Genomic DNA, 72,089 nt, shown 5'->3' with positions numbered 1-72,089 from the left:
ACAACGGTACAGATGTCTGAGGAGTGGTTACAGGGACAGTAGAAACCGGAGCTGCCGATACTCCAGAAGTAAACATGGTAGATGAAGCGGTAGTTGCTGCAGCCGTGTGAGGTGGAGTACCAGGTGCAATTGGCGGCTGAGTAACTACTGAAGTTACAGGGGTCTGAACACTTGACTGGACAGGTTGTGGTTGCTGGGGTGGACCAGGAACTACAGGTTGTCCTGCTTGAGGTACCGACTGTATACTTGGTTGCGACATCTGTTGACCCTGTGACGGATCCCATGTTAACATTCCGGGGTATTGACTCGTAACAGGTTGAGGATACTGAGATCCATAGCCGTATTGAGGATAGGGTTGATAACTGTAAGGTGTAGTCCCATATGATTGCCCTTGAGGTGGTTGATAACTTTGACCAGGGTATTGACCCGTAGGTTGATAACCTTGAGGTAAATACGAGTACTGGGGTTGACCTTGACCTTGAGGTTGGTATCCTTGAGGTTGGTACCCTTGGGGTTGATACCCTTGGGGTTGCCATCCTTGAGGTTGCCATCCTTGGGGTTGATATTGATACTGAGGTTGAATTTGGGGTACATATTGAGGCTGGGGTTGATACCCTTGGGGTTGATACCCTTGAGGTTGCCCCCCAGACACGAATGAAGTACCTTGAGGTTGCCCCCCAGGCATTAACAAAGGTTGCCCCCCAGGCGGTAATTGGCCACCTTGAGGTTGGTTAATGGGAGTTGAACCTGACATCATATAAACATCACCTATACTCAATGGTACATTACCACTGTTTCCAACTAATAACCCATGATCAATGGGTCGAGGAGATGCTCCCGCAAAGGTACCAGAAAGTGATTGATACCCAGTAGGAACAGAAGGACCACCATGTAAAAATGATTCAGGACTTTGCGTAAACACAGATGACTGACCAGACATATTTACAGGAGTATGAATTCCTCCAGGTGGAAAAGGAGTACGAGGTGTAGAAAAACCTACTGAGTTGTCTAAAAAATTGGTCAATGCAAGGTACCAAGGTTCACTCCTAGGAGGATTGTAAAAGATGGATTCACGCTCCCTTAGATCAAGGGTAATTAGATCTTCAGAATCAGAAACGCCTATTTCTTCCTCTGGAACAAGTTCTTCTATAGCAATTAATCCAACAGGAAGATTTTCGGTGATAATTCTTTCTATTCTTGGTGAATCAGGAACACTAGGAGTTGGAGTAACAGGTTCGGAAATTTCAGGTTCTTCGCCTGTTTCACTGGCAGATGAAAAACTACCAGCAAGCTCGGAAACTGTAACAGCTTCGGGATTGTAACCTGTTTCTAAACTTTGGTAATCTGGATGGACTACCAAGGAAGATTCTCCTTCTTCAGGTGAACCTACTCTACTGTCACTAGGAGGATTACAAGGACCTTTAAACCTTCTAAATTACTGGGGTCGTCTCGAGGAGGTGAACCCCTAAGTTCACGGGATCTTCTCAACAATTCGGCCACAGAAACAACTTCAGGAGATTGGCCCGCAATTCGACGGGACCTTCTCGGTAATTCCGCCACAATTAATGATTTTTAACTACAACACACGAAAACAAAGTAAAAATGTCAAATCAAACCACCTAAAGTCTTCTAAAGAACCAAACAAATTTGAAGCACACGCCTAAAGAATCTAGAGTGTCAAAGCACACACAAACAGTATCTTCCGGACCAAAAGCGCTAGTTGGTGATTAGGTCCAACCTCGCAGGATTCAGTACAGAAATGGCGGGTGGAACAGTTACGCCGACAACCTGCTTAATGAATAGACTGGACCAAGTTCCTCCACTTTAACCGTCTCGAAGTGAAGCGAACCCCCCAGAAAATCCAAGTGAGTATAGCCGACGTCTGCTCCAGGTACAGTGGGACCTTCCCTCCACCGTCACCTTGGGTAGAATCCTAGATATTATGGCCACTAAGGTTACCAATCACAACAATTACACCTGGGGGAACAGTCTAAACTCCGACAGCACGCAAGGGCAGAGTAACAAGCTCAATCCCCTTACCGGCTCCTTGACAGTAATCCAAGGTTTACCGATAAGTGACCCCTGGCTCCTCGACAATGGTTAATCCGAGGTTTACCGTTTGTAATACGTACTGTCTGGCGTCGTTCCCAACGAGGGAGGAATGATCCCCTCACTGGTTCGGACACGAGCTCGTGCTTCTCCTTTAAGAGGAGCTTTCCCAGAATGTAACTGAAACAATTGGATTTGTTCTACTCAAGATAGACTATCTGTTTGGTTTTGTAGTCTTGGAGAGTTAAGTACTCACCTACTCCAAGACCCTAGCCTAAGCTATGTTGGTGCTTTAGAGCCCTAGAAAATAAAAATTACTAGATTGATTTTAATTTAAGCGTTACTTTTAAGGTTGTTTCTTAAGTCAAAAGGTGATGGAAGTGAAACTAGTGGTGTGTTGACTCGACTCGAAACCACTACAAAATGCACCTAGGATGATTTACCCACTACTTTGCTTTTTCGATGAATTGTTTTAACTAAAAAGTTGAGAGAATGCAATCTTTATAAAAGCAACTTCTTAATTGAAGACAATCAAAGAAACAATTCGTTTTTCTTTTCCAAGCATAAAAACATAACCTCTCTTTACATGCACGAAAAAACTCTTTTCTTCTTTCAAAAACAAAAAGCTACTTGAAACAAGACTTTTTAAGAAGATGTTTTTATATTTTTCTTTTAATAAAGCAAATAAATCTAACGTAACCAAAAATCAATCTTAACGACTATTAAAATCTATGAAAATCCACTCATAAGCAAACTAAAGGCAAATTTATTCTAAGCAAGTTTAACGAGGCCAAAACTAACAATGATTATTCCAAGGTGTTTTACTTGATCACAATCAAATCAAGGACTAGCTTATTGCAGAACCAAAAACTAGCCAAAACAAAACTCTAATCTTTTTGTTCTTTTATAAAATGGAAATCAATACTTTATAAACAAGCAATTCGAAATTTGACCCAAAACAACTCAAATGGAAAGCTGCTCACACAAGGAGACTTTACGACAGGCCCGACTTCTAAGAAGGTTGACTAACCAAAGAGATCTAAGGCTGGACAACTTTCTACTATCAAAGTCACTACAAAACCTATCCAAAAATCAAACCCTAGGTCTAAACTTCGTTGAAATCCACTAAAACACTCAAAGCTCACAAAACAAGTTCAGGTGAAAATTTTTGACAGGGTACTAAAGGATCTGGGCAGAAAACACTAAGGAAAATCAAAATCTAAAAGCAATTTAAAGCAAAAATGGAATTTTCTTGAATTTTACAGGAAGACGCAGGCCACCTGTTTCAACAGGTGCGGGCCCGCTCTGTGCAGACGGCAACAGCGCGTCCAAAGACGCACTGTGCAGTACTCAGAGGGTGCGTCCTTCTGGAAAAAGGAAGAAAAACCAAATATAACTAAATCTAAAGCTAAGCCACCCAAATACTAATTCTCACAGTCAAAAACCAGAAAATGAAAATGATTTTCTCAAAGCAAAGTTCACATAAAGGAAAAGACTCTCTCATTAATGGATTCCCCAGCGGAGTCGCCAATTTGTCACACGGAATTGGTCAAGGGTGCGGACACGACTGACCTTCCTAGAAGTCTAAGACATTCTAATGACAAACAAGACAAAATGGAGTGATCTTTCTCTAAATACACCTTTTACAACATGAAAACTACAAGTGTTTAGGCTTACCTTATTCCAAAACGCTGTTGTTGAAGTCCGTTCTTGACGATCCGGATGAGCTCCTCCTTCAAGTCAATCCCTGCAACCACAAACAATCAAACAATTACCAAGCACTTGTATTTCATATAATAAAACATATATTCAACATGCAGACCAAGGAACACATGAAATAACTCATTAACACAAGCTATTGAGAAAAATAAACCAGTTTGTATTAATAACGAAACAAAGAAACTCTTACAACCTGGCCTTGGTGTTGTGCAAGTTCCTCCCAGGGTCCATCAAGGGTTTTCCTCTACTTTGACAAAGCTCACCCACTTCCAAGTAGAATCAAGTAAAGACAATCTCTCCTCACAAAGACTCTAATGGAAGACCTAAATCCTGCAGCATTTACCCAAAGAAAATGTATAGCTCCAACCTCTCCTCCCTCTGGCTCAATGTCTTTATTTATAGTGCTGTAAAGAGGTTATTCAGGTCCACTATCAATGGGATCATCCCCCTCTATGGGTGGGATAGCTCCCTTATTGATGGGATAAGTTCCCTCTTAATAGAGATACATGAACCAACTGGAGGCGCATCCATTTCATCAAACCGACCTCTAGAATGTTCTAGAAGTAACCACAAGTAACTTTTTTAAGATGAAACTCGCGCATTTTGCCTTTTACAGAAGGACGCACCTGTCCCTTAACATACAGAGCGTCCATGGACGCAGCTTTTGTGAACATGGTCAGCGTCCCCGCAGGTAAGGCTAGAGAGAACCTGCGACCCCAGAGATAAACATAGTTTTTACAAGACTTTCTCTCTTCTTTGAGTTTGAGATGGATAACAGAGGCATGAGACTTGCCTAAAAGGGGTAGCATGACTGTTGATTTGAGCCATACTAACTGTAAGTAGTCAAGGTGACATTTTTTAGTGTAACAACCTGTGCCACATCACTAGCTGAATAAGTAGAGTTCACTAGAATGAAGTGCACTACCTTAGTCAAAATGTCCACCACAACCATGATGGAATCATGCTGTTTAGATATCCTCGACAAACCTATGATGAAGTCTACAGAAATAACCTCCAACTTCCACTCTAGAATCAAAATCGACTGTAATAGTCTGCTTGGATGCTTGAATTCGACTTTCACTTGCTGACAGTCTAAACATCTAGCCACAAACTATGCCAATTCCTTCTTCAGATTTGGTCAATGATTAAACTTCTTCACTGTGGTCATTGTCTTCTGGTATCTTGGGTGACCTGAATACGGTTTTGCATGAAACTCTCACAAGATAGTCTTCTTGAGCTCATTTTCATTTGACACATATATCCTATCCCTAAATCTGACCAAACCATATGTTGTAAGATGATAGTCCGCATCCTGACCACTTGTACCCTATTGTAATCCATGCATAAGCTCCATGTACCTACCATCATGTTGTCGTGCCTATAAGATCCAATCTTGTAAGCCTATCCCATAAGAACTCATAGCTTCTATTTGATTCACCTGCAATCTCCTACTAAGAGCATCTGCAACCCTGTTCTCCTTACCCTTGATGTACCTGATCTCAAAATAAAACTCACTAATCGTGGCCAACCATCTTGCTTGCATGGAATTCAAATTCGTTGATCAAATAGATACCTCAATCCACTATGATTGCTCATCAATACAAACATACTGTCAAGAAGATAGTGTCTCCACATCTTCAATGCATGGATGATTATTGCCAACTCAAGATCACGTGTCAGATAATTCTACTCATGCTCATTCAATTTCCATGACTCATAGCATACTACCCGTCCTTCCTTCATAAGGACTCCACCAAGTCCTCTCTTTCAAGCATCTATGCACACCATAAATTATTTGTTTGGATCCACAATCTTTAAAACTGGAGCATTTGTCAAAAACTGCTTCAATTACTCAAAACTGGCTGCACATTCCTCTGTCCATTCAAATTTCTTACCTTGCCTCTGCAATGAATTAATAGGATATGCAATGTGAGAGAAGTTGCCCATGAACCTCCTATAATAACTTGCTAGCTCCATGAATGATCTTACCTCATCCACATTTCTAGGAGAAGCCCACTCCATGATAGCCCTCATCTTCTCTAGATCCACTTTTATGCCTTCCTTGGAAACAAAATGTCCCAAGTAATGTACCTTTGTCTGAAAGAAACTACATTTCCTAAGCTTGGCATACATTTGATGTTGTCTCGGTAATCTCAACACGGCTGCTAAGTGCCCAACATGCTCTTCCTCATTTTTAGAATATATCAAGATGTTATCAATATATACAATAACAAACTTGTCTAGATAAGGACACAATACACTATTCATCAAGCACATAAACATAGTTGGAGCATTAGTCAAACCAAATGGAACTACAACAAACTCATAATTCCCATACCTGGTTCGAAAAGTTTTCTTGTAAAAGTCCTCTTTCTTGATGCATACCTAATGATATCCAGACCTCAGATCGATCATTGAGAACACTACTGCCCTTCAACTAATCGAACAATTCATCAATCCTCAAAAACGAATACCTATTTTTTATGGTCACCTTGTTCAACTGCCTATAATCAATGCATAGCCTGAGAGTACCATCCTTCTTCTTCACAAATAACACCGTTGCACCCCAAGGTGATACACTTGGCCTAATGTATCCTTTGTCAAGCATTTCCTTCAACTATAACTTCAACTCTACTAAATCTGGTGTGCTCATCATGTATGGTGCCTTTGATACTGGTGCTTCCCTTGGTATCAACTCAATGGAAAAGTCCACTTCTCTTTGAGGCGGCAAATCTGAAATATCTATTGGAAACACATCCTGAAATTGCTGCAAGATCGGGTACCTTCTCAATACCTTTGTATCCTCAACATCCTTACGTTTACCACTAGAAATATTCACTTCAAATAACACATACCCCTTTTTGTGATTGTGCTTTTCCTGCATAGTATCACCATTCTAACTGATGTTTCATTCTTCTTACCTTGCAAGATTCTTTGTTCTCCATTATCATCCAAACACTCAATGGGCTTGTCACAATAATCCACTTTGGTCCTATGAAGATACAACCAGTTCATACCCAAAAACATACTATATGATCCCCAACAAAAATAAATTCAAATGTGTGGAGGTAGGAATACCATTCAACTCAAATGCACAATCTCTTACCTAATGATATACTCTCTTCTTTATACTTGTAGCCAACTGCACTAATTAGGATTCACGTCTTTATTCAAAACACACTTATCCACTAGGTAAGGATTAACATAATTATAATTTGATCCAAGGTCAATCAAAATGGAAACAACTTGATCACAAAGCTTACTACCCATCTCGTAATAGTTTCCTGGCGCTCTGCCTACTCGTTATCTAGCACTGCATAAATTCATGGAATGCTCTACCCAACATCCCCAACTCTCTGCGCTTCTTGTGCACTGTAAATCTAAGGCCTACCACCCTGATTAGACAGACAATCCCTCTTAAGATTCTCCTTACCACATGTACAACATTGCAACCATCCTGTACCATCACCTTTATTCTACTGCCCCCCATACTATGACCCATTAAACTACTTGTAAGGTGCAACATTTTTTTTCTCACCCGCATCCTGAGGCCTTGTTCTTTTTGGTTGCATTTACCTTTAGATTTTTCTTTCCCTTTCCAACCTTGCTGAGATTTCGCCTTGCGTTTTGACTGCTCATAATAATGCTTCAATTGTAGGTTTTAACCTCGTATATAAATTACCTGCATACGAATTCTAAAAACAAAAAATAAACAATGGCGAGAGTATAAAACATCAAAGACAGAGCTGAAGAATTGGGGCAACTAACCATCTCTCGTGGCTCTCTAGAAGTAATTAGTCACAGGTTTGTTATCTGAAGACAGAAGAATGAGCCAATCATCGATCCGCTGTGTCTATTATCCTCATGTTTATTCAATATTTAAGATTACCTGATATGGGAACAACTCTTTTCTCTACTAGTTTATCAACAAAGAAACTAGAGAGGAAATGTCAAACGATGACGCCCAACCCACGGGTTGCTAAACAATTGCTGCAGTGGTTTAATTCATATTGGTACCTTGGATTTTTAAAACAACGAGTTAATAATTTTGCTGAAGTTTGCAGCTTAGATTGTTTACATCGCAGGTTTTGTAGGCGGTGGGCAGCAATAATTGTATTGAGCTCATTGATTCATTTTCAGGTTGGGACAATGCCGAGGCCCCTTAATGGAGTTAACATGGATCTACAAATTTGCATTCACCTCCTCGTTGTTACCTAATCATTTAACATTCAAACCCTTGGTTTTTTCGCATATATAGTGCTTTTTTTTTTGCAGGTTTGTTTCAGGGCCAAGGCTTCAAACAAGAATGCATATTTTCCTACTGACGCCATAGTGAAGGCTAGGATTCAAGATAGCCATAGATTGTTTTCCTCTTTCTTCTTCTTCTTTCTTTCTTTCTTCTTTCTTTTTCTTCTTCTTCTTCTTCTTCTTCTTCTTCTTCTTCTTTTTTTTTTTTTTTTTTTTCTAAAATTGTGAAATTTTATAATAAGGATTAATGATTTTCAATTTTAGGCAACAAAGACTTCAAGGTAAATGTGCTTAAAATGGGACTTTGGTTGAAGTCTTAAGCTGATTTTTTTATCAATCTGGGCTGGGTGACTAGGATAGGATCCATGTTGGGACAATTCTAGAGATTCCCATGTGGTAAGTTTCTTCATTGAATGCCTATGACCTATTAAACCTTGAAATTAGCTGTGGAATTCACAATTAGCTACGGAATCAGGCCACATTATGCAGCTAAGTTGCAAAATCTTATTAAAACAGGATACAATGTTTTGAGGACCACTACAAACCATAACCAGTCAATCTTGGAAAGTTGAACCTATGAAAGTAGTTGGGTTTCATCATTTTTTTTTTTAATGAATCAATTGAAATGATGAAGTTTATTTTGTCTCCTTTTTTTTCACATAACAATTCTTTTTCTGATCCTCTAGATCACACAAAGTGCAGGAGGCGAGCATACTCAAGAATTATTAATTTTTTTTTTATTTTTTTTTTACATAACAATCATTTTTCTGATCCTACAGATCACAAAAAGTACAAGAGGAGATCATACTCAAGAAATTATTAATTTTTCTTTTAGATGTAAGAAATAAGGTTTCCTAATTACATTTCCCCGGCAATGGTGCCAAAAATGTCTAGTCAATTTAACGTCTTAAATTGCTCTACATAAATTATCAATCCGGGTATCGTAAACTAATGAAGTGTGGTGCACCATATGTGCTTAGTTAACCTTTTTCTTACTTCGTTCTTTTATAGATTTTATTTTGTTTTGGGGTTTTGTTCTTGTTGATATCCTAAAGTGTCTAATACAAATGGAAATCCTATTCTAAGGTCTTAAGAATACTTTTAAAGGTCAAGTATGGATGTATATTTCAAGACAAGGTTTATGTCCCTAATGGTAACTTCCAAAACATAGCACGTCAAAAGATCTCAAAACATGTTATTGATGAAATTAGTACTTAAAAAAGAATGGAAATGTGCTACTATTAAAATCAAACAAATGATGAACTACTGATCATAAAATCACTATCTCTGTTGTTTATCTAAATACAGAAATAAAAGTTAAGCTATTGCACTCAACAAATCAAAAACTGCAAACTAATAAAAGTAAAATCAAATCACATCATTCATAGTCTGATAGCTCGACAGGTAGTCTAAGCTATGGCTTTAGGAGATAATGTCAATGATATGAGGAATTTGATATCTAATTGCAGAAAAATAAAGTTAAAATCAAACCACATCATTCATAGTCCGATAGCTCGCCAGGTAGTCTAAGCTATGGCTTTAGGAGATAATGTTAATGATATGAGGAATTTGATATCTAGTTGCAGAAAAATAAAGCTAAAATCAAATCACATCATTCATAGTCCGATAGATCGCCGGTAGTCTAAGCTATGGCTTTAGGAGATAATGTCAATGATATGAGGAATTTGATATCTAATTGTAGAAAAATAAAGTTAAAATCAAATCATATCATTCATAGTCCGATAGCTCGCCAGGTAGTCTAAGCTATGGCTTTAGGAGATAACGTCAATGATATGAGGAATTTGATATCTAAACTAATTAACAAAGCAAATGAATAAGAATGAAATCAAAGCATAACTGAAATTGAAAAGCTAAAAAAATAAAGTCAGCAGAGAGGAAAATCTCATGTCACTATTTGATGCAAAAACATGTAAAGAAAAACTCATCTACAATCAACCGGTTGAACACACTTATATGAATTAAAATTGCATGAATGGAAAATATAATCTATCAAACTTTAAAACAATCAAATAACATAATGAAATCAAAGCAAAATTACAAAATGAAATCTACTCTACCTTACATTCTAATATGATCCATGACATCTACTTCACATCTCCTTCCATGTTGAGAACATCAAAGCTTTATTCAAATTCTTCAAAATTACAAAGTACAACAAAGCTCTCCAAAGCTTTCAAAAGCCATCAAGGAAGAACTACAAACTCCAAGCTAAGCTAAGACTCACAAGCTAAGCTCTAAACTCCAAGCTAACAAATGAAGGAGAAATATCTCCTATTTATACAAAAGGATGAGAAGCCATCTCATTAATAAGAGTCCATGAATCTCTCCCTCTACCTCTAGAGTCCTAATCAAAATAGGAACTGATAAGACACATGTATTCTTAGAGTTTCAATACAATTAGGAGATGTGACACATATGCTCATGATCCCATGATTCTTTCCACTCAAATTCGAATTTGGCCTTAGTATAGATGGGTCCGAGTACATGGATGATGTCCTATTCATTTGATCCAATTCGATGAAAATATAAATTAGTATCATTTATTAATATAAGTGATGAAAATGAATCTCTCCCTTTTACCTCTATAGTCCTAATTAAAAGTAAAATCAAATCACATCATTCATAGTTCGATTCCCCGCCAGTTAGTCTAAAAACCCATACTAAATATTTGTCTTGAAAATGTCATTCATTTCCATTACACTTTCATTATTATGTTCATTATATCACCTCCATTTCGTTACTATGTCAATACATTCATCCCACTTTCATTATTATTGGGCCACACAAGAATTTTCCTATTGCTTTGTTAGTTAGTTTAGAAATCAGATTACTCATGTCATTGACGATTATCTCCGGAAGCCATAGTATATCTTTATTGGATTGCATGATGGTTGGTTCTTGTATGACAACCATGATTTTGTTTGTATCCAATTTATCCTTTAAGCACTTTCTTGAAAAGCCATTGTATACTCATAATAAGAATGTAATAGTTAATATATGTTGGAAGTATGTGGGCTCCTGAGTATGATATGGATATGGCAAGATATGAAGATGAATGTATTCCCTCCCAATTTATGGTATTGACAATTTTATGAAATGAGGAAGAGAAATGTTTTTCCAACAATTATCATTCTAGTTTTTTATGGAATTCTATGGTCAAAAGTTAGAAAATGATGTGCCTTAATTTACCCTTTGGAATAGATGAGTTTTATGTGTGGTGGCTGCAAAATTCTGATCATATTCTTCTTCAAGTGGCTGAACAAGAGGAGTCATGGTTCTTAAAATGTCTGGTCAATTTAACATCTTAAATTGCTCTACATAAATTATCAATCCGGGTATCGTAAACTGATGAAGTGTGGTGCACCAGATGTGCTTAGTTAATCTTTTTCTTACTTAATTGTTTTATAGATTTTATTTTGTTTTGGGGTTTTGTTTTTGTTGGTTTCCTAAAGTGTCTAATGCAAATGGAAATCCTATTCTAAGGTCTTAAGAATACTTTTAAAGGTCATGTATGGGTAGAGATTTCAAGACAAGGTTTACGTACCTAATGGTAATTTCCAAAACTTAGCACTTCAAAATATTTCAAAACATGCTATTGGTCAAATCAGTACATGAACAAAAGTGTAAATATGCAGCTACTTAAATCAAGCAAAAGATGAAATACTGATCATGAAATCACTGTCTCTACTGCTTGTCTAAAAACAGAAATAAAAGTTAAGCTATTGCACTCAAATAAATCAAAAACTGCAAACTAATAAAAGTAAAATCAAATCACATCATTCATAGTTCGATTCCTCGCCAGGTAGTCTAAACTATGGCTTCCAGAGATAATCGTCAATGATATGAGCAAGTTGATATCTAATTGCATGAAAGTAAATCTAAAATCAAATCACATCATTCATAGTTTGATTCCTCGCCAGGTAGTCTAAGCTATGGCGTTCGGAGATAATCATCAATGATATGAGCAAGTTGATATCTAATTGCAGAAAAGTAAAACTAATATCAAATCACATAATTCATAGTTTGATTCCTCGCTAGGTAGTCTAAGCTATGGCTTTCGGAGATAATCATCAATGATATGAGCAAGTTGATATCTAATTGCAGAAAAGTAAAACTAAAACGAAATCACATCATTCATAGTTCGATTCCTCACCAGGTAGTCTAAGCTATGGCTTTCGGAGATAATCTTCAATGATATGAGGATTTTGATATCTAAACTAACTGACAAAGCAAATGAATAAAACTGAAATCAAAGCATAACTGAAATTCAAAAGCTAAAAAAGACAAAGTCAACAGAGAGGCAAATCTCATGTAACTATTTGATGCAAAAACATGTAAAGAAAAACTAATCTACAATCAATCGGTTGAACACACTTACATGAATTAAAATTGCATGAATGGAAAATATAATCTATCAAACTTGAAAGCAATCAAATGACAGAATGAAATCAAAGCAAAATTACAAAATGAAATCTATTCTACCTTACATTTTAATATTCTCCATGACATCTAATTCACATCTCTTTCCATGTTGAGAGCATCAAAGCTTTATTCAAATTCTTCAAAATTACAAAGTACAACAAATCTCTCCAAAGCTTTCAAAATCCATCAAGGAAGAACTACAAACTCCAAGCTAACAAATGAAGGAGAAAGATCTCCTATTTGTACAAAAAGATGAGAATCCATCTCATTAATGAAAGTCCATGAATCTCTCCCTCTACCTCTAGAGTCCTAATCAAAATAGGAACTGATAAGACACATGTCTTCTTAGAGTTTCAATACAATTAGGAGATGTGACACATATCCTCATGATCCCATGATTCTTTCCACTCAAATTCGAATTTGGCCTTAGATTGCCACATAAGGGTCTTCTAGAAGTCTCATTTTGACCTATATATGTCAACAATCTCAACCCACTTGCTAGGCATAAGCATATGCACATTGTTTTCTAATTTTTAACCACAAATTCACTTAAAAATGTTAAAATTTAATAAATTTTGGAAAAACATAAATGTGGCCCAATGATAATGAAAGTGGGATGAATGTAGTGACATAGTAGTGAAATGGAGGTGAAATGGAGGTGATATAATGAACATAATAGTGAAAGTGTAATGGAAATGAATGACATTTTCAAGACCCAACATACCCCTCAACTGAAGTTATTGCATGTCCTCAGGCAATATATATTACATTAACTCTTTTGATCGTTGAGCTTTGGCTTAACTTTGCATGATATCATTTGATAACTTCATATTTCTGCAAAATGTTTTACTTGAATTGCAACATGGTTGGTTCTTGCATTACAACCAATTTTTTTGTTTTTGTTGCATTCTATTTTGATCTTTGAACTTTTCATAATGATATTTTGATTAGTTTTGCAAAGTATATCTTTATTGGATTGCATAATGATTGGTTTTTGTGTGACAACCATGATTTTGTTTGTATCCAATTTATCATTTAAGCACTTTTTTGAAAAGCCATTGTATGCTCATAATAACAATGTAATAGTTAATATATGTTGGAAGTATGTGTTCTCCTGAGTATGATATGGACATGGAAAGATATGAAGATGAATGTATTCCCCCCCCCCAACTGATGGCATTGACAATTTTATGAAATGAGGAAGAGAAATGTTTTTCCAATAATTATCATTCTAGATTTTTATGGAATTATATGGTCAAAAGTTAGAAAATAACATACCTTAACATACCCTTTGGAATGGATGAGTTGTATGTGTGGTGGCTGCAAAATTCTAATCATATTCTTCTTCAAGTGGCTAAATAAGAGGAGTCATAGATAACGAGATAAGATGACTTTTTATTGCTTCTACTAAAACTTGTTGAATCAACTCCAAAATGCTGAAAATAATAGTCTTGATGTCTTCAAAACTCATTGGCACAATTCCTACTATGTGAAAGGATGTTCTGATGTCAAACATAGTAGGAAATTGTTGACTTAGTGGCCATTAATGGATGCCTCTAGTCAACACGAGAACTCTCACCATTGACGACAATGAGAGTCAAGATGCCCAAACACATCTTGCTAGGTACGAATGGTTTTTCCGATGTCGAGTCGCCTAGAAGATCTGACGAACAAGGGACATTAATGTATTCTAATTGTTTGCCAACATGAGAACTTGCCATTAAGACATGCAATCCTCAAGGTTTTTTTACAAAGAACTTAGTCTCAGAGGACTATGGACTCAATAATTTGCATTGAAGCAGGGCTTATTTGCGAAATGAAAATGACAAGAAATGGAAGATGAAAATGGAAGATGGCAATGGAGAGTAGAAATGGCAATGGGAAATAAGCATGTGAATGAGCCTCTTACTTTTATTTGTTGGTTATGAATGAACAAAAAGAGATGGAAAGTGTATATGAATGTAAATGGAAAATATGGAGTGAAATGAGGTGAATGGTTTATTATGAAGTATGGATGTGATGGAGACAATAGTATCTGAAAGTTTTTCAATTGCTTGGATCTGATTTTGCATTAGCATATTTCCTCTTTGTTGTTGATCATCCTCTTATGAAACAAATTGGTCTCTTAGAGAGACACCATTCTCTTATAGTCATTTGTCCTTCCTCTTGGAACCTGCAAAAAAACTAATACTTCTTCTGCAATGGAATGTAATATTATCAAAGGAGAGACATGGCCAATCTCTCTAGTTATGATATTTACACACAAAACTAATAATTTGTATTAATGAAACAAGTTCTCAAAGGAAAAATCGAAAGAATTTATACCTGATTTGGAATTAGTGCCTCAAGTTGATGTTGATTCTTTTTAGCAATTTATTTTATTATTTGCCATTTCAAACTCTAATGATGAATTTCTCATTGTGTAAATCTTGTTGAGATCTTTCCAACGATACTTGAATCATCAAAATATGATTTTGTATCAGAAAGTTAGGCTGATTTGAACAATGTGGTTTTTCAGCTGCGGAATGTAGACAATTTCTGTAGCTAAAAATCTTGAATAAAAAGTTAGCCATTCATCTTTCATCATCAGTCCAAAATTAATCAACACCTTCAAAAAAGTGAGCAAATAACTTATTCATTTCATTAATTCAAAATTATTATTTTTTTCTTGACATGTCGCGACTTAGTGTGGCGACTTAGTGATAACACACAACTTGACTTTCCTTGATCGGGGTCTTTTTCATCGAATTGGATCAAATGAATAGGACACCATCCATGTACTGACATTTTCCCTACTACCCATGTGGCTCGTTTTGTCTCTCGACACCTGTAACCTACATAATTAATAAAATGGCTGCGGAATTGCTAGTTAGCTGCGGAATCAAGCTACTTTCCACAGCTAAAAGACAGCCAACCATTAGTTTTCTGATTTAAGTTATTTTCTTCATTGTCTGCATGCAAGGAATCTGTGAATGGTAGTGGCATATGGAGCAAAACAGTTTCAGCGATGGAAATGGAATATTAGGGTACCAACTCTTGTGTTGCTCATTTTTTTTGTTTTTAGATATACCCGAAGTGTCACTTTCCTACTGCCATCTGAATCATAAACCTTGAAGATGAATTCAATCTTTTGGTTACTTAGAAATTAGGCACGGGAACAATTTTAGAGCACTTCGACTATAAAAAAAATATGCTTATGCACGAGTGCAAGGATGCAAGAGCTAGTATGCGGGAATGATAGATTATTTTCAAGATCAAACAAAAACCAATGACTTTAAGAATACAATTATAATGCACCAGACTTTGATATGATTCAGATCAGCCCACAATTAGCATGCAGAAAATCCGAAAATCTCACTTGAAAAGAAAGATAATACTTATTGAGCCTTTAAGTATATAATTTAGGATTATCATAACTTATTTTCAGGACCAAAATTCGAAGATTACCTTGCTGTAGCAGTTATATTAGACTTCTGAAATACACAAGACTGCCAAGGAAAATGAGAAACAAAGCTTCAAATTATAGTTTTATAAACAAATGAAGGCACATCATGATAAAACCTCCACTCCTAGTTTCTAAATCATAAAACAACCCATTTCCTTTTGCTATCATGCTTCTATTTTCTATTGTTTGTGCCCTGTCCATTGTAAAATATGGACGATCATCTGAATTGGCTAATTTAGTCTACCTCATCCACATTTTTACCAGCGAGAAATTGAAAGTACCATATAAATCATACGGGGCTGGGGAAATAAGGCGGTTCCAAATATATTTGGTTGAGTTCGTCGGGTCTGTAAGAGGATCTCTTCATCTCCACGCTGCCCATTACCGTAATCACCAATTGAAAACAGAGTGATGCTGAATGAATAATCCAAACAATATGGATGTAAAAGAGTCATATTCAACTTGGTCAAGTTATACAATTTAGTTGTTAAATAGGTGAGGTGGAGAAGTTCAGTTGAAAATGACAGATCAGTTTGGAAGAGGCGTACTCAACTGGTTCACGTAATGGAATTAACTCACTGAACAGATCCATCTTCAATTGGAATTACAGGTGTTAATGAGTTATAGATGAATGACAATAAAAGGCGGGAGACGTGGTGGAGTAAATTCCAGCACATAAGCAAATTAGAATTCCCCTTTCCGAATTAAATCACAGCCTGTTCATTTAATTGAAATTCCAGTTTTTTTTTTCACGCAGTAGGAAAAAATGCGCTCCAAAGAACTAAGGATATCTCCCAAACCACCATGAATTTCTAAAAATTGTTTTTGAGTTATCTAATTGACTCTACTAGCAAAAACACCCATGTTTTATTTTTTCCAAATTTGCCTCCGTTTGGCCAAATCATGCATTCAAAGTTTGACATTTTTATCTGTTTTACATTTTCTGAGTTAATTGTTTTACTGTTCTGCATTTTATGAATTTGTTGCATTGGGCCTTGTGGGTTTAATTTGCTGTGTAATGGCTCTTGAGGCTAGCTATTTAGCTATGCATTCTAAATCCATGTTTTAAGATATCTATATAATCAAATCCCTGTAGCCTCGTGCTAAACAACGTGTTTGATTTGTAGTGCAGTTTTAATCACATTCCCCCTTGTAAATAACCCAATCAGTTTCTCATTATTATCCACTATAAGCAATTTGGATTGGCCTGGTTTACTTAGTTTTGTGCGTCTTTTAAGCTTGTCTCGACCAAAGATAGAGGAGGGTTGCGTGCTTTGTAATGAACCTCTACTTAATTGATATCATCACAATATACTCCTATATTATGATCTTGATATTGTATGACTCGCATCCCATTGGAAAGTTACTGATTTCCTTATAAATATTCTCCATATAGTTATGGTCTTAGTTGGGATGTTCCAGCAAGACAAAAGAATAGAAGAAATGATTGAGATGAGAAATAACAGCTGTAACAATGCTGATGATACTTCAACAATGGATGGAATATGGATGAGTGTTGAAGATTTTTACTTACATTGACCTGCTATTGTTGATTACAAGAGTCACAGAAACAACTAGAGGAGGCTATTGCAGGGCTTTTTTTTTTTACTTTTGCAGGTTTGTTTTAAGGCCAAAGCTTGAACAAGAATGAAGATTTCTATTGAGGCCACAATGAAAACTAGGATTGAAGATAGCCATATATGTGATTTTATTATTATTATTATTTTTAATTTTTATTTATTTATTTATTTTATTTTATTTTATTTCTTTATTTCTTCTTTTTCTTCTTCTTTTTTCTTTCTTTCTTTCTTTCTTCTTTTTTTTTTTCTTTAAAATTGTAAAATTTTATAAGAAATATTAATGATTTTCAATTTCAGACAGCAAAGACTTCAAGGTAAATGTGCTAAAAACAAGACTTTGACTGAGGTCTTAAGCTGATTTTTTTATCAATCTGAGCTGGGTGACTAGAATAGGATCCATGTCGGGACAATTCTGGAGATGCCCATGTGGTAGGTTTCTTCATTGGATGCCTGTAACCTACTAAACCTTGAAATCAACTGCGGAATTCACAACTAGCTGCGGAATCAGGCTACATTCCACAGCTAAGTTGCAAAACCTTATTAAAACAGGATACAATGTTTTGAGGACCACTACAAACCATAACCAGTCAATCTTAGACAGTTGAACCTATCAAAGCAGTTGGGTTTCATTTTTTTTTATTGAATCTATTGAAATGATGAAGTTTATTTTGTCTCCTTTTTTTATTATGTTATTTTATTTTATTTTATTTTTAACATAACAATTCTTTTTCTGATCCTCCAGATCACACAAAGTGCAGGAGGAGAGCATACTCAAGAATTATTAATTTTTTTACATAACAATCCTTTTTTTCTGATCCTCCAGATCACACAAAGTGCAGGAGGAGAGCATACTCAAGAATTATTATTATATTTTTTTGGATGTAAGAAATAAGGTCTCCTAATTACACTTCCACGGTAATGGCACCAAAATGTCTAGTCAATTTAACGTCTTAAATTGCTCTACATAAATTATCAATCCGGATGTTTTAAACTGGTGAAGTGTGGTGCACCATATGTGCTTAGTTAACCTTTTTCTTACTTCGTTGTTTTATAGATTTATTTTGTTTTGGGGTTTTGTTTTTGTTGGTTTCCTAAAGAGTCTAATGCAAGTGGAAATCCTATTCTATGGTCTTAAGAATACTTTTAAAAGTCAAGTATGGGTAGAGATTTCAAGACAAGGTTTATGTCCCTAATGGTAACCTCCAAAACTTAGCACTTCAAAAGATCTTAAAACATGCTATTGATCAAATCAATACTTGAACAGAAGTGTAAATATGCAGCTACTTAAATCAATCGAAAGATGAAACACTGATTATGAAATCATTGTCTCTGCTGCTTGTCTAAATACAGAAACAAAAGTTAAGTTATTGCACTCAAACAAATCAAAAACTGCAAACTAATAAAAGTAAAAACAAATCACATCATTCATAGTTCGATTCCTCGCCAGGTAGTCTAAGCTATGGCTTTCAGAGATAATCATCAATGATATGATCAAGTTGATATCTAATTGCAGGAAAGTAAAACTAAAATCAAATCACATCATTCATAGTTCGATTCCTCGCCAGGTAGTCTAAGCTATGGCTTTCGGAGATAATCGTCAATGATATGAGCAAGTTGATATCTAATTGTAGAAAAGTAAAACTAAAATCAAATCACATCATTCATAGTTTGATTCCTCGCCAGGTAGTCTAAGCTATGGCTTTCCGAGATAATCGTTAATGATATGAGAAAGTTGATATCTAATTGCAGAAAAGTAAAACTAAAATCAAATCACATCATTCATAGTTCGATTCCTTGCCAGGTAGTCTAAACTATGGATTTCGGAGATAATCGTCAATGATATGAGCAAGTTGATATCTACTTGCAAGAAAGTAAAACTAAAATCAAATCACATCATTCATAGTTCGATTCCTTGCCGGGTAGTCTAAGCTATGGCTTTCGGAATACAATTTTTTTTATTTTAAGTTTAACAAAATTGATTACATTAAAATATACAATCACATTACACATTGATTAAGTAATATAAGTTAATTTAAGACTCATTGACGATTATCTCCGAAAGCCATAGCTAGACTAACTGGCGAGAAATCGGATTATGAATGATGTAATTTGATTTTAGTTTTTCTTTCTTTGCAATTTTTTTTATTTTTTTGAGAGCAGTAGCTTAAATCATTTTTCTGTATTTAGACAGCAGTAGAGAAAATAGTTTCATGATCAGTAGTTCATTATTTGCTTGTTTTAATTAGCAGCACATTTTTAATTCTTGTTCAAGTATTACTGTCATCACTAGTATATTCTAAGACCTTCTGAAGTGTTAAGTGTTGGAAACCATTATAGAGGACATAATTGCCTAAAATCTATATCAAAATCTGGCTGAGAAATAGGAGTATGGTGGGGAACATGGCTAGGAGGGATTGCTGAAGGTTGTTCTGGTGTTTCCCCTCCTAAATCAATAACGTGGGGCCCTTTCATTTGTATTTTTCTCACTTTCCCTTTAAGTTTGGAACTTCTCCTCAAATTTTGTGGGCTAGTGTCCTCTTTCTCCCCACTCCATTTTTCTTTCCCTTTATCCTTTGCTGCAGTTGACTGTTCCTGAAGGTGAACTAGTCTTTCAGACAGTATTTGTGGTCCTCTTCTGAGGAAGGTTCTGGGGTTTGATGGACAGCCTCAATATTTCTTTTCCCTTTTGATTTTCTTGGCTTCTTACCCTTAGTCTGTTCCTTCCTACTTTCAGACAATTTTTCTTCCCTACTAGTTTCTTCAACTATGTTAGTAGGAGTGTCCTGAATTCTATCACTTTTTTTCTTTCTTCTGCTTCTCCTTGATGTATTGCTTTTAGGGGTTTCTTGTGGATCTTTAAAGAAATGTCTAACCAAAAACTGCTCCGATGTGTTCTTCTTTTCTTTTAATTGTTTTTCTATCAAAATCTTCACAAGGCCGTGATGATACAAATGGGGTTCTACGTCTCTCAGATTCTTTTGGACTGTGGTGGAAATTTTCTTCAGGCTATTTAAACAAGAAGTAGGGCAAATTAACAGTTTGGTTTCTAGAAAGTTCATCAACAACCGGGTGTGGTACATGTACATTGACCTAAATCGTCCCCCACAGGTAATGAATTTCTGGATTATTAATAGTAAACTAGCCCATTTTTCTTGTAAAGAAGGGACATTGATTCCTCGATTAAAGATGGTTACATCCATACCTAGATTTCGTAGGATAACCCTCCATGCTCTCTCGTCAAAGCTCTTATTTTTGAACCACCATTTTCCCTCCTGTGGGAGTTCGGTTGCAGCTGCTATGGACGTCTCTATGATTGAGAATTTAAGGTCTCCTACCTCAGCTTCCACGTTGTCAAAGGACCTCGTAAAAGTCTTCGTAACTTCCTTGTTGTAGCCTCTGAATTTTTGAATAAATTGTAACCATCGGGCCTTCCTTAGCATGCTTTTCATTTGCGGATACCCTTCCATAAATTTGGGCCCTTCCGATTCTGCTGTCAACAGAGGACCCATTCTTTCCTCCTGTCTTAAACACGTCTTCGTGGGTATTAGATGAAGGGAGGTGAGACGGCTGGGTTAGCGGGAAATAGACAAGATTTATGGAGAAAAACCAGTGAATGTAAATCGAAAACAGAGAACAGGTAGCGGGAGTGAGTTTATGGAGTGGAGCAAAGGCTTATGTGAACAGGGTAGGAATGCAAATGTGACTTCAATAGAATAGTAGGGGAGTAAAGTGAGCCCGATAAAGTTTTAAAATGGATGTCTACGAAGTAGACGTAAACATGCTCAAGAAATGGTTGTGGAATTTGTGCGGCGGAGAAGAGCCGTGATCAAATCAACCATGTCCGCATAATTATAGGTGGAGTGTCAAAGTACAACTAAACACGAGTTAAATCCGAAGGTTTGATCATGAGGCCGTTTGAAAATAAATGCAAGGTTTGTGGAAGAATCATATAAAGGTCGTGGAATGTTTATGGAGCTATCAACGCCAATCGTTGGATATAATGGAACCATGGTTTCAAAACTATATAAAATGTGCTCTGAATGCTATTTGAAATAAATCTTACTCATACCTTGGAATTTTTGAAACTTTTCGTCCATTAACCTTTGATCAGTTGCTCCTTGTTGATGTTTTTAAGTGCCTCATGTCTTCAAAATATGTTCTTGGTCATACCTGCATTTGATTTTCATGATCATTTAACTAACATATGACTGTCAATGTTGAAAAACAGAGTGATGGCTGCAGAAACTGGGTTCAGGTGCAAAACCTGACACAGTAATCATATGACTGAATGGAGATGGATAAATGATGACTGAATGAATGAAAATGGTCATAAAAGGAATTTTATTGGCGGAATGAGATGATGAAATGAAAATGAAATGAAGTGAAGTGAAATGAGGTCGAATGAAGTGAAGTGAGATGTCATGAAACTATGAATACAATGAGAGGATATTTTTTTGGAAAATATTAGGCATCTGGAGTTCCTGATTTTTGCCCTGTTTTTTCTATATAAGACTGCCAATCAGTGATTGGTTTTCAGGCTTATACACTTTTTTTTTTTTGCAGAAACAAAAAAGAACAAAGGCTAGGCTGGTGGAGAAGAATGATTCTCCTTCACCAGCCTTATTGCAGAACTATCTTGAAAGATTTTGACAAATTCCTCTTTTGAGAGTGGCTTGTGATAGATATTAATCTGTGGCCATTCATAATAAGAGGAGTTTGATGTTCATCAATAGTTTTGATTCTTACTACTCCATTGCTAAATATTTTGTCAATCTCATATCGCCCAAGCCAATGAGTCTGGAATTAATTCATGCAATATTAATGATTAATATTAATGCAAATGGAAACCCTATTCTAAGGTCTTAAGAATACCTTTAAAGGTCAAGTATGGATAGAGATTTCAAGACAAGGTTTATGTCCTTAATGGTAACTTCCAAAACTTAGCACTTCAAAAGATCTCAAAACATGCTATTGATCAAATCAGTACTTGAACAAAAGTGTAAATGTGCAGCTACTTAAATAAAAAAAAAATCAAATATTGATCATGAAATCACTCTCTCTGCTACGTATCTAAATATGGAAATAAAAGTTAAGCTATTGCACTCAAACAAATCAAAAACTGCAAACTAATAAAAGTAAAATCAAATCACATCATTCATAGTTCGATTCCTTGCCAGGTAGTCTAAGCTATGGCTTTTTGAGATAATCGTCAATGATATGAGCATTAAATTATAACGAAATCCTAAGAATCAATAAAGTGTAATTGGTCAATTTAGTGTGTCCTAAATTGCTACATTAATTATCAATCCGGGAGTCGTAAACTGATGAAGTGTGGCGCACTATATGTGCAAGACAACCCTTTTTTTACCTTTTTGTCGTTTTCAATTTTTATTTTATTTTGGGGGTTTTTATCTTCGTTTATCTCCTAATGTGAATGGAAATCCTATTCCTAAGTCTTTAGAAGGCAAGTATGGATATATATTTTAGGCAATTATGTCCTCTATAATGGTTTCCAGCACTTAACACTTCAGAAGGTCTTAGAATATACTAGTGATGACAGTAATACTTGAACAAGAATGAAAAATGTGTTGTTATTTAAAACAAGTAAATAATGAATTACTGATCATGAAACTATTATCTTTGCTGCTGTCTAAATACAGAAAAATAATTTAAGCTACTGCACTCAAAGAAATAAAAAATTGCAAAGAAAGTAAAACTAAAATCAAATTACATCATTCATAATCTGATTTCTCGCCAATTTGTCTAGCTATGGCTTTCCGAGATAATCGTCAATGACATGTGCAATTTGATATCTAATTGCAGAAAAGTAAAACTAAAATCAAATCACAACATTCATAATCTGATTCCTCACCAGTTCGTCTAGCTATGGCTTTCGGAGATAATCATCAATGACATGAGAAATCAGATATCTAATTGTAGAAAAGTAAAACTAAAATCAAATCACAACATTCATAATCTGATTCCTCGCCAGTTAGTCTAGCTATGGCTTTCCGAGATAATCGTCAATGACATGAGCAGTCTGATATCTAATTTCAAAAAAGTAAAACTAAAATCAAATCACAACATTCATAATCCAATTCCTCGCCAGTTAGTCTAGCTATGGTTTTCGGAGGTAATCGTCAATGATATGAGTAAGTTGATTTCTAAGCTAACTAAAAAAGCAAATGAACAAGACTGAAATCAACAAAACAGAACTGGAATTAAAAAACTAAGAAAAGCAAAGTCAGCAGAGAATTAATCCCATGTCATTAGTCATTGTGAAAATTATATGCAGATGCCCGGGCTACCTACTCTATCCTGAAACATACATACACTGATCAGCATTATACAAAGCTTGTAAAATCATGAACAAAAGTGAAATGTTAATACCATAACAATTGAAATATACACAGGTGGATAACTATGGAATATGTGCAATGGAAATAAGGAAACAATGCATAAAACTTTACAGTAACAATGAAAACGAAACCTCAGCATACAAGGGCCATTTGCACAGTCTCGTTCAACAGGCTATCAATCCAAAATTACGTTCACACAATCATGTAGAAACAGAGTTTTCTTGTATATTTCAAAACACAGTTACAGCAATAAGACTAGTGTCACGACACAGTGAAATTTGAACAACAAAATTACATTAACCAAAGACTAACTCTATGCGTATAGAAACACGTTATTTATAACAAAGGTTACATAACTGTTTTCCTATAAAACTACGTGAATAGAGTACACGTAAAAGACACCGTCCATGGATTTAGCATAATGGTTGCCGAGATTATTAAATCTATCAACTGTGGCTATTGGATTCGCATCGTGGGGCAGTCTACAGCTGTCAACATGACCCAAAGGATCTAGGAACGGCCACAAATCCTTCACGTGCTTGAAGACGGAGTCTTGTTGTTGTCGGATTCCTCTGTTTGACCACCACTTGACCACCATTGACCACAACTTTCCTTGATGAATCCGGCTAAACCAATAGGACCTGATCCATGTCCAGGTGATTTCTAACTTACCCATGTGGCTTGTTTTGCTTGATGACACCTGCAACCTACAATTTAACAAAAACAACTGCAGAAAGTTGAATCAGCTGCGGAAAGTGACTGGATTCCACAGCTAATGAGAAAAATCTAGTTCAAACAGCAAACACAAAAACATAGTTAGAAAACCACTTAAATGCTCTTTTAGAATCAATATGCAATGATTTCTGATAGCTTATGGAGTACTGGTGAGGGGAAAAAGTCTTGGAGAATTTAAAATATGAGGAATTTGATACTTGTGATGACAGTAATACCTGAGCAAGAATGGAAAATGTGCTACTATTTAAAACAAGTAAATAATGAACTGCTGATCATGAAACTATTATCTCTGCTGCTGTCTAAATATAGAAAAATTATTTAAGCTACTGCACTCAAAAAATAAAAAATTGCAAAGAAATTAAAACTAAAATCAAATTACATCATTCATAATCTCATTTCTCGCCAGTTAGACTAGCTATGGCTTTCGGAGATAATCGTCAATGACATGAGTAATCTGATATCTAATTGCAGAAAATTAAAACTAAAATCAAATCACAACATTCATAATTTGATTCCTCACCAGTTAGTTTAGCTATGGCTTTCGGAGATAATCATCAATGACATGAGCATTCTGATATCTAATTGCAGAAAAGTAAAACTAAAATCAAATCACAACATTCATAATATGATTCCTTGCTAGTTAGTCTAGCTATGGCTTTCAGAGATAATCGTCAATGACATGAGAAATCTAATATCTAATTGCAGAAAAGTAGAACTAAAATCAAATCACAACATTCATAATGTGATTCCTCACCAGTTAACTTAGATATGGCTTTCGGAGGTAATCGTAATGATATGAGTAACTTGATTTCTAAACTAACTAACAAATCAAATGAACAAGACTGAAATAAAAAAAAAAAGAACTGGAATTAAAAAAAACTAAAAAAAGCAAATTCAGCAGAGAATTAATCCCTTGTCATTAGTCATTGCGAAAATTATATGCAGATGCCCGGGCTGCCTACTCTATCTTGAAACATACATACACTAATCAGTGTCATACAAAGCTTGTAAAATCATGAACAGAAGTGAAATGTTAATACCATAACAATTGAAATATACACAGGTGGATAACTATGGAATATATGCAATGGAAATAAGGAAACAATGCATAAAACTTTACAGTAACAATGAAAACGAAACCTCAACGTACAGGGGCCCTCTGCACAGCCTCAGTCAACAGGCTAGCAATCCAAAATTATGTTCACGCAATCATGTAAAAATAGAGTCTTCCCATATATTTCAAAACACAATTATAGCAATAAGACTAGTGTCATGGCACAGTGAGCTTTTAACAACAAAATTACATTAAAAAATACTAAAACTATGCGTATAGAAATGTGTTATTTATAACAAAGGTTACATAACTGTTTTCTTGTAAAACTACGTGAACAGAGACACGTAAAAGACATCGTCCATGGATTTAGCATAATGGTTGCCGAGACTATTAAATTTATCAACTGTGGCTGTTGGATTCGCGTCGTGGGGCAGTCTATAGGTGGCAACATGACCCCAGAGATTTAGGAACAACCATACATCCTTCAGAATCCTTCACGTGTTTGAAAACAAAGTCCAGCTATTGTAGGACTCTTATGTTGGACCATTGTTTGACCACCGTTGACAACAGCTTCCCTTGATGAATCCGACTAAACCAATAGGACCTGATCCATGTCCAGGTCATTTCTAACTTGCCCATGTGGCTTGTTTTGCCTGGTGACACGTGCAACCTAGAGTTTAACAAAAAAAGCTGCGAAAAGTTGAATTAGCTGTGGAAAGTGACTGGATTCCACAGCTAATGAGAAAAATCTAGTTCAAACAACAAACACAAAAACATAGTCAGAAAACCACTTGAATGCTCTTTTAGAATCAATATGCAATGGTTTCTGATAGCTTATGGAGTGCTGGTGAGGGGAAAAAGTCTGGGAAAATGTGTAGGAGAGGTGTAATTTCAAAGCTCTACATACCCCCATTGTGAAGGTGTTGCATGTCCCTATGCAACCAAAACTTTTGATCATCCTCCTTTCAGTTCATGTGTTCTGAGACCTCTTCCAATACATCCAGAATTCTTTTCTTCTTTCTTGGGACCACTACCATCCTAGGCTTCCTCATTAGACACCAGAACTTGAGGTTGATGAGAGCCCTGTTCAACCTTCTGTTATTTTTCTTTAAATTTCTATTTTTCTTTTGGCATCACCTAAGATGCAACATGGTGTTGTCACGAATAATCTTATCTAACCTGCCCTGTTCCTTCAATGTTTCATTTTCTCTTTTGATGTGTCTATTTAAGACCTCCATCTCAAAATTTCCTGCTTTAGTGATTGGATTTGAGCTTCTTGAGATGCTTTAGTGACTGGATTCCACAGCTAATGAGAAAAATCTAGTTCAAACAACAAACACAAAAACATAGTCAGAAAACCACTTGAATGCTCTTTTAGAATCAATATGCAATGGTTTCTGATAGCTTATGGAGTGCTGGTGAGGGGAAAAAGTCTGGGAAAATGTGTAGGAGAGGTGTAATTTCAAAGCTCTACATACCCCCATTGTGAAGGTGTTGCATGTCCCTATGCAACCAAAACTTTTGATCATCCTCCTTTCAGTTCATGTGTTCTGAGACCTCTTCCAATACATCCAACATTCTTTTCTTCTTTCTTGGGACCACTACCATCCTAGGCTTCCTCATTAGACACCAGAACTTGAGGTTGATGAGAGCCCTGTTCAACCTTCTGTTATTTTTCTTTAAATTTCTATTTTTCTTTTGGCATCACCTAAGATGCAACATGGTGTTGTCACGAATAATCTTATCTAACCTGCCCTGTTCCTTCAATGTTTCATTTTCTCTTTTGATGTGTCTATTTAAGACCTCCATCTCAAAATTTCCTGCTTTAGTGATTGGATTTGAGCTTCTTGAGCTGTATTAGGCTGGGCAGATGAAGTGCCTGGATCTGTGGCCGTTTTTTCCAAGGACTCTATATAATCATACATTTCTTGCTGGTTCGGGTCTGTCTTAGGTGTGGTCTTTCTTGGGCTGACCCCAAAATCCTATTGAGAATGACTGATTTCAAAATCTGGCTGAGAAGGACTCATGTCAAAATTTGGCTGAGAAATAGGAGTATGGTGGGGACCATGGCCAGGAGGAATTACTGAAGGTTATTTCGATGTTTCCCCTCCTAAATCAATAAAGTGGGGCCCTTTAATTTGTATTTTTCTCAATTTCCCTTTAAGTCTAGAACTTCCCCAGCAATCACACCAAAATATTTGGTCAATTTAGTGCGTCCTAAATTGCTACATTAATTATCAATCCAGAAGTCGTAAACTGATGAAGTGTGGCGCACTATATGTGCAAGACAACCTCTTTCTTATATTTTTGTCGTTTTTCAATTTTTATTTTGTTTTGGGGGTTTTATCTTCGTTTATCACCTAATGTGAATGGAAATCCTATTCCTGAATCTTCAGAAAGCAAGCATGGATATGGATTTCAGGAAATTATGTCCTCTATAATGGTTTCCAACATTTAACACTTTAGAAGATCTTAGAATATACTAGTGATGATAGTAATACCTGAACAAGGATGGAAAATGTGCTATTATTTAAAACAAGTAAATAATGAACTACTGATCATGAAACTATTATCTCTACTGTTGTCTAAATATAGAAAAATGATTTAAGCTACTGCACTCAAAGAAATAAAAAATTGCTAAGAAAGTAAAACTAAAATCAAATTACATCATTCATAATATGATTTCTCGCGAGTTAGTCTAGCTATGGCTTTCGGAGATAATCGTCAATGACATGAGTAATCTGATATCTAATTGCAGAAAAGTAAAACCAAAATCAAATTACATCATTCATAATCTCATTTCTCACCAGCAAGTCTAGCTATGGCTTTCGGAGATAATCGTCAATGACATGAGCAATCTGATATCTAATTGCAGAAAAGTAAAACTAAAATCAAATCACACCATTCATAATCTGATTCCTCGCCAGTTAGTCTAGATATGGCTTTCGGAGATAATCGTCAATGACATGAGCAATCTGATATCTAATTGCAGAAAACTAAAACTAAAATCAAATCACAACATTCATAATCTGATTCCTCGCCAGTTAGTCTAGCTATGGCTTTCGGAGGTAATCGTCAATGATCTGAGTAAGTTGATTTCTAACTACTAACAAAGCACATGAACAAGACTGAAATCAACAAAACAGAAATGGAATTAAACAAAAACTAAAAGAAAACAAAGTCAGCAGAGAATTAATCCCATGTCATTAGTCATTGCGAAAATTATATGCAGATGCCCAGGCTACCTACTCTATCCTGAAACATACATACACTGATCAGCGTCATACAAAGCTTGTAAAATCATAAATAGACATGAAATGTTAGTACCATAGCAGAGGAAATATATACATAGGTGAATAACTATGAAACATGTGCAGTGAAAATAAAGAAACAATACATAGAAACTATACAACAAAAATGAAAACGAAACCTCAGCGTACAGGGGCCCTCTGCACAGCCTCAGTCAACAAGCTATTAATCCAAAATTACGTTCACGCAATCATGTAGAAACAAAGTCTTCTCATATATTTCAAAACACAGTTACAACAATAAGACTAGTGTCACGACACAATGAACTTTTAACAGCAAAATTACATTCAAAAAAGACTAAAACTATGCGTATAGAAACACGTTATTTATAACAAAGGTTACATAACTGATTTCTTGTAAAACTATGTGAACAAAGACACATAAAAGAAAACGTCCATGGATTTAGCATAATGGTTGCCGAGACTATTAAATCTATCAACTGTGGCTGTTGGATTCGCGTCGTGGGGCAGTCTACAGGTGGCAACATGACCCCAAAGATTTAGGAATGGCCACGCATCCTTCAAAATCCTTCACGTGTTTGAAAACAGAGTCCGGCTACCATAGAACTCTTACGTTGGACCACCGTTTGACCACTGTTGACCACAGCTTCCCTTTATGAATCTTGCTGAACCAATAGGACCTGATCCATGTCCAGGTCATTTCTAACTTGCCCATGTGGCTTGTTTTGCCTGGTGACACCTGCAACCTAGAGTTTAACAAAAACAGTTATGGAAATTTGAATCAGTTGCGGAAAGTGACTGGCTTCCGCGGCTAATGAGAAAAATCTAGTTCAAACAGCAAACACAAAAACATAGTCAGAAAACCACTTAAATTCTCTTTTAGAATCAATATGCAATGATTTCTGATAGTTTATGGAGTGCTGGAGAGGGGAAAAAGTCTGAGAAAATGTGTAGGAGAGGTGTAATTTCAAAGCTCTACATACCCCCACTGTGAAGGTGTTTCATGTCCCCATGCAACCAAAACTTTGATCATCCTCCTTTCAGTTCATGTGTTCTAAGACCTATGCCAATACATCCAGCCTTCTTTTCTTCTTTCTTGGGACCACTACCATCCTGGGCTTCCTCATTAGACACATGAACTTGAGGTTGATAAGAGCCCTATTCAACCTTCTGTTTTTTCTTTAATTTTCTATTTTTCTTTTGTCATCGCCCAAGATGCAACATGGTGTTGTCATGAATAATCTTATCTAACCTGCCCGGTTTCTTCAATGTTTCATTTTCTCTTTTGATGTGTCTATTTAAGACCTCCAGCTCAAAAACTTCCTATTTTAGTGATTGGATTTGAGCTTCTTGAGCTGTATTAGGCTGGGCAGATGAAGTGCCTGGATCTGTGGCCATTTTCTCCAAGGACTCTATATAATCATACATTTCTTGCTGGTTCGGGTTTATCTCAAGTGTGGTCTTTCTTGGGTTGACCCCAAAATCCTGTTGAGAAGGACTGATTTCAAAATCTGGCCGAGAAGGACTCATGTCAAAATCTGGCTGAGAAATAGGAGTATGGTGGGGACCATGGATAGGAGGGATTGTTTAAGGTTGTTTCGATGTTTCCCGTCCTAAATCAATAAAGTGGGGCCCTTTAATTTGTATTTTTCTCAATTTCCCTTTAAGTCTGGAACTTCTCCTTAAATTTTGTGGGATAGTGTCCTCTTTCTCCCCACTCTGTTTTTCTTTCCCTTTCTTCTTTGCTACAGCTGACTGTTCTTGAAGGTAAACTAGTCTTTCAGACAATATTTGGTGGTCCTCTTCTGAGGAAGGTTCTGGGGTTTGATAGACAGCCTCTATATTTCTTTTCCCTTTTGATTTTCTTAACTTCTTACCCTCAGTTCTTTCCTTCCTACTTTCAGACAGTTTTTCTTCCCTACTAGTTTCTTCAACTATGTTAGTAGGAGTATCCTTAATTTTATCACTTGTTTTCTTTCTTCTGCTTCTCTTTGATGTTCTGCTTTCAGGGGTTTCTTGTGGATCTTTAAAGAAATTTCTAACTAAAACTACGCCCAGGTGTCCTTTTCTTTTAATTATTTTTCTATCAAAATTTTCACAAGGCTGTGATGATACAAATGGGGTTCTACGTCCCCCAGATTCTTTTGGGCTATGGTGGACATTTTCTTCATGATATTTAGCAAGAAATAGGGAAAATTAATAGTTTTATTTTCTAGAAAATTAAAAAATTAAAAGTTAATAGTCATTTACGATCCCCTGCAACGGCGCCAAAATGTCTAGTCAATTTAACATCTTAAATTACTCTACATAAATTATCAATCCGGGTATCGTAAACTGATGAAGTGTGGGGCACTATATGTGCTTAGTTAACATTTTTCTTACTTCGTTGTTTTATAGATTTTATTTTGTTTTGGGGTCTTGTTTTTGCTGGTTTCCTAAAGTGTCTAATGCAAATGGAAATCCTATTCTAAGGTCTTAAGAATACTTTTAAAGTTCAAGTATGGGTAGAGATTTCAAGACAAGGTTTATGTCCCTAATGGTAAATTCCAAAACTTAGCACTTCAAAAGATCTCAAAACATGCTATTGATCATGCTATTGATCAAATCAATACTTGAACAAAAGTGTAAAGATGCAGCTACTTAAATCAAACAAAAGATGAAATATTGATCATGAAATCACTATCTCTACTGCTTTTCTAAATACGGAAATAAAAGTTAAGCTATTGCACTCAAACAAATCAACAACTGCAAACTAATAAGTAAAATCAAATCACATCATTCATAGTTCGATTCCTCGTCAGTTAGTCTAAGCTATGGCTTTCCGAGGTAACCGTCAATGATATGAGCAAGTTGATGTCTAATTACAGAAAAGTAAAACTAAAATCAAATCACAACATTCATAATCCGATTCCTCGCTAGTTAGTCTAAGTTATGGCTTTCGGAGGTAACCGTCAATGATATGAGCAAGTTGATATTTAATTGCAGAAAAGTAAAACTAAAATCAAATCACAACATTCATAATCCGATTCCTTGCTAATTAGTCTAAGCTATGGCTTTCGGAGGTAACCGTCAATGATATGAGCAAGTTAATATCTAATTGCAGAAAAGTAAAAGTAAAATCAAATCACAACATTCATAGTCCGATTCCTCGTCAGTTAGTCTAAGGTATGGCTTTCGGATGTAACCGTCAATCATATGAGCAAGTTGATATCTAATTGTAGAAAAGTAAAATTAAAATCAAATCACAACATTCATAATCCAATTCCTCGCCAGTTAGTCTAAGCTATGGCTTTCGGTGGTAACCGTCAATGATATGAGGAATTTGATATCTAATGGCAAAAAAATAAAGCTAAAATCAAATCACATCATTCATAGTCTGATAGCTCACCAGGTAGTCTAAGTTATGGCTTTAGGAGATAACGTCAATGATATGAGGAATTTGATATCTAATTGGAGAAAAATAAAGCTAAAAGCAAATTACATCATTCGTAGTCTGATAGATCGCCAGGTAATCTAAGCTATGGCTTTAGGAGATAACATCAATGATATGAGGAATTTGATATCTAATTGTAGAAAAATAAAGCTAAAATCAAATCACATCATTCATAGTCTGATAGCTTGCCAGGTAGTCTAAGCTATGGCTTTAGGAGATAACATCAATGATATGAGGAATTTGATATCTAATTGGAGAAAACTAAAGCTAAAATCAAATCACATCATTCATAGTCCGATAGCTCACCAGGTAGTCTAAGCTATGGCTTTAGGAGATAACATCAATGATATGATGAATTTGATATCTAAACTAACTAACAAAGCAAATGAATAAGAATGAAATCAAAGCATAACTGAAATTGAAAAGTTAAACAAACAAAGTCAGCAGAGAGGCAAATCTCATGTCATTATTTGATGCAAAAACATGTAAAGAAAAACTAATCTACAATCAACCGGTTGAACACACTTACATGAATTAAAATTGCATGAATGGAAAATATAATCTATCAAACTTGAAACCAATCAAATAACATAATCAAATCAAAGCAAAATTACAAAATGAAATCTACTCTACCTTACATTCTAATATGCTCCATGACATCTACTTCACATCTCCTTCCATGTTGAGAACATCAAAGTTTTATTCAAATTCTTCAAAATTACAAAGTACAACAAAGCTCTCCAAAGCTTTCAAAAGCCATCAAGGAAGAACTACAAACTCCAAGCTAAGCTAAGACTCACAAGCTAAGCTCTAAACTTCAAGCTAACAAATGAAGGAGAAAGATCTCCTATTTATACAAAAGGATGAGAAGCCATCTCATTAATGAGAGTTCATGAATCTCTCCCTCTACTTCTAGAGCCTAATCAAAATAGGAACTGATAAGACACATGTCTTCTTAGAGTTTCAATACAATTAGGAGATGTGACACATATCCTCATGATTCCATGATTCTTTCCACTCAAATTCGAATTTGGCCTTAGAGTGCCACATAAGGGTCTTCTAGAAGTCTCCTTTTGACCTACACATGTCAACAATCTCAACCCACTTGCTAGGTATAAGCATATGCACATTATTTTCTAATTTTTAACCACAAATTCACTGAAAACACCAAGAATTAATAAAGTTTGGAAAAACATAAATGTGGCCCAATGATAATGAAAGTGGGATGAATGTAGTGACATAGTAGTGAAATGGAGGTGATATAATGGACATAATAGTGAAAGTGAAATGGAAATGAATGACATTTTCAAGACCCAACATACCCCCCAACTGAAGTTATTGCATGTCCTCATGCAATATATATTACATTAATTCTTTTGATCGTTGAGCTTTGGCTTAAATTTGCATGATATTATTTGATAACTTCATATTTCTGCAAAGTGTTTTACTTGAATTGCAAAATGGTTCGTTCTTGCGTTACAACCAATTTTTTTTGTTGTTGTTGCATTCTATTTTGATCTTTGAACTTTGAATAATGATATTTTGATTATTTTTGCAAAGTATATCTTTATTGGATTGCATGATGGTTGGTTTTTGTGTGACAACCATGATTTTGTTTGTATCCAATTTATCCTTTAAGCACTTTTTTAAAAAGCCATTGTATGCTCATAATAATAATGTAATAGTTAATATATGTTGGAAGTATGTGGGCTCCTGAGTATGATATGGACATGGCAAGATATGAAGATGAATATATTCCCCCCCTAACTAATGGGATTGACAATTTTATGAAATGAGGAAGAGAAATGTTTTTCCAACAATTATCATTCTAGCTTTTTATGGAATTCTATGGTCAAAAGTTAGAAAATGAAGTACCTCAACTTACCCTTTGGAATGGATGAGTTGCATGTGTGGTGGCTGCAAAATTCTGATCATATTCTTCTTCAAGTGGCTGAACAAGAGGAGTCATGGATAAAAAGATAAGATGACTTGTTATTGCTTCTACTAAAACTTGTTGAATCTGCTCCAAAATGCTGAAAATAATAGTCTTCATGTCTTCAAAATTCATTGGCACAATTCCTACTATGTGAAAAGATGTTCTGATGTCGAACATAGTAGGAAATTGTTGACTTAGTGGCCATTAATGGATGCCACTAGTCAACACGAGGACTCTCACCATTGATGACAATGAGAGTCAAGATGCCCAAACACATCTTGCTAGGTATGAATGATTATGCCGATGTCAAGTCACCTAGAAGATCTGATGAACAAGGGACATTAATGTATTCCCATTGTTTGTCAGCATGAAAACTTACCATTAAGGCATGCAAGTCTCAAGGTGTTTTTACAAAAAACTTAGACTCAAAGGACTATGGACTCATTAATTTGCATTGAAGCATGGCTTATTTGCGAAATGAAAATGATAAGAAATGGAAGATGGCAATGGAGAGTAGAAATGGCAATGGGCAATAAGCATGTGAATGAGCCTCTTACTTTTATTTGTGGGTTATGAATGGAAAAAAAGAGATGGAAATAGTGTGTGAATGTAAATGGAAAATATGGAGTTAAATGAGGTGAATGAAGTATGGATGTGATGGAGACAATAGTATCTGAAAGTTTTTCAAGTGTTTGGATTTGATTTTGCATCAGCATATTTATTTTTTGTTGTTGATCATCCTTTTATGAAACAAATTGGTTTCTTAGAGAGACACCATTTTCTTGTAGTCATTTGTCCTTCCTCCTGAAACCTGCAAAAAAACTAATACTTCTTCTACAATGGATTGTAAGATTATCAAAGGAGAGAGGTGATCAATCTCTCTAGTTATGATATTTACACACAAAACTAAGAATTTGTATTAATGAAACAAGTTCTCAAAGAAAAAATCAAAAGAATTTATACCTGCTTTGGAATTGGTGCCCCAAGTTGAATATTGCTTCTTTTCAGTAATTTATTTCATCATTTTCCATTTCAAACTTTAATGATGGATTTCTCATTGTGTAGATCTTGTTGAGATCTTTCCAATGATACTTAAATCCTCAAAATCTAATTTTGTATGAGAAAGTTAGGCTGATTTAAACAATGAGGTTTTTCAGCTGCGGAATTGGAGAACAGCTGCAGAATTGGACTTTAGCTGCGGAATGTTGACGATTTCTGTAGCTAAAAATCTTGAATAAAAATTTAGTCATTCATCTTTCATCATCAGTCCAAAATTAATTAATACCTTCAGAAAAGTAAGCAAATAACTTATTCATTTCATTGATTCAAAATTATTATATTTTTTTTTTCTTGACATGCGGCGATTTAGCGTGGGGACTTAGTGATAACACACAACTTGACTTCCCTTTGACCGGAGTCTTTTTCATCAATTTGGATCAAATGAATAGGACACCATCCATGTACTAACATTTTCCCTACTACCCATGTAGTTTGTTTCATCTCTTGACAACTATAACCTATAGAAGTAATAAAATGGCTGCGGAATTGCCAGTTAGCTGCGGAATCATGCTACATTCCATAGCTAAAAGACAGTCAACCATTAGTTTTCTGATTTAAGTTATTGGAAAAGAGATTTTATGCAACTAAGTACTAGGGAGAAAGAACCTAAGATTACAGCTGGTGCACAAGACGAATTATTCATGATTTTTTTTTTTCACTACTTGCTTGAAAAATAAAAACTTTGAAATATGAAGCAAACCATTTTTAATGACAGAAATATATCAAAGTATCAACTCTTGTGTTGCTCATATTTTTTTTAGTATTTGTCACCAACAATTCTTATGCATGCTGTAACAAAAACACCTAAGTCAATCTCAAAATAATTAGGAAGTTTAACGTGCATGTGCACTACTTACTTGACTTTACATCTCTGAGAAATGGGTCATTCAGAAATGCTGTAGCAGAAGGCCTTGCTGATGCAACTGTCATACATTTTCAATAACTTGCCTTATTTCTTGATTTGTAACCTTTTCCACTGCCGAAGGCCTTAAACCAGAACTCACCTTCTTATAAATTTGAACAATGCTACAGCACTCACTGTAAGGAATCCCCCGAGTAACCATCTCCAACAAGCATATTTCAAAGGAATAAACATCGACAAACTATAATGCTCTTCATATAATTCTAGTGTCATATTTTATCATCTTACTGTTAAACAGGAAGTAGCGGAACAAGATTAGACGGGTGGCGAAAGACGTGTTTCCTCAAAAAACCAAAGTGTGTTGTGTTTAAACTGTTCTTCGTTCATTTAAGATAAGTTTTTTATTCTCACGCATTCATTGGCACGGTGGATGACCTGGCCGCTAAGGAAATCAGATCTGGGTGGATTTCTCAAAGAAATCGGAATATGGTCACAACTGTTCAGAAATAGGCCTTAAAGAATCGAGAAATTCTCTCAAACCGCCATGAATTTCTTAAAACGATTTCTGGGTTATCTAACTGACCCTATTGGCGAAAAACCCATGTTTTATTTTTCTCAAATTCGTCTCCGTTTGGCTAAATCGTGCATTTGAAGTTTGACATTTTTCAGCTATTATGCACTTTTTGTCTGTAAGGTGTATTACACAGGCGCAATTATAGGGCTGAAGAATTGGGGCAACTAACCATCTCTCATGGCTCTCTATAAGAAATTAGTCACATGTTTGTTATCTCAAGATAGAATAATGAGCCAATCATCGATCCGCAGTGTCTATTATCCTCATGTTTATTCAATATTTAAGATTACTTGATACGGGAACAACTCTTTTCTCTACCAGTTTATTAACAAAGAAACCAGAGAGGAAATGTCAAATGATGGCGCCCAACCCACGGGTTGCTAAACAATCGCTGCAGTGGTTTAATTCATATTGTTACCTTGGATTTTTAAAACAACGAGTTAATAATTTTTCTGAATTTTGCAGCTTAGATTGTTTACATCACAGGTTTTTTAGGCGGTGGGTAGAAATAATTGTATTGAGCTCATTGATTCATTTTCAAGTTGGGACAATGCCGAGGCCCCTTAATGGATTTAACATGGATCTACAAATTTTTATTCACCTCCTCATTGTTACCTAATCCTTTGACATTTGAACCCTTGGTTTGTTCGCATATACAGTGCTTTTTTTTTTGCAGGTTTGTTTTAGGGCCAAGGCTTCAAACAAGAATGCAGATTTTCCTACTGAGGCCATAGTGAAGGCTAGGATTCAGGATAGCCATAGATTGTTTCCCTTTTTCCTTTTTCCTTTTTTTTGAAATTGTGAAATTTTATAAGAAGGATTAATGATTTTCAATTTCAGGAAGCAAAGACTTCAAGGTAAATGTGCTAAAAATAGGACTTTGACTGAGGCCTTAAGGTGATTTTTTTATCAATCTGGGCTGGGTGACTAGGATGGGATCCATGTCGGGACATTATGGAGATGCCCATGTGGTCGGTTTCTTCATTGGATGCCTGTAATCTATTAAACCTTGAAATTAGCTGTGGAATTCATAATTAGCTGCGGAATCAGGCCACATTCCGCAGCTAAGTTGCAAAGTCTTATTAAAATAGGATACAGTGTTTTGAGGACCACTACAAACCATAACTAGTCAATCTTGGACAGTTGAACCTATGAAAGCAGTTGGGTTTCATCGATTTTTTTTTTTGAATCAATTGAAATAATGAAGTTTATTTTGTCTACATTTTTTTTTAACATAACAATTCTTTTTCTGATCTTCTAGATCACACAAAGTGCAGGAGGAGAGCATACTCGAGAATTATTACATATATATATATATATATATCTATATATCTATATATATTACATAACAATGCTTTTTCTGATCCTTAAGATCATACAAAGTGCAGGAGGAGATCATACTCAAGATTTTTTTTTTTTTTTAGATGTAAGAAATAAGGTCTCTTAATTACACTTCCCCGGCAACGACCCCAAAAATGTCTAGTCAATTTAACGTCTTAAATTTCCCTACATAAATTATCAATCTGGGTATCGTAAACTGATGAAGTGTGGTGCACCATATGTGCTTAGTTAACCTTTTTTTTACTTCGTTGTTTTATAGATTTTATTTGGTTTTGGGTTTTTGTTCTTATCGATCTCCTAAAGTGTCTAATGCAAATAGAAATCCTATTCTAAGGTCTTAAGAATACTTTTAAAGGTCAAGTATGGATGTAGATTTCAAGACAAGGTTTATGTCCCTAATGGTAACTTCCAAAACATAGCATTTCAAAAGATCTCAAAACATGATATGGATGAAATTAGTACTTAAACAAGAATGGAAATGTGTTGCTATTGAAATCAAACAAATGATGAACTACTGATCACGAAATCACTATCTCTGTTGTTTATCTAAATACAGAAATAAAAGTTAAGCTATTGCACTCAACAAATCAAAAACTGCAAACTAATAAAAGTAAAATCAAATCACATCATTCATAGTCCTATATCTTGCCAGGTAGTCTAAGCTATGGCTTTAGGAGATAACGTCAATTCTATGAGGAATTTGATATCTAATTGCAAAAAAATAAAGCTAAAATCAAATCACATCATTCATAGTCCAATAGCTCGCCAGGTAGTCTAAGCTATGGCTTTAGGAGATAACGTCAATGATATGAGGAATTTGATATCTAATTGCAGAAAAATAAAGCTAAAATCAAATCACATCATTCATAGTTTGATAGCTCGCCAGGTAGTCTAAGCTATGGCTTTAGGAGATAACATCAATGATATGAGGAATTTGATATATAAACTAACTAACAAAGTAAATGAATAAGAATAAAATCAAAGCATAACTGAAATTGAAAAGTTAAAAAAACAAAGTCAGCAGAGAGGCAAATCTCATGTCATTATTTGATGCAAAAACATGTAAAGAAAAACTAATCTACAATCAACCGGTTGAACACACTTACATGAATTAAAATTGCATGAATGGAAAATATAATCTATCAAACTTGAAAGCAATCAAATAACATAATCAAATCAAAGAAAAATTACAAAATGAAATCTACTCTACCTTACATTCTAATATGCTCCATGACATCTACTTCACATCTCCTTCCATGTTGAGAACATCAAAGATTTATTCAAATTCTTCAAAATTACAAAGTACAACAAAGCTCTCCAAAGCTTTCAAAAGCCATCAAGGAAGAACTACAAACTCCAAGCTAAGCTAAGACTCACAAGCTAAGCTCTAAACTCCAAGCTAACAAATAAAGGAGAAAGATCTCCTATTTATACAAAAAGATGAGAAGCCATCTCATTAATGAGAGTACATGAATCTCTCCCTCTACCTCTAGAGTCCTAATCAAAATAGGAACTGATAAGACACATGTCTTCTTAGAGTTTCAATACAATTAGGAGATGTGACACATATCCTCATGATCCTATGATTCTTTCCACTCAAATTTGAATTTGGCCGTAGTATAGATGGGTCTTAGTACATGGATGGTTTCCTATTCATTTGATCCAATTTGATGAAAATATAAATCAGTATCATTTATTAATATAAGTGATGAAAATGAATCTCTCCCTCTACCTCTAGAGTCCTAATTAAAAGTAAAATCAATTCACATCATTCATAGTTCAATTCCTCGCAAGTTAGTCTAAAGACCCATACTAAATCTTGGTCTTGAATATGTCATTCATTTCCATTACACTTTCATTATTATGTCCATTATATCACCTCCATTTCACTTCCATTTCACTACTATGTCACTACATTCATCCCACTTTCATTATTATTGGGCCACACAAGAATTTTGCTATTGCTTTTTTAGTTAGTTTAGAAATCAGATTACTCAGGTCATTGATGATTATCTCCGAAAGCCATAGTAAATGTTTATTGGATTGCATGATGGTTGGTTCTTGTGTGACAACCATGATTTTGTTTGTATCCAATTTATCCTTTAAGCACTTTTTTTGAAAAGCCATTGTATGCTCATAATAACAATGTAATAGTTAATATATGTTGGAAGTATGTGGGCTCTTGAGTATAATATGGACATGGGAAGATATGAAGATGAATGTATTCCCCCCCCCCCCAACTGATGGTATTGACAATTTTATGAAATGAGGAAGAAAAGTGTTTTTCAAACAATTATCATTCTAGCTCTTTATGGAATTCTATGGTCAAAAGTTAGAAAATGACGTACCTTAACTTACCCTTTGGAATGGATGAGTTGTATGTGTGGTGGCTGCAAAATTCTGATCATATTATTCTTCAAGTGGCTGAACAAGAGGAGTCATGGTTCTTAAAATTTCTATTCAATTTAACGTCTTAAATTGCTCTACATAAATTATCAATCCGAGTATCGTAAACTGATGAAGCGGTGCACTATATGTGCTTAGTTAACCTTTTTCTTACTTCGTTGTTTTATAGATTTTATTTTGTTTTGGGGTTTTGTTTTTGTTGGTTTCCTAAAGTTTCTAATGTAAATGGAAATCCTATTCTAAGGTCTTAAGAATACTTTTAAAGGTCAAGTATGGGTAGAGATTTCAAGACAAGGTTTATGTCCCTAATGGTAACTTCCAAAACTTAGCACTTCAAAAGATCTCAAAACATGCTATTGATCAAATCAGTACTTGAACAAAAGTGTAAATATGCAGCTACTTAAATCAAACAAAAGATGAAATACTGATCATGAAATCACTGTCTCTACTGCTTGCCTAAATACGGAAATAAAAGTTAAGCTATTGCACTCAAACAAATCAAAAACTGCAAACCAATAAAAGTAAAATCAAATAACATCATTCATAGTTCGATTCCTTGCCAGGTAGTCTAAGCTATGGCTTTCGAAGATAATCGTCAATGATATGAGCAAGTTGATATCTAATTGCAGGAAAGTAAAACTAAAATCAAATCACATCATTCATAGTTTGATTCCTCGCAAGGTAGTCTAAGCTATGGCTTTTGGGGAAAATCGTCAATGATATGAGCAAGTTGATATCTAATTGCAGAAAAGTAAAACTAAAATCAAATCACATCATTCATAGTTCAATTCCTCGTTAGGTAGTCTAAGCTATGGCTTTTGGAGATAATTGTCAATGATATGAGCAAGTTGATATCTAATTGCAGAAAAGTAAAACTAAAATCAAATCACATCCTTCATAGTTCGATTCCTCGCTAGGTAGTCTAAGCTATGGCTTTCAGAGATAATCGTCAATGATATGAGGAATTTGATATCTAAACTAACTGACAAAGAAAATGAATTAAACTGAAATCAAAGCATAACTAAAATTGAAAAGCTAAAAAATACAAAGTCAGCAGAGGGGCAAATCTCATGTCACTATTTGATGCGAAAACATGTAAAGAAAAACTAATCTACAATCAACTGGTTGAACACACTTATATGAATTAAAATTGCATGAATGGAAAATCTAATCTATCAAATTTGAAAGCAATCAAATGACATAATGAAATCAAAGAACAATTACAAAATGAAATCTACTCTACTTTACATTCTAATATGCCCCATGACATCTACTTCACATCTCCTTCCATGTTGAGAACATCAAAACTTTATTCAAATTCTTCAAAATTACAAAGTACAACAAAGCTCTCCAAAGCTTTCAAAAGCCATCCAGGAAGAACTACAAACTCCAAGATAAGCTAAGACTCACAGACTAAACTCTAAAATCTGAGCTCCAAAACTAACAAATGAAGGAGAGAGATCTCCTATTTATACAAAAGGATGAGAAGCCATCTCATTAATGAGATTTCATGAATCTCTCCCTCTACTTCTAGAGTCCTAATCAAAATAGAAACTGATAAGACACATGTCTTCTTAGAGTTTCAATACAATTAGGAAATGTGACACATCCTCATGATCCCATGATTCTTTCCACTCAAATTCGAATTTGGCCTTAGAGTGCCACATAAGGGTGTTCTAGAAGTCTCCTTTTGGCCTACACATGTCAACAATCTCAACCCACTTGCTAGGTATAAGCATATGCACATTATTTTCTAATTTTTAGCCACAAATTCACTGAAAAATGCCAAGAATTAATAAAGTTTGGAAAAACATAAATGTGGCCCAATGATAATGAAAGTGGGATGAATGTAGTGACATAGTAGTGAAATGGAGGTGATATAATGGACATAATAGTGAAAGTGAAATAGAAATGAATGACATTTTCAAGACCCAACATACCCCCAACTAAAGTTATTGCATGTCCTCATGCAATATATATTACATTAACTCTTTTGATCGTTGAGCTTTGGCTTAACTTTGCATGATATCATTTGATAACTTCATATTTCCGCAAAGTGTTTTGCTTAAATTGTAACATGGTTGGTTCTTGTGTTACAACAATTTTTTGTTGTTGTCGTTGTTGCATTCTATTTTGATCTTTGAACTTTGCATAATGATATTTTGATTATTTTTTTGCAAAGTATATTTTTATTGGATTGCATGATGGTTGGTTCTTGTGTGACAACCATAATTTTGTTTGTATCCAATTTATCTTTTAAGCACATTTTTGGAAAAGCCATTGTATGCTCATAATAAAAATGTAATAGTTAATATATGTTGGAAGTATGTGGGCTCCTGAGTATGATATGGACATGGCAAGATATGAAGATGAATGTATTCCCCCCCCTAGCTGATGGTATTGACAATTTTATGAAATGAGGAAGAGAAATGTTTTTCCAACAATTATCATTCTAGCATTTTATGGAATTCTATGGTCAAAAGTTAGAAAATGACGTACCTTAACTTACCCTTTGGAATGGATGAGTTGTATGTGTGGTGGCTGCAAAATTCTGATCATATTCTTCTTCAAGTGGCTGAACAAGAGGATTCATGGATAACGAGATAAAATTACTTTTTATTACTTCTCCTAAAGCTTGCTGAATCTGCTCCAAAATGCTAAAAATAATAGTTTTGATGTCTTCAAAACTCATTGGCACAATTCTTACTATGTGAAAAGATGTTCTGATGTCGAACGTTGTAGGAAATTGTTGACTTAGTGGCCATTAATGGATGCCGCTAGTCAACATGAGAACTCTCACCATTGATGACAATGAGAGTCAAGATGCCTAAACATATATTGCTAGGTACGAATGATTTTGCCGATGTCGAGTCACCTAGAAGATCTGACAAACAATATGGGACATTAATGTATTCCCATTGTTTGTCAGCATGAGAACTTGCCATTAAGACATGCAAGCCTCAAGGTGTTTTTACAAAGAACTTAGACTCAAAGGACTATGGACTCAACAATTTGCATTGAAGCAGGGCTTATTTGCGAAATTAAAATGACAAGAAATGGAAGATGAAAATGGAAGATGGCAATGGAGAGTAGAAATGGAAATGAGCAATAAGCATGTAAATGAACCTCTTTCTTTTATTTGTGGGTTATGAATGGACAAAAAGAGATGGAAAGTGTATGTGAATGTAAATGGAAAATATGGAGTGAAATGAGGTGAATGGTTTATTATGAAGTATGGATGTGATGGAGACAATAGTATCTGAAAGTTTTTCAAGTGTTTGGATTTGATTTTGCATCAACATATTTCCTCTTTGTTGCTGATCATCCTCTTATGAAACAAATTGGTCTCTTAGAGAGACACCATTCTCTTATAGTCATTTGTCCTTCCTCTTGGAACCTGCAAAAAAACTAATACTTCTTCTGCAATGGAATGTAAGATTATCAAAGGAGAGAGATGGCCAATCTCTCTAGTTATGATATTTACACACAAAACTAAGAATTTGTATTAATGAAACAAGTTCTCAAAGGAAAATCAAAAGAATTTATACCTGATTTGGAATTAGTGCCTCAAGTTGATGTTGCTTCTTTTCAGCCATTTATTTCATTATTTTCCATTTAAAACTCTAATGATGGATTTCTCATTGTGTAAATCTTGTTGAAATCTTTCCAACGATACTTGAATCATCAAAATCTGATTTTGTTTGAGAAAGTTAGGTTGATTTGAACAATGAGGTTTTTCAGCTGTGGAATTGAAGAACAACTGTGGAATTGGACTTTAGCTGTGGAATGTCGACAGTTTCTGTAGCTAAAAATCTTGAACAAAAAAGTAACCATTCATCTTTCATCATCAATCCAAAATTATTCAATACCTTCAGAAAAGTGAGAAAATAACTTATTCATTTCATTGATTCAAAATTATTATTTTTTTCTTGACATGCAGCGACTTAGTGTGACGACTTAGTGATAACACACAACTTGACTTTCCTTTGACCGCGGTCTTTTTCATCGAATTGGATCAAATGAATAGGACACCATCCATGTAATGATGTTTTCCGAGCTACCCATGTGGCTCGTTTTGTATCTCGACACTTGTAACCTACAGAAGTAATAAAATGGCTGCGGAATTGCCAGTTAGCTGTGGAATCAGGCTGCTTTCCGCAGCTAAAAGAAAACCAACCATTAGTTTTCTGATTTAAGTTATTTTCTTCATTGTCTGCATGTAGGAACTCTGTGAATGGTAATGGCATATGGAGCAAAACAGTTTTAGCGATGGAAATGGAATATCAGGGTACCAACTCTTGTGCTGCTCATTTTTTTTTTTTAGATATACCCGAAATGTCACTTTCCTACTGCCATCTGAATCATAAACCTTGAAGATGAATTTAATCTTTTGGTTACTTAGGAATTAGGCACGGGAAAATTTTTAGAGAACTTTGACTATAAAAAAAAAGATGCTTATGCAAGAGTGCAAGGATGCAAGAGCTAGTATGCAGGAATGATATATTATTTTCAAGATCAAACAAAAACCAATGATTTTAAGAATACAATTATAATGCACCAGATTTTGATATGATTCAGATCAGCCTACAATTAGCATGCAAACAGTCCCAAAATCTCACTTGAAAAACAAGATAATACTTATTGAGCCTTTAAGTGTATAATTTATGATTATCATAACTTATTTTCAGGACCAAAATTCAAAGATTACCCTGTTGTAGCAGTTATATCAGACTTCTGAAATACACAAGACTGCTAAGGAAAATGAGCAAAAAAGCTTCAAATTATATTTTTATAAACAACTGAAGGCACATCATGATAAAACCTCTACTCCTTCCAGTTTCTAAATCATAAAACAACCCATTTCCTTTTGCTATCATGCTTCTATTTTCTATTGTTTGTGCCCTGTCCATTGTAAAATATGGACGATCATCCGAATTGGCCAATTTTGTCTACCTCATTCACATTTTCACCAGCGAGAAATTGAAAGTACCATCTAAATCATACGGGGCTGGGGAAATAAGGTGGTTCCAAGTATATCTGGTTGAGTCCGTCAGGTCTGTAAGAGGATCTGTTCATCTCCACGCTGCCCATTACCGTAATCACCAATTGAAAACAGAGTGATGCTGAATGAATAATCCAAACAATATGGATGTACAAGAGTCATATTCAACTTGGTCAAGCTATACAATTTAGCTGTTAAAAAGGTGGAGTGGAGAAGTTCGGTTGAAGATGACAGATCAGTTTGGAAGAGGCGTACTCAACTGGTTCACGTAATGGAATTAATTCACTGAACAAAGCCGTCTTCAATTGGAATTACAGGTGTTAATGAGTTATAGACAAATGGCAATAAAAGGCAGGAGACGTGGTGGAGTAAATGCCAGCACATAATCAAATTAGAATTCCCCTTTCCGAATTAAATCACAACCTATTCATTTAATTGAAATTCCCCCTTTTTTTTTTTCACGCGGTAGGCAAAAATGCGCTCCAAAGAACCGAGGATATCTCCCAAACCGCCACGAATTTCTAAAAAATATTTTTGAGTGATCTAATTGACCCTACTGGCGAAAAAACCCATGTTTTATTTTTTCCAAATTCACCTCCATTTGGCCAAATAGTGCATTCAAAGTTTGACATTTTTCTTTGTTTACGTTTTCCTGAGTTAATGTTTTTACTGTTCTGCATTTTATGAATTTGTTGCATTCGACCTTTTGGGTTTCATTTGCTGTGTAATGGCTCTTGAGGCTAGCTATTTAGCTATGCATTCTAAATCCATGTTTTAAGATCTCCATATAATCAAATCCCTGTAGCCTCGTGCTAAACAACGTGTTTGATTTGCAGTGCATTTTCAATCGCATTCCCCCTTGTAAATAACCCAACCAGTTTCTCATTATTTTCCACTATAAGCAATCCAGATTGGCCTGGTTTACTTAGTGTTGTGTGCCTTTTAAGCTTGTCTCGAGCAAAGATAGAGGAGGGTTGCGTGCTTTGTAATGAACCTCTACTCAATTGATATCATCACAATATACTCCTATATTATGATCCTGATATTGTATGGCTCGCATCTCATTGGAAAGTTACTGATTTCCTTATAAATATTGGCAGACATCTCCATATAGTTATGGTCTCAGTTGGGATGTTCCAGCAAGACAAAGGAATAGAAGAAATGATTGAGATGAGAAATAGGAGCTATAACAGTGTTGATGATACTTCAACAATGGATTGAATATGGATGAGTGTTGAAGATTTTTACTAACATTTATCTTCTACTGTTGATTACAAGAGTCACAGAAAAAACTAGAGGAGGCTATTGCAGGTATTTTTTTTTTTTTGCAGGTTCGTTTTAAGACCAAAGCTTGAACAGGAATGCAAATTTCTATTGAGGCCACAGTGAAAACTAGGATTGAAGATAGCCATAGATTTTTTTTTTGAAATTGTGAAATTTTATAAGAAGGATTAATGATTTTCAATTTCAGGCAGCAAAGACTTCAAGGTAAACGTACTAAAAACAAGACTTTGACTGAGGTCTTAAGCTGATTTTTTAATCAATCTGAGCTGGGTGACTAGGATAGGATCCATGTCGGGACAATTCTGAAGATGCCCATGTGGTAGGTTTCTTCATTGGATGCTTGTAACCTATTAAACCTTGAAATCAGTTGCGGAATTCACAACTAGCTGCGGAATTAGGCTACATTCTACAGCTAAGTTGCAAAACCTTATTAAAACAGGATACCGTGTTTTGAGGACCACTACAAACCATAACCAGTCAATATTGGACAGTTGAACCTATCAAAGCAGTTGGGTTTCATTTTTTTTTATTGAATCAATTTAAATGATGAAGTTTATTTTGTTTCCTTTTTTATTTTTTCTTTTTATTTTATTTTATTTTATTTTTAACATAACAATTCTTTTTGTGATCCTCCAGATCACACAAAGTGGAGGAGGAGAGCATACTCAAGAATTATTAATTTTTTTTCATAACAATCATTTTTCTGATCCTCTAGATCACACAAAGTGCAAGAGGAGAGCATACTCAAGAATTATTGATTTTTTTTTAGATGTAAGAAATAAGGTCTCCTAATTACACTTCTGCGGCAATGGCGCTAAAATGTCTAGTCAATTTAACGTCTTAAACTGCTCTACATAAATTACCAATCCAGGTATCGTAAACTGATGAAGTGTGGTGCACCATATGTGCTTAGTTAACCTTTTTCTTACTTCGTTGTTTTATAGGTTTTATTTTGTTTTGGGGTTTTGTTCCTGTTGGTTTCCTAAAGTGTCTAATGCAAATGGAAATCCTATTCTAAGGTCTTAAGAATACTTTTAAAGGTCAAGTATGGTAGAGATTTCAAGACAAGGCTTATGTCCCTAATGGTAACTTCCAAAACTTAGCACTTCAAAAGATCTCAAAACATGTTATTGATCAAATCAGTACTTGAACAAAAGTGTAAATATACAGCTACTTAAATCAAACAAAAGATGAAATACTGATCATGAAATCACTGTCTCTGCTGCTTGTCTAAATACGGAAATAAAAGTTAAGCTATTGCACTCAAACAAATCAAAAACTGCAAACTAATAAAAGTAAAATCAAATCACATCATTCATAGTTCGATTCCTCGCCAGATAGTCTAAGTTATGGCTTTCGGAGATAATTGCCAATGATATGAGAAAATTGATATCTAATTGCAGGAAAGTAAAACTAAAATCAAATCAAATCATTCATAGTTTGATTCTTCGCCAGGTAGTCTAAGCTATGGCTTTCAGAGATAATCGTCAATGATATGAGCAAGTTGATATCTAATTGCAGAAAATAAAAATTATAATCAAATCACATCATTCATAGTTTGATTCCTAGCCAGGTAGTCTAAGCTATGGCGTTCGGAGATAATCGTCAATGATATGAGCAAGTTGATATCTAATTGCAGAAAAGTAAAACTAAAATCAAATCACATCACTCACAGTTCGATTCCTCGCCAGGTAGTCTAAGCTACTGCTTTCGGAGATAATCGTCAATGATATGAGCAAGTTGATATCTAATTGCAGGAAAGTAAAACTAAAATCAAATCACATCATTCATAGTTCGATTCCTCGCAAGGTAGTCTAAGCTATGGCTTTCGGAATACAAATTTTTTTATTTTTTTTTATTTTTTTTTAAATTTAACAAAATTGATTACATTAAAATATACAATCACATTACACCTTGATTAAGTAATATAAGTTAATTTAAGACTCATTGACGATTATCTCCAAAAGCCATAGCTAGACTAACTGGCGAGAAATCAGATTATGAATGATGTAATTTGATTTTAGTTTTACTTTCTTTGCAATTTTTTATTTATTTGAGAGCAGTAGCTTAAATCATTTTTATATATTTAGACAACAGTAGAGAAAAAAGTTTCATGATCAGTGGTTCATTATTTGCTTGTTTTAATTAGCAACACATTTTTCATTCTTGTTCAAGTATTACTGTCATCACTAGTATATTCTAAGACCTTCTGAAGTGTTAAGTGCTGGAAACCATTATAGAGGACATAATTGCCTAAAATCTATATCAAAATATGATTAAGAAATAGGAGTATGGTGGGGACCATGGCTAGGAGGGATTGCTGAAGGTTGTTCTGGTGTTTCCCCTCCTAAATCAATAAAGTGGGACCCTTTAATTTGTATTTTCTCAATTTCCCTTTAAGTCTGGAACTTCTCCTTAAATTTTGTGGGCTAGTGTCCTCTTTCTCCCCACTCTGTTTTTCTTTCCCTTTCTTCTTTGCTGCAGCTGATTGTTCCTGAAGGTGAACTAGTCTTTCAGACAGTATTTGGTGGTCCTCCTCTGAGGAAGGTTCTGGGGTTTGATGGACAACCTCAATATTTCTTTTCCCTTTTGATTTTCTTGGCTTCTTACCCTCAGTCTTTTCCTTCCTACTTTTAGATAGTTTTTCTTCCCTACTAGTTTCTTCGAATATGTTAGTAGGAGTGTCCTGAATTCTATCACTTGCTTTCTTTCTTCTGCTTCTCCTTGATGTACTTCTTTCAGGGGTTTCTTGTGGATCTTTAAAGAAATTTCTAACCAAAAACTGCTCCCATGTGTCATTATTTTCTTTTAATTGTTTTTCTATCAAAATCTTCACAAGGCTGTGATGATACAAATGGAGTTCTACGTCTCCCTGATTCTTTTGGACTGTGGTGGACATTTTCTTCAGGCTATTTAACAAGAACTAGGGAAAATTAGTAGTTTGGTTTTCTATAAAATTCATAGGCAACCGGGTGGTACATGTACATTGACCCAAATCGTCCCTCACAGGTAATGAATTTCTAGATTATTAATAGTAAACTAGCCCATTTTTTTTGTAAAGCAAAGACAGGGATTCCTCGATTAAAGATGGTTACATCCATACCTAGATTTCGTAGGATAACCCTCCATGCTCTCTCGTCAAAGCTCTTATTTTTGAACCACCATTCTCCCTCCTGTGGGAGTTTGGTTGCAGCTGCTGTGGACGTCTCTGTGACTGAGAATTTAAGGTCTCCTACCTTAGCTTCTACGATGTCAAAGGACCTCGCAAAAGTCTTCGTAACTTCCTTGTTGTAACCTCTAAATTTCTGAATAAATTGTAACCACCAGGCCTTCCTTAGCATGCTTTTCACTTGCGGATACCCTTCCATAAATTTGGGCCCTTCCGATTCTGCTCTAAATAGAGGACCCATTCTTTCCTTTTGTCTTAAACACGTCTGCATGGGTATTGGATGAACGAAGGTGAGACGACTGGGTTAGCGGGAAATAAACAAGATTTATGGAGAAAAACTAGTGACTGTAAATGGAAAACAGAGAACAGGTAGCGAGAGTGAGTTTATGGAGCATAGTAGAGGCTTATGTGAATAGGGTAGGAATGAAAATGTGACTTCAATAGAATATTAGGGGAGTAAAGTGAGCCCGACAGAGTTTTAAACTAGATGTCTACGAAGTAGACGTAAACATGCTCAAGAAATGGCTGCGGAATTTGTGCGGCGGAGAAGAGCCGTGATCAAATCAACCATGTCCACATAATTACAGGTGGAGTTTCAAAGTACAGCTAAACACTAGTTAAATCCGGAGGCTTGATCATGAGGTTGTTTGAAAATAAATGCAAGGTTTACGAATCATGTAAAGGTCGTGGAACAGTTATGGACCTATCAACCCCAATCATTGCATATAATGGAGCAGTGGTTTCAAAACTATATAAAATGTGCTCTAAATGCTATTTGAAATAAATCTTACTCATACCTTGGAATTTTTGCCACTTTTTGTCCATTAACCTTTGATCACCTGCTCCTTGATGATGCCTCATGTCTTCAAAATATGTGCTTGGTCATACGTGCATCTGATTTTCATGATCATTTAACTAGCATCTGACTGCCAGTGTTGAAAAATAGAGTGATGGCTGCGGAATCAGCCTCTGGCTGCGGAAAATGGGTTCAGCTGCGAAAACTGACACAATAATCATATGAATGAATGGAGATGGATAAATGATGACTGAATGAATGAAAATGGTCATAAAAGGAATTTTATTGGCGGAATGAGATGATGAAATGAAAATGAAATGAAGTGAAGTGAAATGAGGTGGAATGAAGTGAAGTGAGATGTCATGAAACTATGAATACAATGAGAGGAGATTTATTTTGGAAAATATAGGGCATCAGGAGTTCCTAATTTTTTCCCTGTATTTTATGTATAAGACTGCTAATCAGTGATTGGTTTTCAGGCTTATACACATTTTTTTTTTTGTAGAAACAGAAAAGAACAAAGGCTAGGCTGGTGGAGAAGAATGATTCTTCTTCACCAGCCTTATTGCAGAACTATCTTGAAAGATTTTGACAAATTCCTATTTTGAGAGTGGCTTATGATAGATCTTAATCTGTGGCCATTCACAATAAGAGGAGTTTGATGTTCATCAATAGTTTTGATTCTTACCGCTCCATTGCTAAAGATTTTGTCAATCTCATATGGCCTAAACCAATGAGTCTGAAATTAATTCATGCAATATTAATGATTAATATTAATGCAAATGGAAATCCTATTCTAAGGTCTTAAGAATACCTTTAAAGGTCAAGTATGGATAGAGATTTCAAGACAAGGTTTATGTCCTTAATGGTAACTTCCAAAACTTAGCACTTCAAAAGATCTCAAAACATGCTATTGATCAAATCAATACTTGAACAAAAGTGTAAATATGCATCTACTTAAATCAAACAAAAGATGAAATACTGATCATGAAATCACTGTCTCTGCTGCTTATCTAAATACGGAAATAAAAGTTAAGCTATTGCACTCAAACAAATCAAAAACTGCAAACTAATAAAAGTAAAATCAAATCACATCAATCATGGTTCGATTCCTCGCTAGGTAGTCTAAGCTATAGCTTTCGGAGATAATCGTCAATTATATGAGCATAAATTATAATGAAATCCTAAAAATTAATAAAGTGTAATTGGTCAATTTAGTGTCCTAAATTGCTACATTAATTATCAACCGGGAGTCGTAAACTGATGAAGTGTGGCACACTATATGTGAAAGACAACCTTTTTCTTACCTTTTTGTCATTTTCAATTTTTATTTTGTTTTGGGGGTTTTTATATTCGTTTATCTCCTAATGTGAATGGAAATCCTATTCCTAAGTTTTTAGAAGGCAAGTATGGATATAGATTTTAGGCAATTATGTCCTCTATAATGCTTTCCAGCACTTAACACTTCAGAAGGTCTTAGAATATACTAGTGATGACAGTAATACTTGAACAAGAATGAAAAATGTGCTGCTATTTAAAACAAGTAAATAATGAATTACTGATCATGAAACTATTATCTCTGTTGCTGTCTAAATAAGAAAAATGATTTAAGCTACTGCACTCAAAGAAATAAAAAATTGCAAAGAAAGTAAAAGTAAAATCAAATTACATCATTCATAATCTGATTTCTCGCCAATTAGTCTAGCTATGGCTTTCGTAAATAATCGTCAATGACAGGAGCAATCTGATATCTAATTGCAGAAAAGTAAAACTAAAATCAAATCAGAACATTCATAATCTGATTCCTCGCCAATTAGTCTAGCTATGGCTTTCGGAGATAATCGTCAATTACATGAGCAATCTGATATATAATTGCAGAAAAGTAAAACTAAAATCAAATCACAACATTCATAATCTGATTCCTCACCAGTTATTCTAGCTATGGCTTTCGGAGATAATTGTCAATGACATGAGAAATCTAATATCTAATTGCAGAAAAGTAAAACTAAAATCAAATCACAAAATTCATAATCCGATTCCTCGCTAGTTAGTTTAGCTATGGATTTTGGCAGTAATCGTCAATGATATGAGTAAGTTGATTTCTAAACTAACTAATAAAGCAAATGAACAAGACTGAAATAAAAAAAACAGAACTGGAATTTAAAAAAACTAAGAAAAGCAAAGTCAGCAGAGAATTAATCCCATGTCATTAGTCATTGCGAAAATTATATGCGGATGCTCGGGCTACCTACTCTATCTTGAAATATACATACACTGATCAGCATTATACAAAGCTTGTAAAATCATGACCAAAAGTGAAATGTTAATACCATAACAATTGAAATATACATAGGTGGATAGCTATGGAATATATGCAATGGAAATAAGGAAACAATGCATAAAACTTTATAGTAACAATGAAAACAGAACCTCAGCGTACAGGGGCCCTCTGCACAGCCTCGGTCAACAGGATATCAATCTAAAATTACGTTCACACAATCATGTAGAAACAGAGTCTTCTTGTATATTTCAAAACAAAGTTACAGCAATAAGACTAGTGTCACGACACAGTGAACTTTGAACAACAAAATTACATTAACCAAAGACTGACTCTATGCGTATAGAAACACATTATTTATAACAAAGGTTACATAACAATTTTCCTGTAAAACTACATGAATAGAGGACACATAAAAGACAACATCCATGGAGCATAATGGTTGCCGAGATTATTTACTCTATCAACTGTGGTTGTTGGTTTCGCATCGTGGGTTAGTCTACAGCTGTTGACATGACCCCAAGGATCTAGGACGGACACGAACCCATGTCCAGGTCATTTCTAACTTACCCATGTGGCTTGTTTTGCTTGATGACACCTGCAACCTAGAGTTTAATAAAAACAACTGCGGAAAGTTGAATCAACTGTGGAAAGTGACTTGATTTCGCAGCTAATGAGAAAAATCTAGTTCAAACAACAAACACAAAAACATAGTTATAAAACCACTTAAATGCTCTTTTAGAATCAATATGCAATGATTTATGATAGTTTATGGAGTACTGGTGAGGGGAAAAAGTCTAGGAGAATGTAAAATATGAGGAATTTAATACTAGTGATGACAGTAATATCTGAACAAGAATGGAAAATGTGCTACTATTTAAAACAAGTAAATAGTGAATTACTGATCATGAAAATATTATCTCTGTTGCTGTCTAAATATAGAAAACTGATTTAAGCTACTGCACTAGAAGAAATAAAAAATTGCAAAGAAAGTAAAACTAAAATCAAATTACATCATTCATAATCTGATTTCTTGCCAGTTAGTCTATCTATGGCTTTCGAAGATAATCGTCAATGACATGAGCAATCTGATATCTAATGGCAGAAAAATAAAACTAAAATCAAATCACAACATTCATAATTTGATTCTTCACCAGTTAGTCTAGCTATGGCTTTCAGAGATAATCGTCAATGACATGAGCAATCTGATATCTAATTGTAGAAATATAAAACTAAAATCGAATCACAACATTCATAATCTGATTCCTCGCCAGTTATTCTAGCTATGGCTTTCGGAGATAATCGTCAATGACATGAGCAATATGATATCTAATTGCAGAAAAGTAAAACTATAATCAAATCACAACACTCATAATCTGATTCCTCACCAGTTAGTTTAGCTATGGCTTTTGGAGGTAATCGTCAATGATATGAGTAAGTTGATTTCTAAACTAACAAACAAAGAAAATCAACAAGACTGAAATCAACAAAACAGAACTAGAATTAAAAAAACTAAGAAAAGCAAAGTCAGTAGAGAATTAATCCCATGTCATTAGTCATTGCGAAAATTATATGCAGATGCCCGGGCTGCCTACTCTATCTTGAAACATACATACACTGATCAGCGTCATACAAAGCTTGTAAAATCATGAACAGAAGTGAAATGTTAGTACCATAACAATTGAAATATACACAAGTGGATAACTATGGAATATATGCAATGGAAATAAGGAAACAATGCATAAAACTTTACAGTAACAATGAAAATGAAACCTCAACGTATAGGGGCCCCCTGCACAGCCTCGGTCAACAGGCTATCAATCCAAAATTATGTTCACGCAATCATTTAGAAACAGAGTCTTCTCATATATTTCAAAACATAGTTACAACAATAAGACTAGTGTCACGGCATAGTGAACTTTTAACCAAAAAATTACATTCAAAAAGACTAAAACTATGCGTATAGAAACACGTTATTTATAACAAAGGTTACATAACTGTTTTCTTGTAAAACTACGTGAACAGAGACTCGTAAAAAACAGCGTCCATGGATTTAGCATAATGGTTGCCGAGACTATTAAATCTATCAACTGTGGCTATTGGATTCGCATCGTGGGGCAGTCTATAGGTGGAAACATGACCCCAAAGATTTAGGAACGACCACACATCCTTCAGAACCCTTCACATGTTTGAATACAGAGTCTGGCGGCCGTAGGACTCTTACGTTAGACCACTGTTTGACCACCGTTGGCCACAACTTCCTTTGATGAATCCGGTTGAACCAATATGACCTGATTCATGTCCAGGTCATTTCTAACTTGCCCATGTGGCTTGTTTTTCCTGGTGACATATGAAACCTAGAGTTTAACAAAAACAGCTATGGAAAGTTGAATCAACAGTGGAAAGTGACTGGATTTCGGATCTAATGAGAAAAATCTAGTTCAAACAACAAACACAAAAACATAGTCAGAAAACCATTTAAATGCTATTTTAGAATTAATATGCAATGATTTCTGATAGCTTATGGAGTGCTGGTGAAGGGAAAAAGTCTGGAAAAATGTGTAGGAGAGGTGTAATTTCAAAGCTCTACATACCCCTACTGCGAAGGTGTTGCATGTCCCCATGCAACCAAAACTTTGATCATCCTCCTTTCAGTTCATGTGTTCTAAGACCTCTGCCAAGACATCCAACCTTATTTTCTTCTTTCTTGGGACCTCTACCATCCTCGGCTTCCTCATTAAACACCTGAACTTGAGGTTGATGAGAGCCCTGTTCAACCTTCTATTATTTTTCTTTAATTTTCTATTTTTCTTTTGCCATCGCCCAAGATGCAACATGGTGTTGTCATGAATAATCTTATCTAACCTACCCCGTTCCTTCAATGTTTCATTTTCTCCTTTGATGTGTCTATTTAAGACCTTCAGCTCAAAAACTTCCTGTTTTATTGATTGGATTTGAGCTTCTTGAGCTGTATTAGGCTGGGCAGATGAAGTGCCTGGATCTATGGTTGTTTTCTCCAAGGACTCTATATAATCATACATTTCTTGCTGGTTCGGGTCTATCTCAGGTGTGGTCTTTCTTGGGCTGACCCCAAAATTCTGTTGAGAAGTACTGATTTCAAAATCTGGCTGAGAGGGACTCATGTCAAAATCTGGCTGAGAAATAGGAGTATGGTGGGGACCACGGCCAAGAGGAACTGTTGAAGGTTGTTTTGGTGTTTCCCCTCCTAAATCAACAAAGTGGGGCCCTTTAATTTGTATTTTCTCAATTTCCCTTTGAGTCTGGAACTTCCCCAGAAACGATGCCAAAATATTTGGTCAATTTAGTGTCTCCTAGATTGCTACATTAATTATCGATCCGGGAGTCATAAACGGATGAAGTGTGGCGCACTATATGTGCAAGACAACCTCTTTCTTATATTTTTGTCATTTTTCAACTTTTATTTTCTTTTGGGGTTTTTTATCTTCATTTATCTCCTAATGTGAATGGAAATCCTATTCTTGAGTCTTTAGAAAGCAAGCATGGATATGGATTTTAGGCAATTATGTCCTCTATAATGGTTTCCAACATTTAACACTTCAGAAGATCTTAGAATATACTAGTGATGACAGTAATACCTGAACAAGAATGGAAAATGTGCTACTATTTAAAACAAGTAAATAATGAACTACTGATCATGAAACTATTATCTCTAATGTTGTCTAAATACAGAAAAATTATTTGAGCTACTACACTCAAAGAAATAATAAATTGCAAGGAAAGTAAAACTAAAATCAAATTACATCATTCATAATCTGATTTCTCGCTAGTTAGTCTAGCTATGGCTTTCGAATATAATCGTCAATGACATGAGCAATCTGATATCTAATTGCAGAAAAGTAAAACTAAAATCAAATCACAACATTCATAATTTGATTTCTTGCCAGTTAGTCTAGCTATGGCTTTCGAAGATAATCGTCAATGACATGAGCAATCTGATATCTAATTGCAGAAAAGTAAAACTAAAATCAAATCAAAACATTCATAATCTGATTCCTCGCCAGTTAGTCTAGCTATGGCTCTCGGAGATAATAATCAATGACATGAGCAATCTGATATCTAATTGCAGAAAAGTAAAACTAAAAACAAATCACAACATTCATAATTCGATTCCTCGCCAGTTATTCTAGCTATGGCTTTCAGAGGTAATCGTCAATGATATGAGTAAGTTGATTTCTAAACTAACTAACAAAGCACATGAGCAAGACTAAATTCAACAAAACAGAAATGGAATTAAACAAAAACTAAAAAAAAACAAAGTCAGCAGAGAATTAATCCCATGCCATTAGTCATTGAAAAAATTATATGCAGATGCCCGGGTTGCCTACTCTATCCTGAAACATACATACACTGATCAACTTCATACAAAGCTTGTAAAATCATAAACAGGCATGAAATTTTAGTACCATTGCAAAGGAAATATATGTACACAGGTGAATAACTATGAAACATGTGCAGTGAAAACAAAGAAATGATACATACAAACTGTATAGCAAAAATGAAAACGAAACCTTAGTGTACAGGGGCCCTCTGCACAGCCTCGGTTAGCAGGCTATCAATCAAAATTACGTTCACGCAATCATGTAGAAACATATTCTTCTCATATATTTCAAAACAGAGTTACAACAATAAGACTAGTGTCACGACACAGTGAACTTTTAACAACAAAATTACATTCAAAAGAGACTAAAACTATGCGTATAGAAACGCGTTATTTATAACAAAGGTTACATAACTGTTTTCTTGTAAAAGTACGTGAACAGAGACATGTAAAAGATAGCATCCATGGATTTAGCATAATGGTTGCCGAGACTATTAAATCTATCAACTGTGGTTGTTGGATTCGCATCGTGGGGTAGTCTACAGGTGGAAACATGACCCCAAAGATTTAGGAACGGCCATGCATCCTTCAAAATCCTTCACGTGGTTGAAAACAGAGTCTAGCTGCCATAGGACTCTTACGTTGGATCATCGTTGACCATAGCTTCCCTTGATGAATCTGGCTGAACCAATAGGACCTGATCCATGTCCAGGTCATTTCGAACTTGCCCATGTGGCTCGTTTTGCCTGGTGACACCTGCAACCTAGAGTTTAACAAAAACAGCTATGGAAAGTTGAATCAGCTGCGGAAAGTGACTGGATTTCACAGCTAATGAAAAAAATCTAGTTCAAATAGAAAACACAAAAACATAGTCAAAAAACCACTTAAATGCTCTTTTAGAATCAATATGCAATGATTTCTGATAGCTTATGGAGTGCTGGTGAGGGGAAAAAGTCTGGGAAAACGTGTAGGAGAGGTGTAATTTCAAAGCTCTACATACCCCCACTGTGATGGTGTTGCATGTCCCTATGAAACCAAAACTTTAATCATCCTCCTTTCAGTTCATGTGTTCTGAGACCTCTACCAATACATCCAACCTTCTTTTCTTCTTTCTTGGGACCACTACCATCCTCGACTTCCTCATTAGACACTTGAACTTGAGGTTGATGAGAGCCCTGTTCAACCTTCTATTCTTTTTCTTTAATTTTCTATTTTTCTTTTAACTTCGCCCAAGATGCAACATGGTATTGTCATGGATAATCTTATCTAACTTGTCACGTTCCTTCAATATTTCATTTTCTCTTTTGATGTGTCTATTGAAGACCTCCAGTTCAAAAACTTCCAGTTTTAGTGATTGGATTTGAGCTTCTTGAGCTGTATTAGGCTGGGCAGATGAAGTGCCTGGAATTGTGCCTGTTTTCTCCAAGGACTCTATATAATCATACATTTCTTGCTAGTTTGTGTTTATCTTAGGTGTGGTCTTTCTTGGGCTGACCCCAAAATCCTGTTGAGAAGGATTGATTTCAAAATCTGGCCGAGAAAGACTCATGTCAAAATCTGGCTGAGAAATAGGAGTATGGTGGGGACCATGGCTAGGAGGGATTGCTGAAGGTTGTTCCGATGTTTCCCCTCCTAAATCAATAAAATGGGGCCCTTTAATTTGTATTTTTCTCAATTTCCCTTTAAGTCTGGAACTTCTCCTTAAATTTTGTGGGCTAGTGTCCTCTTTCTCCCCACTCTATTTTTCTTTCCCTTTCTTCTTTGCTGCAGCTGACTTTTCCTGAAGGTAAACTAGTCTTTCAGATAGTATTTGGTGGTCCTCATCTGAGGAAGGTTCTGGGGTTTGATAGACAACCTCTATATTTCTTTTCCCTTTTGATTTTCTTGACTTCTTACCCTCAGTTATTTCCTTCCTACTCTTAGACAGTTTTTCTTCCCTACTAGTTTCTTCAAGTATGTTAGTAGGAGTATCTTGAATTTCATCACTTGTTTTATTTCTTCTGCTTCTCCTTGATGTGCTGCTTTTAGGGGTTTCTTGTGGATCTTTAAAGAAATTTCTAACTAAAAATTTCTCCCAGGTGTCCTTCTTTTCTTTTAATTGTTTTTTTATCAAAATTTTCACAAGGCTGTGATGATACAAATGGAGTTCTACGTCCCCAAAATTCTTTTGGACTGTGGTGGACATTTTCTTCAGGCTATTTAGCAAGAAGTAGGGAAAATTAATAGTTTGGTTTTCTAGAAAATTAAAAAATTAAAAATTAATAGTCATTTAAGATTCCCCGCAATGGCTCCAAAATGTCTAGTCAATTTAACGTCTTAAATTGCTCTACATAAATTATCAATCCGGGTGTCGTAAACTGATGAAGTGTGGGGCACCATATGTGCTTAGTTAACCTTTTTCTTACTTCGTTGTTTTATAGATTTTATTTTGTTTTTGAAATGGAAATCCTATTCTAAGGTCTTAAGAATACTTTTAAAGGTCAAGCATGGTAGAGATTTCAAGACAAGGTTTATGTCCTTAATGGTAACTTCCAAAACTTAGCACTTCAAAAGATCTCAAAACATGCTATTGATCAAATCAGTACTTGAAAAAAAGTGTAAATATGCAGCTACTTAAATCAAACAAAATATGAGATACTGATCAAGAAATCATTGTCTCTGCTGCTTGTCTAAATACAGAAATAAAAGTTAAGCTATTGCACTCAAACAAATCAAAAACTGGAAACTAATAAAAGTAAAATCAAATCACATCATTCATAGTTTGATTCCTCTTCAGTTAGTCTAAGCTATGGCTTTCGGAGGTATCCGTCAATGATATGAGAAAGTTGATGTCCAATTGGAGAAAAAACTAAAATCAAATCGCAACATTCATAATCTGATTCCTTGCCAGGTAGTCTAAGCTATGGCTTTCAGAGGTAACCGTCAATGATATGAGCAAGTTGATATCTAATTACAGAAAAGTAAAACTAAAATCAAATCACAACATTCATAATCTGATTCCTCGCTAGTTATTCTACGCTATGGCTTTCGGAGGTAACCGTGAATGATATGAGAAAGTTGATATCTAATTGTAGAAAAGTAAAACTAAAATCAAATCACAACATTCATAATCTGATTCCTCACCAGTTAGTCTAAGCTATGGCTTTCGGAGGTAACCATCAATGATATGAGAAAGTTGATAGCTGCCGCACTCACTGTAAGGAATCCCCCGAGTAACCATATCCAGCAAGCATATGCCAAAGGAATAAACATCGACAAGCTATAATCCTCTTCATATAATTCTAGTGTTGTATTTTATCATCTTACTATTAAACAGGAAGTAGCGGAACAGGATTAGACGGGTGGCGGAAGACGTGTTTCCTCGAACAACCAAAGTGTGCCGTGTTTAAACTGTTCTTTGTTCATTTAATAGAAATATTTTTTTCTCATGCATTCAATGGCACGGTGGATGACCTGGCCACTAAAGAAATCAGATCTGGGCGTATTTCTCAAAGAAATCGGAATATGGTCGCAACTGTTCAGAAAAACAACTATTTTTCCTCACGCGGCATGGAAAAATAGGCCTCAGAGAACCGAGAAATTCTCTCAAACCACCACAAATTTCTTAAAACGATTTCTGGGTTATCTAACTGACCCTATTGGAGAAAAAACCCATGTTTTATTTTTCTCAAATTCATCTCCATTTGGAAAAATCATGCATTTGAAGTTTGACGTTTTTCAACTATTATGCACTTTTTGTCTATAAGGTGTATTACACAGGCGCAATTACAGGGCTAAAGAATTGGGGCAACTAACCATCTCTCATGGCTCTTTAGAAGAAATTAGTCACAGGTTTGTTATCTGAAGACAGAAGAATGAGCCAATCATCGATCCTTAGTGTCTATTATCCTCATGTTTATTCAATATTTAAGACTACTTGATAGGGAACAACTCTTTTCTCTATTAGTTTATTAACAAATCTCCCTCCTCGATTATCGAGAAATCACATCAAAAAGTAAGTAAGGTCATATACATAGAGGGATCTCGGTCATACGTCGTATATTGATCCATTGATTTAGGAGACAAAGTGGTTTGCCAGTCTATGGCTGGTTCGAACCCCAAGTAATACTTTCATAGCCCACCCCGAATATCTACCTATTGACAGAGCATACATACGTACGTTCGTTGGGGGAAAGCCAAATGTCCTCCGTTCCAGCAGGCTGCCAGGACGTAGGTCGAGAAGCGAAAGCACGCTCGTTAGCAATGGCCCACAATCCAGAAATACTACTGACATATGGGGGGGAAAGTAAGTCATTCGGGAAGGTAAGGTCAGGCAATGCCTAGTTGGTACAGTCCATATTTCATTCTGAAGCAGATCACGTTGGGCCCAAACATCACGGTTGGCAGTGTTCATAGTATCCCTCTCTTTTTCTAACAACTACTGCAACAGCTACAAAAACAACAACATAAATAGCGAAACGAGAGAGGAAATTTGAAACGATGATGCCCAACCCACGGGTTGCTAAACAATTGCTGCAGTGGTTTAATTCATATAGGTACTTTGAATTTTTAAAACAACGAGTCAATAATTTTGCTGAAGTTTACATCTTAGATTGTTTACATCACAGATTTTGTAGGCGGTGGGCAACAATAATTGTATTGAGCTCATTGATTCATTTTCAAGTTGGGACAATGCCAAGGCCCCTTAATGGAGTTAACATGGATCTACAAATTTTCATTCACCTCCTCGTTGTTACCTAATCGTTTAACATTCGAACCCTTGGTTTTTTCGCATATACAGTGTTTTTTTTTTTTTTTGTAGGTTTGTTTCAGGGCCAAGGCTTCAAACAGGAATGCAGATTTTCCTACTGAGGCCATAGTGAAGGCTACAATTCAAGATAGCCATAGATTGTTTTCTTTTTTTCTTTTTTCTTTTTTTTTGAAATTGTGAAATTTTATAGGAAGGATTAATGATTTTCAATTTCAGGCAGCAAATACTTCAAGGTAAATGTGCTAAAAACAGGACTTTGAATGAGGTCTTAAGCTGATTTTTTATCAATCTGGGCTGGGTGACTAGGATATGATCCATGTCGGGACAATTTTGGAGATGCCCATGTGGTCTGTTTCTTCATTGGATGCCTGTAACCTATTAAACCTTGAAATTAGCTGCGGAATTCACATTTAGTTGTGGAATCAGCCCACATTCCGCAGCTAAGTTGCAAAATCTTATTAAAACAGGATAAAGTGTTTTGAGGACCACTACAAACCATAACTAGTCAATCTTGGACAGTTGAACCTATGAAAGCAATAGGGTTTCATCATTTTTTTTTTTATTGAATCAATTGAAATAATGAAGTTTATTTTGTCTCCTTTTTTTTTTTAACATAGCAATTCTTTTTCTGATCCTCTAGATCACACAAAGTGCAGGAGAAAAGCATACTCAAGAATTATTAATTTTTATTTATTTATTTATTTTACATAACAATCCTTTTTCTGATCCTCCAGATTACAAAAAGTGCAGGAGGAGATCATACTCAAGAAATTATTAATTTTCTTTTAGATGTAAGAAATAAGGTCTCCTAATTATCTTCCCCGGCAACGGCGCCAAAAATGTCTAGTCAATTTAATGTCTTAAATTGCTCTACATAAATTATCAATCCGGGTATCGTAAACTAAGGAAGTGTGGTGCACTATATGTGCTTAATTAACCTTTTTCTTACTTCGTTGTTTTATAGAATTTATTTTGTTTTGGGGTTTTGTTCTTGTTGATCTCCTAAAGTGTCTAATGCAAATAGAAATCCTATTCTAAGGTCTTAAGAATACTTTTAAAGGTCGAGTATGGATGTAGATTTCAAGACAAGGTTTATGTCCCTAATGGTAACTTCCAAAACTTAGCACTTCAAAAGATCTCAAAACATGTTATTGATTAAATTAGTACTTAAACAAGAATGGAAATGTGCTGCTATTCAAATCAAACAAATGATGAACTACTGATCATGAAATCACTATCTCTGCTGTTTATCTAAATACAGAAATAAAAGTTAAGCTATTGCACTCAACAAATCAAAAACTGCAAATTAATAAAAGTAAAATCAAATCAAATCATTCATAGTCTGATAGCTCACCAAGTAGTCTAAGCTATGGCTTTAGGAGATAACGTCAATGATATGAGGAATTTGATATCTAATTGCAGAAAAATAAAGCTAAAATCAAATTACATCATTCATAGTTCGATAGCTCGCCGGGTAGTCTAAGCTATGGCTTTAGGAGATAACGTCAATGATATGAGGAATTTGATATCTAATTGCAGAAAAATAAAGCTAAAATCAAATCACGTCATTCATAGTCCGATAGCTCGCCAGGTAATCTAAGCTATGGATTTAAGAGATAACGCCAATGATATGAGGAATTTGATATCTAATTGCAGAAAAATAAAGCTAAAATCAAATCACATCATTCATAGTCCGATAGCTCACCAGGTAGTCTAAGCTATGGCTTTAGGAGATAACATCAATGATATGAGGAATTTGATATCTAAACTAACTAACAAAGCAAATGAATAAGAATGAAATCAAAGCATAACTGAAATTGAAAAGCTAAAAAAACAAAGTCAGCAGAGAGGCAAATCTCATGTCACTATTTGATGCAAAAACATGTAAAGAAAAACTAATCTACAATCAATCGATTGAACACACTTACATGAATTAAAATTGCATGAATGAAAAATCTAATCTATCAAACTTGAAAGTAATCAAATGACATAATGAAATCAAAGAAAAATTACAAAATGAAATCTACTCTACCTTACATTCTAATATGCTCCATGACATCTAGTTCACATCTCCTTCCATGCTGAGAACATCAAATATTTATTCAAATTCTTCAAAATTACAAAGTACAAAAAAGCTCTCCAAAGCTTTCAAAAACCATCAAGGAAGAACTAAAAACTCCAAGCTAAGCTAAGACTCACAAGCTAAGCTCTAAACTCCACACTAACAAATGAAGGAGAAAGATCTCCTATTTATACAAAAAGATGGGAAGCCATCTCATTAATGGGAGTCCATGAATCTCTCCCTCTACCTCTAGAGTCCTAATCAAAATAGGAACTGATAAGACACATGTCTTCTTAGAGTTTCAATACAATTAGGAGATGTGACACATATCCTCATGATCCTATGATTCTTTCCACTCAAATTCGAATTTGGCCTTAGTATAAATGGGTCTCAGTACATGGATGGTGTCCTATTCATTTGATCCAATTCGATGAAAATATAAATTAGTATCATTTATTAATAGAAGTGATGAAAATGAATCTCTCCCTCTACCTGTAGAGTCCTAATTAAAATTAAAATCAAATCACATCATTCATATTTCGATTCCTCTCCAGTTAGTCTAAAAAACCATACTAAATATTTGTCTTGAAAATGTCATTCATTTCCATTACACTTTCACTATTATGTCCATTATATCACCTCCATTTCACTACCATATCACTACATCCATTCCACTTTCATTATTATTGGGCCACACAAGAATTTTCCTATTACTTTGTTAGTTAGTTTAGAAATCAGATTACTCATGTCATTGACAATTATTTCTGAAAGCCATAGTATATCTTTATTGGATTGCATGATGGTTGTTTCTTGTGTGACAACCATGATTTTGTTTTTATCCAATCTATCCTTTAAGAACTTTTTTTGAAACTCCATTGTATGCTCATAATAACAATGTAATAGTTAATATATGTTGGAAGTATGTGGGCTCCTGATTATGATATGGACATGGCAAGATATGAAGATGAATGTATTCCCCCCCCAACTGATGATATTGCCAATTTATGAAATGAGGAAGAGAAATGTTTTTCCGACAATTATCATTCTAGCTTTTTATGGAATTCTATGGTCAAAAGTTAGAAAATGACGTATCTTAACTTACCCTTTGGAATGGATGAGTTGTATGTGTGGTGGCTGCAAAATTCTGATCATATTCTTCTTCAAGTGGCTGAACAAGAGGAGTCATGGTTTTTAAAATGTCTATTCAATTTAATGTCTTAAATTGCTCTACATAAATTATCAATCTGGGTATCGTAAACTGATGAAGTGTGGTGCACCATATGTGCTTAGTTAACCTTTTTCTTACTTCGTTGTTTTATAGATTTTATTTTGTTTTGGAGTTTTGTTTTTGTTGGTTTCCTAAAGTGTCTAATGCAAATGGAAATCTTATTCTAAGGTGTTAAGAATACTTTTAAAGGTCAAGTATGGGTAGAGATTTCAAGACAAGGTTTATGTCCCTAATGTTAACTTCCAAAACTTCAAAAGATCTCAAAACATGATATTGATCAAATCAATACTTAAACAAAAGTGTAAATATGTAGCTACTTAAATAAAACAAAAGATGAAATACTGATTATGAAATCACTGTCTCTGCTGCTTGCCTAACTACGGAAATAAAAGTTAAGCTATTGCACTCAAACAAATCAAAAACTGTCAACTAATAAAAGTAAAATCAAATCACATCATTCATAGTTTGATTTCTCGCCAGGTAGTCTAAGCTATGGCTTTCAAAAATAATCGTCAATGATATAAGCAAGTTGATATCTAATTGCAGGAAAGTAAAACTAAAATCAAATCACATCATTCGTAGTTCGATTCCTTGCAAGGTAGTCTAAGCTATGGCTTTCGGAGAAAATCGTCAATGATATGAGCAAGTTGATATCTAATTGCAGAAAAGTAAAACTAAAATCAAATCACATCATTCATAGTTTGATTCCTCGCCAGGTAGTCTAAGCTATGGCTTTCGGAGATAATTGTCAATGATATGAGCAAGCTGATATCTAATTGCAGAAAAGTAAAAGTAAAATCAAATCACATAATTCATAGTTCGATTTTTCACCAGGTAGTCTAAGCTATGGATTTCAGAGATAATCATCAACGATATGAGGAATTTGATATCTAAACTAACTGACAAAGCAAATGAATAAAACTGAAATCAAAGCATAACTGAAATTGAAAAGCTAAAAAAGACAAAGCCAGCAGAGAGACAAATCTCATGTCACTAAAACATGTAAAGAAAATCTAATCTACAATCAACCGGTTGAACACATTTACATGAATTAAAATTGCATGAATGGAAAATCTAATCTATCAAACTTGAAAGAAATCAAATGACATAATCAAATCAAAGCAAAATTACAAAATGAAATCTACTCTACCTTACATTTTAATATGCTCCATGACATCTACTTCACATCTCCTTCCATGTTGAGAACATCAAAGCTTTATTCAAATTATTCAAAATTACAAAGTACAACAAAGCTCTCCAAGGCTTTCAAAAGCCATCAAGGAAGAACTAAAAAATCCAATCTAAGCTAAGACTCACAAGCTAAGCTCCAAAACTAACAAATGAAAGAGAGAGATCTCTTATTTATACAAAAAGATGAGAAGCCATCTCATTAATGAGAGTCCATGAATCTCTCCCTCTACCTCTATAGTCCTAATCAAAATAGGAACTGATAAGACACATGTATTCTTAGAGTTTCAATACAATTAGGAGATGTGACACATATCCTCATGATCCTATGATTCTTTCCACTCAATTTCGAATTTGGCCTTAGAGTGCCACATAAGGGTCTTCTAGAAGTCTCCTTTTGACCAACACATGTCAACAATCTCAACCCACTTGTTAGGTATAAGCATATGCACATTATTTTCTAATTTTTATCCACAAATTCACTTAAAAAAAATAAGAATTAATAAAGTTTGGAAAAACATAAATGTGGCCCAATGATAATGAAAGTGGGATGAATGTAGTGACATAGTAGTGAAATGGAGGTGATATAATGGACATAATAGTGAAAGTGTAATGGAAATGAATGACATTTTCAAGATCCAACATACCCCCCAACTAAAGTTATTGCATGTCCTCATGCAATATATATTACATTAACTCTTTTGATCCTTGAGCTTTAGCTTAACTTTTCATGATATCATTTGATAACATCATATTTCTGCAAAGTGTTTTACTTGAATTGCAACATGGTTGGTTCTTGTGTTACAACCATCTTTTTTTTTTTTTGTTGTTGCATTCTATTTTGATCTTTGAACTTTGCATAATGATATTTTGATTATTTTTGCAAAGTATATCTTTATTGGATTGCATGATGGTTGGTTCTTGTGTGACAACCATGATTTTGTTTGTATCCAATATATCCTTTAAGCACTTTTTTTGAAAAGCCATTATATGCTCATAATAACAATGTAATATTTAATATATGTTGCAAGTATGTGGGCTCCTGAGTATGATATGGACATGGCAAGATATGAAGATGAATGTATTCCCCCCCCAACTGATGGTATTGACAATTTTATGAAATGAGGAAAAGAAATGTTTTTCCAACAATTATCATTCTAGCTTTTTATGGAATTCATTTGTCAAAAGTTAGAAAATGGCGTACCTTAACTTACTCTTTGGAATGGATGAGTTGTATGTGTGGTGGCTGCAAAATTCTGATCATATTCTTCTTGAAGTTCCTAAACAAAAGGAGTCATGGATAACGAGATATGATGACTTTTTATTACTTCTACTAAAACTTACTGAATCTGCTCCAAAATGCTGAAAATAATAGTCTTGATGTATTCAAAACTCATTGGCACAATTCCTACTATGTGAAAAGATGTTCTGATGTCGAACACAGTAGGAAATTGCTGACTTAGTAGGAAATTGTTGACTAGTGTCACGACACAGTGAACTTTTAACAACAAAATTACATTCAAAAAGACTAAAACTATGCGTATAGAAACGCGTTATTTACAACAAAGGTCACATAACTGTTTTCTTGTAAAACTACGTGAACAAAGACACATAAAAGACAACGTCCATGGATTTAGCATAATGGTTGCTGAGATTATTAAATCTATCAACTGTGGCTGTTGGATTTGCATCGTGGGGCAGACTACAGGTGGCAACATGACCCCAGAGATTTAGGAACGACCACGCATCCTTCAGAATCCTTCATGTGTTTGAAAACAGAGTCCGGCTGCCATAGGACTCTTACGTTGGACCACCGTTTGACCACCATTGACCACAGCTTCCCTTGATGAATCCGGCTGAACCAATAGGACGTGATCCATGTCCAGGTCATTGCTAACTTGCCTATGTGGCTTGTTTTGCCTGGTGACACTTGCAACCTAGAGTTTAACAAAAACAGTTACGGAAAGTTGAATTAGCTTCAGAAAGTGACTGGATTTCATAGCTAATGAGCAAAATCTAATTCAAACAGCAAACACAAAAACATAGTCAGAAAACCACTTAAATGCTCTTTTAGAATCAATATGTAATGACTTCTGATAGCTTATGGAGTGCTGGTGAGGGGAAAAGGTCTGGGAAAGTGTGTAGGAGAGGTGTAATTTCAAAGCTCTACATACTCCCACTGTGAAAGTGTTGCATGTCCCCATGCAATCAAAACTTTGATCATCCTCCTTTCAGTTCATGTGTTCTGAGACCTCTGCCAATACATCCAACTTTCTTTTCTTCTTTCTTGGGACCATTGCCATCCTTGGCTTCCTCATTAGACACCTGAACTTGAGGTTGATGAGAGCCCTGTTCAACCTTCTGTTCTTTTTCTTTAATTTTCTATTTTTATTTTGCCATAGCCTAAGATGCAACATGGTGTTGTCATGAATAATCTTATATAACCTGCCCCGTTCCTTCAATGTTTCATTTTCTCTTTTGATGTGTCTATTTAAGACCTCCAGCTCAAAACTTTCCTGTTTTAGTGATTGGATTTGAGCTTCTTGAGCCGTATTAGGCTGGGCAGATGAAGTGCCTGGATCTGTGGACGTTTTCTCCAAGGACTCTATATAATCATACATGTCTTGCTGGTTTGGGTCTATCTCAGGTGTGGTCTTTCATGGGCTGACCCCAAAATCCTGTTGAGAATGACTAATTCCAAAATTTGGCTGAGAAGGACTCATGTCAAAATCTGGTTGAGAAATAGGAGTATGGTGGGGACCACAGCTAGGAGGAACTGCTGAAGGTTGTTTCGGTGTTTCTCCTCCTAAATCAATAAAGTGGGGCCCTTTAATTTGTATTTTTCTCAATTTCCCTTTAAGTCTGGAACTTCCCCGGCAACGGCGACAAAATGTTTTGTCAATTTAGTGTGTCCTAAATTGCTACATTAAATATCAATTCGGGAGTCGTAAACCGATGAAGTGTGGTGCACTATATGTGCAAGACAACCTCTTTCTTATATTTTTGTCATTTTTGAATTTTGTTTTGTTTTGGGGGTTTTTATCTTCATTTATCTCCTAATGTGAATGGAAATTATATTCCTGAGTCTTTAGAAAGCAAGCATGGATATGGATTTTAGGCAATTATGTCCTCAATAATGGTTTCCAAGACTTAACACTTCAGAAGATCTTAGAATATACTAGTGATGACAGTAATACCTGAACAAGAATGGAAAATGTGCTACTATTTAAAACAATTAAATAATGAATTACTGATCATGAAACTATTATCTCTACTGCTGTCTAAATACAGAAAAATGATTTAAGCTACTGCAATCAAAGAAATCAAAAATTGCAAAGAAAGTAAAACTAAAATCAAATTACATCATTCATAATCTGATTTCTCGCCAGTTAGTCTAGCTATGGCTTTCGGAGATAATCGTCAATGACATGAGCAATCTAATATCTAATTGCAGAAATGTAAAACTAAACTCAAATCACAACATTCATAATCTGATTCCTCGCCAGTTAGTCTAGCTATGGATTTAAGAGATAATCATTAATGACATGAGCAATCTGATATCTAATTGTAGAAAAGTAAAACTAAAATCAAATCACAGCATTCATAATCTGATTCCTCGCCAGTTAGTCTAGCTATGGCTTTCGGAGATAATCGTCAATGACATGAGAAATCTGATATCTAATTGCAGAAAAGTAAAACTAAAATCAAATCACAACATTCATAATATGATTCCTCGTCAGTTAGTCTAGCTATGGCTTTTAGAGGTAATCGTCAATGATATGAGTAAGTTTATTTCTAAACTAACTAACAAAGCAAATGAATAAGACTGAAATCAACAAAACAGAACTGGAATTAAAAAAACTAAGAAAAGAAAAGTCAGCAGAGAATTAATCCCATGTCATTAGTCATTGCAAAAATTATATGCTGATGCCCAGGCTGCCTACTCTATCCTGAAACATACATACACTGATCAACGTCATACAAAGCTTGTAAAATCATGAACAGAAGTGCAACGTTAATACCATAACAATTGAAATATACATAGGTGGATAACTATGGAATATATGCAATGGAAATAAGGAAACAATGCATAAAACCTTTCAGTAGCAATGAAAACGAAACCTCAGCATACAGTGGCCCTTTGCACAGCCTCGTTCAACAGGATATCAATCCGAAATTATATTCACGCAATCATGTAGAAACGTAGTCTTCTCATATATTTCAAAACACAGTTATAGCAATAAGACTAGTGTCACAGTACAGTGAACTTTTAACAACAAAATTACATTAAAAAAGACTAAAACTATGCGTATAGAAGCGTGTTATTTATAACAAAGGTTACATAACTGTTTTCTTGTAAAACTACGTGAATAGAGACACGTAAAAGACAGCGTCCATGGATTTAGCATAATGGTTGCTGAGACTATTAAATCTATCAACTGTGGCTGTTGGATTCGTGTCGTGGGGCAGTCTATAGGTGGCAACATGACCCCAGAGATTTAGGAACAACCACGTATCCTTCAGAATCCTTCACGTGTTTGAAAAAAAGTCCGGCTACCGTAGGACTCTTACGTTGGACCACTGTTTGACCACTACTAACCACAGCTTCCCTTGATGAATCCAGCTAAACCAATAGGACCTAATCCATGTCTAGGTCATTTCTAACTTACCCATGTGGCTTGTTTTTCCTGGTGACACCTGCAACCTAGAATTTAACAAAAACAACTACAGAAAGTTGAATCAGCTGCCGAAAGTGACTGGATTCTGCAGCTAATGAGCAAAATCTAGTTCAAACAACAAACACAAAAACATAGTCAAAAAACCACTTAAATTCTCTTTTAGAATCAATATGCAATGATTTATGATAGCTTATGGAGTTCTGGTGAGGGGAAAAAGTCTGGGAAAATGTGTAGGAGAGGTGTAATTTCAAAATTTAAGGAGAAGTTTCAGATTTAAAGGGAAATTGAGAAAAATACAAATTAAAGGGCCCCACTTTATTGATTTAGGAGGGGGAACACCGGACCAACCTACAACAATCCCTCCTAACTGTGGTCCCCACCATACTCCTATTTCTCAGCCAGATTTTGACATGAGTCCTTATCGGCCAGATTTTGAAATCAGTCCTTCTCAACAAGATTTTGGGGTCAGCCCAAGAAAGACTACACCTGAGATAGATTCAGTCCAACAAAAAATGTATGATTATATTGAGACCTTGGAGAAAACAGCCACAGATCCAGGCACTTCTTCTGCCCAGCCTAATACAACTCAAGAAGCTCAAATCCAATCACTAAAACAAGAATTTTTTGAGCTGGAGGTCTTAAATAGACATATCAAAAGAGAAAATGAAACATTAAAGGAACAGGGTAGGTTAGATAAGATTATTCATGACAACACCATGTTGCATCTTGGGCTATGGCAGAAAAAAATAGAAAATTAAAGAAAAAGAACATAAGGTTGAGC

The sequence above is a fragment of the Pinus tabuliformis genome, chromosome 4_2 (assembly GCF_031772625.1).
Source record: "Pinus tabuliformis cultivar Carrire ecotype Pingquan chromosome 4_2, CPIR1, whole genome shotgun sequence".
Classification (NCBI taxonomy): domain Eukaryota; kingdom Viridiplantae; phylum Streptophyta; class Pinopsida; order Pinales; family Pinaceae; genus Pinus; species Pinus tabuliformis.
The sequence above is the reverse complement of the archived record's forward strand: the minus strand, read 5'-3'. Positions refer to the sequence as shown.